The sequence below is a fragment of the Micromys minutus genome, assembly GCF_963924665.1.
Source record: "Micromys minutus genome assembly, chromosome: 2".
Lineage (NCBI taxonomy): Eukaryota > Metazoa > Chordata > Mammalia > Rodentia > Muridae > Micromys > Micromys minutus.
Window position 1 is genome coordinate 104600012 of NC_137971.1, and position 72089 is coordinate 104672100.

A 72089-nucleotide genomic window follows, 5' to 3' on the forward strand; every position below is an offset into this window, starting at 1 on the left:
GGAGCACAAAATCTAGGAAGAACCAAGGGCCATCCCTCCTGTCTCCAAACGTCTTTTCCATGGCTACCTCTGATAACCTAAGGGTGCTGGAAGGTTTTCCCTAAGGAAGCTTTGAAACATCTCTGAGATAGTGAAGCCTATCTCCAACCCCCTCTCACATCTCTTTCCTCAATCCCTACATCATCATCACTCTTGGTTTTCATTATTATCAGGTTTCCCTTCTGTGTGTGATGCTGCCTGTGTGCAAATCATCTGGGGTATTTAGGAAAAGTGAGATGTCAGCTCCAGGAATATGTGGAAACTCACAAAGGCATTTAACCAGCCTTTAAGCTTGATTAGGTTCAAGGCTTGTGAGTTATTCTCCAAAGTGAACTATGGGTGGTGTGTGTGTGTGTGTGTGTGTGTGTGTGTGTGTGTGTGTGTGTGTGTGTGTGTGTGGTGTGTGTGTGTTTGATGAAAGAAGACAGGTCTATGGTAGACAGGAGGCACAGAGCTAAAATTTTTCAGTTGTCTCTCTGTATATCCCATAGCCTAAGACTTACATTTTAAAAGTTATCTAGAAAAAATAGACAAATTAGCAAAAGAGCCCATATATAGCTAGCAAGGCACAAAGTATTTATAATTTTTTTCCTTTCATTGAGTAACTTTGGCATGCTCTGCTCTAGGGTCAAGTGAATCTCAGAAAGTGTTGAACAAGGTCAAGTGCAGCTGAAATGCTAGTTCGTGGTCCAGATGCTGGGTGGATGCAGTTGTGATAGGCAATAAAGCAGCACTGTCATGTGCATCATATTTAATCAGAAGCCTGGAAAACACTGAAGTTTTTATCTACATGAAGACTTGGCACGTTTAACATGCCAGCATGTGCTAGCAATTTCTAAGAGGGCATAGAGTATTTCTCAATCTTCTTAGAACAGAATTCCCATTTTCTTTAGTTTTACACAGCATATTTGGGAATTGGTGTATGATGGAATATGCTCTGAGGCATTTTTCTATAGAAATTAATTTCAGTCCACATTTGGCAATCTGGTTCACTTGAAATACTTGCTATATTTTAATAGATTTCTTTATTCTAGCCCCAACAGTATTTTTTCCCTACACCCTATGTATTTGGTTTATTCCTTCAGTCTTTCTATTCCTATTTCCTACAAGCACCCCGCCTTCTCTTCCATCAATCACTGTCTTTCTCTCCACAGCTCTTAGAGCATTTAGTGTCTATTCTGGAAAACATCCACTTTCTGAAACTCTTAAGAAAGGAAGTGTTACAGAAAACAGTGTTTTCTGGCCATCCACAGGGTGACAACTTTTAAGATGAAAATGTTATTTAGCTTAATTTTCTAGAACAAAACCCCTTAGAAATATACTGAATAATTCAAATAATTAAAAAGAGAGTATTAAGTGCAATTCAAACTGATTTTTGTAATATGCCACTGGGGGAAAATCATTTCACAGAAAGATGAGAAAGAATTTCTTTTTAATCTCAGCTCTACCAGTAATGGAGTGGAAACCCTGAGAAGTCTGAGCTTCTGCTTTGCTGTGTGAGAAAACATGGTACTTCGTCAGATGTTCTCCAAGGTTCCTCAGAGCTCTAACACTGTGTCTGGGGTGTTCAGGTTGCAGAAGTCTAGGAAAAGATTCAGTAAAGAGAGACAAGGTGCTCAATTCTATATTAGTTTTATATCTGATTATTTCTTGTTTGAATTAATATACCAATTACTGCTTTATAGTGATTACAATAAAGATTTTCAAAAACATGATAGTTGATGCTGAATACAATTTGGCTGGCAACATTCCTATTTTCTCACAGCAACAGATTAAGAATCAAATGTTTCTCTAATCCTGTTAAGTGCATTTTCTTCTTCATGAGTGAGTTTGGCAAACCTTTGATCATGGACTTGGGCAGAGTATTAGTATTTTCATGCCCTCAGGAAAGCCTCAGCTGTCTTAGGCATTCTCCCCAGAGGTCTCTCACATCTGATTTGATCACTTTTAATTTACTTCCCGGACAGAGCTATTGACTTTGAGAGTCAATAGGGCTCCTTTTAACTTCACGGGGAGGTCATGAGCTTCAATTTTGTGCATTTCTATTTACTAATTGATGCCATTGGTACGCAAGATGAATGCCATTCTTCACTATAGTGAGAAAATAATTTCTTACTTGGCCTCTAAACTTTAACTGATTTCTCAGCACAAGTTGTTCTAGAAAGTTCCATGTTCTCCTCAGACTTCCACCCTTTCATTGTTCTCAATATACAAAGGATTCATGTTTTTCTTCTTCCCCACATCTAAGCTCTCACACCACCAAAATATTCTTGTTGTTATATTAATTCTTTGAATATTACTAGGATGTTTATCTGTAAGATACTGTGACCCAGGGATGGTTCACACACTTTGAGGCACTCCTTCTTTAGTGGGGAGTCAGAAAGTTGGGTAGACCCATAAGTATGTGCTTGACAAGTCTGTGAGCATAAGAAGTATTTAATACAGTGTTTGATGCTTTTAACCAACCATTGAACTGAGAACAGGGTCCCCAATAGAGGAGCTAGAAAAAAGTCTGAATGGGCTGAAGGGACTTTCAGCTACATAGGAGGAACAACAATACCAACCAAGAAGACTCCCCAGAGGTCCCAGAGACTAAACCACCTACCAAATAGTACACATGGAGGAACCCATGGCTCCAGCTACATATGTAGCAGAGGATGGCCTTGTCGGGAGAGGTCATCAACAAGAGGAGAGGTCCTTGGCCCTATGAAGACTCAATGCCACAGTGTAGGGTAAAGGTAGTGCAGGGAAGTAGGAAGGAGTGGGTGGGTGTGTCATAGAGGCAGGGGGAGGGAGAGAGAGGGGATGGGAAAGGGGGACTCCAGCTGGGAAACCAGAAAAGGAGATAACATTTGAAATGTAAGTAAAGAAAATATCCTCGTGTGTGTGTGTGTGTGTGTGTGTGTGTGTGTGTGTGTGTGTGTGTGTGTGCCTGCACACCTGTCACTCTGCTTTATCTTGTACTTTCTTGTGCTCTACACCTCATTTTCAAAGTTCTTCGAAAAGCAATTTTCCTCATTTCCTATTTTCTCCATCCAGTGATATATGGCCTAAGAAAAGAGAGTGTATTTGGGTGTGTCCTCTACTGAGTACCCCATCCACAGGCAAAAGCACATTTGCTGTTGTAAGAGTATTTGGAGACAGTATTTGGAGTGGCAGGATGGTTGACTCCAAGGACAGAGCCATTATAAATGGCATTTAGGTGTTTAAAAAAACAGCTTATTAAAACCTTCTTATCTCTTCTATTTTGTGAGACTACAGTGAGAAGATAAACATTCAAATCAGAAAATAACCCTCCAGACACCGCCTCGGCCTTGGTCTTGGCTTTTAAAACTAAGGAACGAGGCTCTGACGTCCACAGATCCTGCGCAGTGCTGCAACAGCCGTACGGGATGGAGTGTCAGCTGGCTCTTAGCATTCTCACACAAATCCAGCGACAGCTCCTTCGGTTTTCACAACTGCGGATTTTTATGAGTGTCATTTTCTTTTCTCTGTATTTATATTTTTGCAGCTCATGAAGGTTTATTATTTTTCTCTGAATGTGGCTTTGCCTAGCCTGTTTTTAAGCCAAATGAAAAGTTTCTTTGTGGAGAGCTGCATAGATGGAAGTGAGGCTGAAGGACTCTGTGCTTCCACAGAGAGGACCCAGCGCTGGTCTGCAGTCCGGTCTAGACAGAATGCATTTAGCTCTCTAAGCATCGGGTCTGCCTCGGTCCTGTCCGCATCATCTGCCTTGATTATCTTATTGATATACCTTAAACCAACCAGGCCAGGAAAACAGACGTGTTGCTCACAGTTACTCAAGTAAGTACTGTTCTTCGCACTCAAAAGATCTTTAGATGTGGGAGTGATAAAATCTAGTTTATGTCCAAATCTCCGGAACCTGAAATGTGTGGCTTCCTGTCTGGTGACTTGTACAGCATAGTGCAAATCAACTGGCAGTTGACTTGAAACAGTCTCTGGCCTGTTCTTCATGGTTCCTCATCCCCTCTCCAGGACAATAGTTCATAACTGGGGACGGCTTCCAACATGCCCATTATCTTCTTGTCCCCTGGAAATCATTGCCATTTTGAAGTTGATAATGGTGTCAGAGATTTTGCTTATTTCTGTCAAAGTCACCACTTCCCTGACTGTCAGACTCTGTTGCGTATTAGAATCATTTATACTTTTAGAGTATAAAAGTAAATAAACAACTCTATAAATCTCATTATGGTGATAGGACTAAGGCCTAGAAAGGGAGTATGCTGTAATGAAAGATTTACTGTTAATCTATTTTATTTTCACACTGAATGATTATCCTGTTGTGGCGTTAGATCATTTCAAGTCCCTTGACCCAATTGGAATAAACATTGTGGAATCTTTTACGGGAATATGGAGTCCTGACTTCTTGGAAGTTACATAGTGTTAAGATTGCCAACTCTTAGGCCAACTTTGGGGAACAACCATTGGAATTCTACAAATTTATCATATTTAGAGAAAAACACTCAAAAATAAGCAAAATAATTTCCAAATTGTCTAATGGGTTGATTTCTTCTAACAGTTAAATAACTGGACCAGCAATAGCATATGTCAATCTTCCAGTGGCTGCATGAGACGGTTATACTTGTCCTGAACTCTCACTAGTTAGAACAGGGACAGCATACATTGTAAAATGGAAACAAAATGTCAGTAAAGAGTGCTTGAGACATGCCGAAGAGCAGGGTAGAGATTCCCAACCTACCTAACCTGGTTAGTAAGACAGCAGTAGTGTGAGGAGCCATGTTGGAGGCGGACCAAACCGTGCTGTGAGAAGTCAGGATGAGCGTAGAGTTGGAGCTGCCTGTGGCTTCAAGGTGGAAAGCAGTGTGCTGAGGAGACCTAGTTAGAAAGATTTTTCTCGAGAGGAGACAAGATTGTTGTTGGAAATTACAACTGAGGAAATTGGTATTGAGAAAATCAGTGTGTAGCGGTTTAATGTCTAGAAAAAAAGGTCATTTTAAAATTTTCTTGGATTTTTTCAGTGCTGGGATATGGGGTATGCGCTGTCAAAATATAATTTAAGAAGCAATTTTGGGATAAACACCAAGCAGGAAAACAAATATGACAAAACAAAGACATAGTACATGAGATTCTGTCTCTAAGTACTGACAGGATGTAATTGATGAGTGTAAGGATTCCTCTATGAGTATTATTCATAAACAATAAACCTAGGACTTCACTGAACTGAAACAGAATGACTTGGGCCTGGCTAACCCCTGAGACATAGTCTAAGCATCATTCTTTGGGCCCCCTTTGTTTGTCAGTAACTGGACACCCTGTTCTTTAAAGATTGCTTAATATAATTCTGGAAATAATTCTATATTGACTAAATTCTTTTAAAATAAGAGAAAGAGAAGCATATACAGTTTCCTATTAAATTGGAATTTAAATTAGAATTCTAGCCTGAAATATGTGAAGCTTATACTAAATACACCAGAACAACAAAGCACTGTGAATATTCTTTTTGGTCTTGCATTCTTGATTTCAGTTAATATTAAAAATGAAAAGTCATTTCACAGGCAGCCTAGAGAATATTCCCTGTCTTTTAACCACCTGTACACAGTTATGTGGGCGTCCTAATTGATCGGTTGATCCACTTAGTACACATTTAAGTTTCAGATATACTCTACTTCACTTTAAATCACACACACACACACACACACACACACACACACACACATCTATGTCCTGTGCATAAGGATACATTTTAATATTTTGTCAGTGTGTACTTGAGTTTTTCTGTAAGTAGCATTACCAGTTCAAAATAGAAATATCATTTTGTTGTCTGTTGCCAAGTTCTTCTATCTGAGGCTTGTTCTGTTTTCTTCTCTTGTTTCCTACAAATAAAAAGATTTCATATCAAACTTTTGACTCTCTGAGTATGATAGGTGAGAGATAAAATCTCAGTCTAGTTTTAAATTTTTCTTTTATGAAAAAAGTTAAGTGTATTTTTATGTAATTAATGACCACATTGCATAAGTCTATCTATAGTTCTAGCTCCAACAATAATTTGAAGTCTTCTGAGCCCATGACTGTTACAGTTAGTCTTACATACATCAGTAGGGTGTTTATTTCAAGAGTTACTCATAGAGCTGATCAGCCCATATTTCTGGATGTTCTATGAAGAAAGCACTTCTAAGTGATGTAGGCACTAAAGTCCTCAAACTGGGCAAGGAAGTTCCACCTTTGCCCATGTGTGCAGGCAGTGTGTAGAGTTCTGCCCACACAGGACAAAAGGGCAGACTGTGAATTCCCCTTCTCTGCTTGAGATGGGAAGTCTACTTTCTTCTATGGAGCTCTTGGTTCTTAAGCCTTCTGACACAGACCGAGTTGTACCATTGACTTCCTTCATTTTCTGGTGTGAAGTAGATAAACCATGGGACTTCTCAGTCTCCTTTATTACATGAGAAATTTCTACCACATGCTTTATATATCTACATAGCTTGTGCTGGTTTTCCTTCCCTGGAGATTCCTGACTAATCCTGTATTTCTTTTCCCATCTACTTCTGTGATATTCCAGATGCATTCTCTCTCTTTCGTTTTTTCAATATTCCTTCATTCATTTATTTTTTTTAAATGCCAGTGACTGCCCCATCAGTCCCCCTTCCCATAGTTCCATATCCCATTCCTCTTCCCCCTGCCCCCCCCCCGCAGACCTCCGTCTTCTCTGAGACCTCAAGTTTCGTGAAGATTAAACTCATCTTTTCTCACTGAGGCCTGACCAGGCAGAACTGTGCTACATATGTGCCAGGGAGCCTGGACTGGCCTATGCATGCTCCTGGTTGGTGGCTCACTCTCTTGGAGCTCTCTGGGGTTGTTGAGACCTGCTGGCCTTTCTGTGGGGTCACTCTCCCCTTCAATTTCTTCACCCTTTCCCCTAATTCACCCATAGGTGTCTCTGACTTCAGTTCAATGGTTGGGTGTAAGTATCTGCCTCTATCTCAGTCAGCTGCTGGAAAGAACTCTCAGAGAAGGGCCGTGCCAGGCTCCGGTCTGTAAGCACATCGCAGCATCAGTAATAGTGGCAGGCCTTGGTGCTTCCGAAATGGATCCCAAGTTGGGCCAGTCATTGGACCACTTTTTTATTTTCAATCTATGCTCCAATTTTTGTCCCTGCAGTTCTTTTAGACAGGAAGAGTTCTGGGTGAAAATTTTTGATTGTGGGTATACAACCCACAGACCATAAGTGTAGCAAGTAGAAAGGCCCAAGTGAGGACATTTCAATTCCACTTAGAAGGGGGAAGAAAACAGTCACAGTAAGCGGAGGGACTGAGCGACCTGGGTGAGAAAGGGAAGGAGGAGGGCAAAGGGGGCCAAGATCGGGTTTGTGGTGGGGAAGCCCGGTGGGCCAAGAGAATGAATGGAGATAAACAGCAGGGAGGAAGGAGGGGGCAGGTCCTTCTAGAAAGTACCAGAGATCTGGGAGGTAAGAGACTCTAAGGACCGAATTGGGGCAACCTTATCTAAAATGCCGAACACTGGGGAGAGGGAACTCGAAGAGCCCACCGCAGGTAGACAGACGTTCTCTTCTTGACCCTTGGTTTTTAGCTTACTCATGGCTATTTACTAACTCACACATTCAACGCGTTATCTTTTTCTCTTATTCTTTCACTGTTGCTCTCTGTTTCTGCCAATTACATTCTCTCTCCACTGGATTGCTCATTGGATTTAAAATTTCCCCTAGTAGGCTTAGCCAGTAACCTCAACATACCTTTTTATTTTTAATTTATTTTATTTTGATAGTTTTTCACAGGTTGATTACCTATCTAAACAAAGCCTTTTTAAGATCATTTATAGCTCCAGGCCAATATAAGGCATGGACACAAGGGAGTAATGCAGCTCTCAGGAGAAAGGTGTGTGCATGGCTTCTCAGTGTTGGCTTGTGCAATCTAAACACACAAGTAAAATATTCAATTAATAGACTGTTCTGTAGACTGTTCTGTAGATTGTTAAGTTTACTGATATCAAAGCCGTGCATATCTTCCAGGATTCAGGCCTTAGTGTTGAAGACAATTCATTTTGGTTCTGTAATATTGCCTCTTGCTGATGCTCCATGGATGTTTTGATACAGCTCTTTGATTTTGACCATACTCGCTGTCCATATTTTATAGGGCAAGTATAAAAACACACACCCTAGTGAAGAAATGTCCATCAATAAAGAACTTTTTTGTAGGGGTCTATATGAATCCACCCTAATTTATTCACCAATGTTTAATCTTGTACAGTTCCGCATTAAACATTAGTTCTAGCTTTTTTCTATCGTGGCCTGGGATAATTCTGTTGTGCACTCATGTAGAGCTTTTAGAAATGGATAATTCTGTTGTGCACTGCATGTAGAGCTTTTATAAATGAAAGTGTGTTGCTTACTGCTCTCCTTTCCTTCCTGTCAAGTTTCACTGACCATTTCTCCTGCCATCCCTTCTTCTGTTGTAGCCATCAATGTCAAATTTTTAAGATGTTGTATTTTAGGGGCAACTTTTAATATATTTTATCTGCTTGTTAGTTTTTGCTGAGTGTGGTTCTTAACCACTGGCAGTTTTGTTGTGACTGGTTATTTCTTTAAAAAAAAACTTAATTATTCTGGTGCTAGGGATGAAGCATGACCTAGTCATGGGTTGGATAGCGACCCCTGCGAGCTTCTTAGCAGACTTTCCCCCAAGTCTGACTTCCTTGGCAATTTTATGCTTTGTCGACGTTGTAAATCTTTAGTTAGTTCTTACACACCCCATACTTTGGCCTTTAGGGTTTCTTTATTGTTAGCTTCGGTGTTGTATTTCTTGGTCACTATTTCCTGTCACCGTTTTCACTGTAAACTGGAGAAACAGTGATCATTTGTACTGTTTCGGATTCTATGAATAACAGAGAAAATACACAAATTCCAAAGTCACATGATTTTTGTGAGTGTGGGAGAAAACATTCCACATGTCTGGGGAGCCTCCTGTGGTGGTATCTCGTGTCCCTAACATGGATGGACCCCATGATACATTTGTTTCTTTCTCCTTCAAATAATTTCTGTCTAGCAGACCTTTACTTTACGAAACTACAAGGAAAGAAAACAGAATCTCACCCTGAATTCACAGTTAAGAATAAGAAAAAAAAAAAAAACCCAATGAAAGCAGCCTCTCCTGCTTCACATTGTCAGGGTGACAAGCCCTTGATTTGCTGACCTTGGCTTTCACAGTCTATCTTGTCTTGGGACTTGAGCAGGGACTGCAAGAAAACAATGTTTCATCATCTTGTAGATCTATCCAAGTTCCCCTAGGCTTGGAGCAGCTCCCAGGTATTTCTCCATTTCCCCTACAGAGCAAAAACCTCCCTGTAGGCTTTTCTTGTCTAGAATCCAAGGGCTGTGTGTCAAATAAGGCTCTTGGAAGTCACCATCCCCTGTCTCCTAAATGTCTCTAACTTCAACTTTGCAAATAGTTTCATTAGGTTCAAGTCAGTCCAGGAGAGTTACTAAGGCCATGGTGTCCAGTGGGATTTGCATCATCAACAACACCATAGGAACACGTCTCAGCATTGGAGAAAACAAGTAAAAATGACTGTACAGTTGCTGTCAAATTTTATAGAGTATTGAGCATCAAATTTTGATTCCAGCTGTGGGACTTTCTGCAGAGATGGTCCACAATATTGTCCTGACATGACCTTCCCTGTGTCTACTTTTAATGAGTTATAGTGAGTACTGAACTGAGCTACAGACTTCTTGATGATACTTCCCATGATTGAGCCTGAGAGAAAGCATCTTAGCTTTTCTCATTTTCTATGGAAACACAAGTTTTAAATTTCTGATCATCCCCTAAACTAGTAAGCACTGGCTGGCTGCTGATTCTTTGAAAGTGAAGTTGTTGACTTCATTTTCCAATTTGTTCCTAATTCTATCTCAGGTGGTCTCCATTTGCATTTGAACTTGAACCTTCATATACCTTTTCAGACCCTGATTATTGAGCTACTTTTGGCTACAGTTTAGGTGATTCTGCTGACATAGGATGGCTCCTGGTAAAGATTCTCATACTGACTCCTGCAACACTTTGAAGGCCATATCTGTGACTGAGTTTACCTCAACCACCATTTGGGACTTTTGTCAATAATAAATGGCTTGCAATCCTTTTATACCTAGCATGGATGTTGTTGATACTACATTTTTTCATGTCCACTAGAGTAGGAAAACAATAGATTGGAAACTGTGTGAGCCAGAGAGACATATACATGAACTGGTTTATTGCATACTAGCTTGGTGCATATATTTCTGTGTGCTTAACTAAAATAAAGGTTAAAATATGCGCAGGACTTATGAAGATTGAATACCATGATGTGGGGTATTTTTCTTCTCTGATTTTAGTCAATTATTTATGTCTATTACTTCATAGCTTTTATTAAATTTATTCCTTACCCCGTTTTACTTCAAGGAAGCAAAAACATTTAGCATAAATGGCTAAATAACTTGCTATATTCACTGAGCTTCTGAAAAGATGACCCAGAACTACTGATTTCTAATGTTGTAGACATTTGCACATGACTCAGATGTTCCATTTGATGATTTTGGAAGTAGAAGTATGCTTTTAGGCAGGAGGCCACCATTGAACATCAACTGTATATTACTCCAGTGAGGTTTACAGGTTCTCAGAGCTGGGTTCAACTTCTCAGAGGGAGCAGGCCTTTAATCAATGAATGCTGTGGTCACCCATCAGAGTCACTAATATTTGACAAAGACCTGTGCCGCTAGGTCTGGCTTCCATGAGTTTCTTGAGGGGTGCTGCAAACACATGCGGTACAAGGCTAGGCATTAAAGTTGGTCTGAGTTTGAGATCTAGGCTTATTATTTTATGACTAATAGCTTCCATATTCTTGGAAAACTTTTTAAGTCTCTCTCATTCTCATATTTTGAATTATAGCTGGCATAACACCACTCACCACAAAGGTTAAAGGGTCGGAGCGAAAAACCATGAAATTTGGTTTTAATCTTTGGGACACTGTCTATAGACTTGCCCAAGTTAGTCCTCGTCACTATTTTTATATTGTTTGAAATTAAATTAGTGTAATGTACTCTTGGCTTTATAAGGACAGCAAACATGAATGTATTGGAAACCAAATGGTTTGAATATGACCGCAAACTGCTGAGACAGCAAGCATGCTCCACGTGTGGAAGTCCTTCGGGTTGTATGATTTCCTTGCAAACCTGGAGAGAGTCCCCCACAGAATTTGGTTGGAAAATCAAAGCTATTGACACAGTGTACATTAGCAATGCTATTCCCCTTGAAGCAAGATCTTGCTGTAAAGTTAAGACTGGCTTCAAACTCAGGATTCTCCCGCCTCAGTCTCAGGGATTGGCTATGTAACTCAGGTCAGCATCAAATTCATGGAGACCTTCTTGCCCCTCAGCCTGAGTCCTAGGATTATCATCAATTTCCACCTTAGCCTGGGCAGAGCAGAGGAACTGGGTTTCAGCCACTTAGCTCTCCAGCACCTGAAGAGAAGGGTCAACAATGTCTGAAGGAGACCGTTTCCCACTTGGCACCAAAGGAGAAGGTGAAGTTGGGGGGCTGCTTTTCAGCCTGTGTAATGTACCTACTTGGAAGGGAGATGCTTAAAAATACCCATAATTAAACAAAGCAGTTGGGGTTGTGCTGGATATGGTGACGTGTGCCTATAATTACAGCACTCAGAAATCCAAGCTAGAGGATCACAGTGAATTTAGGCCGATGTAAACAGCATGGTGCAGTCTAGGATGGCTGAGGAGATCCAGTGAGACTGTTCAAAGAGCGAGCAACAACAGTACAGAATTAGACCAGACTTTGGAAGTTGGCTATGAGGGACGTAAGTAAGAAGTGCCACTCAGGACCGCGCTACTGAACTGAACCGCTGCTCTAGTGCTGTCACTAATGTGTCAGAGTATTGACAAAGACACAAATGTCTCACACCCTAGCAATTGGGATAGAGGGTGGGCAGCAGACAATGCTCTCATCCCTTTGCTTTATCAACTCATAAAGAAATTATTGAAAATGTAAACGACTTTCCATTTTCTTTTTTTAATGGTTCTTTTACTTTATTTTATTTTTTATTAGATATTTTACTTATATTTCAAAAGTTACCCCCTTCCCCCACTCCCCCTTTCCCTCCACTTCTCTCCATGAAGGTGCACCCTCTCCCAATCCCCCTCTGCACCTCAGTGCCTTGGCATTCCCCTACACTGGGAAACGCGCCCTCACTGGACCAAAGGCCTCTTCTCACATTGATGCCAGTGTTGTCCTCTGCTACATATGCCACTGGAGCCATGGGTCTCTCCCCGTGTACTCACAGAGCTGTGGTGGGTGTGGTTAGTTGATAATGTTGTCCTTCCCATGAGGTTGCAAACCCTTTCAGCTCTTTTAGCCCTTTCTCTACCTCTTTCATTGGGGTCGCCATGTTCAGTCAGATGGTTAGCTGCAAGCATCCTCAGCTGTATCTGTATGACTCTGGCAGAGCCCCTGAGGAGAATCCATATCTGGTTTTTGCCAGTAAGCACTCTTACTGTCAGCATTAGTGCTTGAGTTTGGTGGCTGCTATGGCGTGGATTCCCAGGTGAGGCAGTCTCCAACCAATCTTTTCTTCAATCTCTGATCCTCTATTTCACCCTGTATTTCCACCTGTGAGTGTTTTGTTCTACCTCCTAAGAAAAAAATGAGACATCCCATTTTGGCCTTTCTTCTTTTTGAGCTTCATAAGGTCTGTGAATTGTTTCTTGGGGATTCAGAGCTTTCTGAAGCTAGTGTCTGCTTATCAGTGAGTGCATACCATGTGTGTTCTTTTGTGACTGGGTTACCTCACTCAGGATGATAGTCTGTAGTTTCATCCGTTTGCCTAGGAATTTCATGTAGTCATTGTTTTTAATAGCTGAGTAGTACTTCATTGTGTAAATGTACCACAATTTCTGTATCCATTCTTCTGTTGAAGGACATCTGGGTCTTTCCAGCTTCTGGCTATTATAAATAAGGCTGCTATGAACATGGTGGAGCATGTGTCCTTGTTATATGTTGGAGCATCTTTGGGCTGTATTCAGGAGTGGAATAGCTGGGTCTTCAGGTAGTACTATGTCCAGTTTTTTGAGGAACCACCAGACTGATTTCCAGTGTGGTTGTACCAGGTTGCAATCCCACCAACAGTGAAGGAGTGTTCCTCTTTCTCCACATCCTCACCAGCATCTGCTGTAACCTGAGCTTTTGATCTTAGCCATTATGATTGGTATGAGGTGGAATCTCAGTGTTGTTTTGATTGAAATTTTCTTGATGACTAGGGATGTTGAGCATTACTATGGTGTTTCTCAGCCATTCGGTATTCCTCATTTGAGAATTCTTTTTTAGCTCTGTACCCCATTTTTAATTGGATTGTTTGATGCTCTGGAGTCTAATTTCTAATATCTTTGTAGATATTGGATATTAGCTCTCTGTCAGATGTAGGATTGGTAAAGAAAGCTGTCATAGTCTCTGTTGAAAAGTCTGGTGCAATTCTGATCGGTCTGCCTTTATATGTTACATGCCCTTTTTCTCTTACTGCTTTTAGTATTCTTTCTTTGTTTTGAATATTCAGTGTTTTGGCTATTATGTGTCATGAGGAGTTTCTTTTCTGGTTCAATCTATTTGGAGTTCTGTATGCTTCTTGCATTGTGTGTATGGTCATCTCATTCTTAAGGTTAAGGAAGTTTTTTTTAATGATTTTGTTGAAGATTTTTTTTAGAACATCTGAATTTTTTAATCCCTCTTTACAAGTTACCTGTACCACTTTTGATTAAGAAAACTGTAGAAAGTTAGTAACTGCTACAAGCGGATACCAGTTGGTGACATGTGACTGTTTCCACAGAGTCTTGCTTTATGGGGTCTCTGCTCAAACTTGCTGGAATCACTCATGGCAGATTTTAGTCCACACATTGTTTTCCCCATATTCCTGTATTTCTTTGTAGACTCTTCAGTATTCTTACAGATATTTTTTTATGGTCCTTAGAGTATTTTTCACTTAGGTCAGCCCAGAGTGAGGGCTCAGGCTGGGTATCATTCACCAGGGACTGGATTACGTGGTCAGTCTTGGTGTCTGGCTTCCAGTTTTCAGCACTAGTTACTGGCAGAGAGACCTGCCCCTTCTCATCGATGTTAGGATGGTAGATCTTTGCTTTAAATGTGGTCTTGGGTGGTTTGAATGGATACTCTGCTGGAAAGTTGATTTCATTCTGAAGGCTCCCTTTTCATATGGAGGGCTGTCAGGAACTTGCCCTTGCCAGGTCAATAAATTAGCTTCATCACCCTGAATGTTACCGAAGTTGTTCATTCCACATTTGCAGATGTCTTCAAGTGCCATTATCAGCCTCCTGCTGGCTACCATCTTGAATGTGGTAGCGCTGCTTTCCCCTTGTTCAAGATATTTACTGGGCCTTTGAGTAGGGAATCTTTGCCCTCTTTTACCCCTGTTATCCTTATTTTTGGTCTTCTCATTGTGTCCTGGATATGCTGGATGTTTTGGATTAGGAGCTTTTAGATTTTTGAATTTTCTTTGACTGTTTTGTCTATGTTTTCTGTTACCAAATCTGCCACTGAGATCCTCTCTTTCATCTCTCGTAGTCTGTTGGTGATGCCTGTATCTATAATTCCTGATTTTTTTTCCTAGGTCTTCTATCTCCCGAGTTGTCTCCTTTTGTGATTTCTTTATTGTTCATATTTTATTTTCAATTTCTTCACCTGTTTAGTTCTGTTTTTATGTTGCTCTTTTAAGTGCTTCTACTTGTTAACCTGTGTGCTCTTGGTTCTCCTCTAATTGTTTAAGGGAGTTATTCATGTGCTCCTCAAGGACCTCCATCATTATCATGAAGTATGATTTTAAGTCCATATCTTATACTTCAGGTGTGTTGGGATATCTACTACTTGCTGTGGTGGAAAACTGGGTTCTGATGTTGCCAGGTTGTCTTGGTTTCCATTGCTTAGGTTCTTGCGCTTTCCTCTTGCCATCTTGTTATCTGTGATGTTAGGTGATCTTGTTTTCTCTGACTGGCTGTGGGTCTGAGGGCCCCTGGGCTCAGGAGGGAGATTGCTTCTGGGTGTTCAGTTGTTTGGGGGCAGGCAGTGAGTTCTGATGGAGGTGACTTGCCTCTGTCTCAGTGGTCTTGGCTCAGAGAGCGCTTCCGAGGCTCCTCTATGTGCTTAGCAGTGTGTGGGCACCCTGAGTCCTGATGGTGGTGACCTGGCTCACTCTCTGGACTGGAAGGGACCGGTTCTCAGAGAGCACCATGCTACCTGTGCCCTGAGGGTTCCGGGGAGCCTCTCCCTGGATGGTCAGTGCGGGGATCACCCATGGGCTCAGGTGGCAAGGCACTTCTGAGGTTCCTCTGTGTGCTTAGCAGTGTGTGGACACCCTGAGTCCTGATGGTTGTGACCTGGCTCTCTCTCTGGGCCGGAATGGACCTGTTCCTAGAGAGCACCATGCTTTCTGCACACAGAGAGTTGCTCGATGTCCCTCTCGGGATAGCCTTTTGTGTGTGTGTGTGTGTGTGTGTGTGTGTGTGTGTGCTGGGCTCACTGTGGGCTCTGATGGGAAAGCACTTGCGAGGTGCTCAGGCAACTAAAGGAAGGGAAGGCCGAGTTCTGAGTCCTATGGTGGTGACCCATCTTCTCTCTCTTTTCTTCTCTCTCTCTCTCTCTCTCTCTCTCTCTCTCTCTCTCTCTCCCTCTCTCTCCTTTTCATTTTCTTTTGATATACGCAAGATGAAACCTGTAGCAACCTAAGGAGCCTGGCACACACACTGAATAAGGGCTTGTTTCTGTAGAATTGTGAAGCAAATGATCATGACAGTTTTGTGTGTTTTTGCTTGAAGAAGTAGAGTTTTGTGAAATTCCATAGCCAGCGTGAAAGCAGAGGGAGTAAAGATGAAGCAGGAGTGGAGAGAACAGGAAGCATTCAAGATGGGAGTAAAGATAAATGGGGTGGAGGTCATGGGTCGTTTGCATTAGAAAAAGGAGGAGTTAGAAGCAATGGAGTTTGGTAGTTGATTAGACACAGGAGAGAAGAATGACAAGAGCAAGGAGATGATTCTTGTTTCTGGCTGGGGCAGTCTTGGTGGAGAGAGAAGCCATTCTTTATAGTGGAAAATACCCAAATAGGGGTGGGCTAGTATGGGATTTATAGCTTTTTTTGGGATATGTTGAGGTTAAGATGCCTGTAATACATTCAATTTTGAGAAAGTACTCAGACAATGTGCTTCTGGGTGTCATATGAGTTGACCTTGTAGCTTCTGTGGGGACCTGCTCATCTGGAGAGAGTGTGCAGAGATTATGAATGTCCCAGAAAGCATCCTTAGGAGTCCTTTTAGTTTACTGCTTCCTAACTTTGCGTTTCTCTTGTGGTAGAAAGGGTTATGGAGGAGGTATTTGTATGTGTTCAATGTCAGATGTGTTCCACAGCCATTTTCCACCATGTTTTATTGAGACAGGGTTCTCAATGAACTTGTAGCCCACTGATTAGGTTAGGGTAGTTAACAAACAATCTCCTGGAATCCATCTCTCTCTATTTTACCAGTACTGGGATTACAGACATGAACTCTTTTCACATGGGTGTTGGTGATATGACATCCGATATTTATGTGTCAAGTTTCTTCACCAGCCCAAATATCCCTTCCCTCTTCTATGCTGGTGAAAGCAATTTAGCCGAACTCTTATGCCAATGAATAAAGGTAGACTGATAGCTGTCAATAGTTTTTCCTAATAGAGACTTCTTGCCATGACAGTCCTTAAGACTCTTAGAAATTTGAGACAACAAACTTGAACTGCCATCTTCGTTAGGTCTCAAGTGGAGGGGTTAGGATACCAACCCAGTCACAAAACCTTTACCTTACAGTTTGTTTTGCCTGCATAGTGTTCTGAGACCAGAGCCTTAACATAATAATTATCAGAGAGATCAGAGGGACTTCATCTAGCAACTGACAGGAGCAAATGCAGAGTCTCATACCCAAACATCAGGCAGAATTCGGGGAGTCCTGCAGAGGAGGGGGAGAAAGGATTAGAGGAATTAGGGAAGTCAGGGATACCATGTGAACAGAGCCTACAGAATCAACCTGAGTGGGAACTCATGGATCAGTTGAGATCAGAGAGCATGTATGACCGAGGTCCTCTGCATATATGTTATGGCTGAGAAGCATATGCTCTTGTAAGATTTCTAACAGTGGAGCAATGTCTGACTCTTTTTGCCTGTTTAGGGGATGCTGGTCCTACTATAGTTTTTTTTTTTTTGTTTTCATCCAGCCTTGATGTGATGATATATGTACCTAGTCTTCTTGTTTGGTTGGTGTTCGTAGGAGGCCTTCTCTTTTCTTGAAGTTAGGTCCAAGTATGTGCATGTGTGCCTGTGTGTGCATGTGTATGTGATGGATTCAGGGAGAAGGGAGATTAGGGAAGGTGGAACAGAAAAGTACAGTTGGGATGTAATTTATGAGAGAAGAATAAGAATTCAAAAGCAAAAGCAAAAGATTCCCCTCCCTTCCCTCTCCCTCTTTCTCCCTCTCCCTCCCTCTCCCTCTCCCTCTCCCTCTCCCTCTCCCTCTCCTCTCCTCCCCTTCCCCCTCTGTGTTTCTCTTCTTTGGATTTTGCTGGTGTGAGGTATTGATTGTCTATGTTTTCGTGGGTATAGTTAACCTTCTTGGGTTGGAGTTTTTCTTCTTGTACCTTCAATTGTTCTTGTTTGTAGATAGATATTATTTAAATTTGACCTTGTCATGATATAGTGTGTTTTCTCCATCTATTGAGATGTTTTGCTGGGTAGAGGTCTGGGCTGACATATATGATCTCTTAGAGTCACATCTCTCCAGGCCCTTCTGGCCTTCAGAGTCTGCATTGAGAAATCAGGTGTAATTCTAACAGGTCTGCCTTTATGTTATTTGGTCCATCCCCTTGCACCTTTTAACATTTTTCTTTGATCTGTATGTTTAGTGTTTTGATTATTATGTGGCACAGGAACTTTACTTTCTGGTCCATCTGATCTATTTGATGTTCTATCTTTGTTTGTGGGTGTTTTCTTCCTTGGATCTTAATTCTGCTTTTGCCTTCTGGTCTTTGTGGCCTGGATTTCTTGTGCTCTGTGTGATCTTGGATTTAGTAGGGATCAATGTCTAAGTTGGGGGCTGGATTTCTGGTAGGTAGTTTATTCTTGGTGCAGCAGGGGGTCTCTGCCTGATTTCGAGGGTGGTATAAGGAGACAGGGATGGGGAACACTGAGCAAGTGGAGGAGGACACCTGTTGGGCTGCCTATCTGTGAGTCTGACCACTGATGTGATGGTTAGTCAGGCAGATAGTCTCTGCCTAAATTTACTTATCTGTTATTCTGGCTTGCTTGGCCTACACCCGTTCTTCAAACTGTCATGGCCTGAACCAGTTCTTCTAAGTATTATGGTTTGCACCTGGGCAGCTTATTTCTGCAGGAATTGAGGGCATGGGTATATGGGAGGGCAAAGGAATGGGTCTTTGGAAATCAAACCCAGGATCTAGGGAGTGGAGGGGCGGTCACAGGGAGGCAGGTCACTCACCCATTTCTCTGATTTGTCTAACCTGCTCCTGGACAATGGAAGTCCTCCCAAGGTGGGGCAGGGTAGGGGTTCAGTAGAATGGGTCTTTGGGAATTATAGCACAGTTAAATTAGCAATTGAAAATTATATTTATAGAATTTTATAAGGTGTAAAGGGATGTTTTTGGTCAAGCCTTTTGAGGTTTAAACTGTCTTCTTGGAGGGAGGATCTTAATAATGAACCCGAGGCTTCTACTACTATCCAATCCCAGCCTGTGCTTATGAATGAAGGGAGTTTTCACACCGTGGAAGTGGAGCTCATATCATGTTTATGTGTTGCTATCAGGGATAGCTTTTTAATAAAAAACAAATTCTGCAAGGGACATTTATGTCACTTGACTATTCTTTTAAAAACGACGATGAAGCAAGCATCATCTTTAAGTGCACCATTAGCGTTTCTGGCTGTTTGTCTAAGTGCAGTTCATCAACTCTGGTCACTCCATGGAGGGGTTGTGGCACAAGAGTTATGATGGATTCTCCAGTCTCTTCAGTCTCTAAGCAAAGTCCATTCCCTCCCCTACTTCCTGGCACGTGTCACATGCATGTTTCATGCCCAGCATGTTGTTACTGTCAATCTTTTCTGCTTCCAATATAAAAGGTGAGCTCACCGAGGACAGGGCCCATAGTCCTCATTATTCACCGGTCTTTGCTTCCTATTCAGTCTTCTGGAGAGAGTCCTCATGTTTCTTAAACATGGCAGCACCCTGATGGCTGGGGTAGGCTCAGATATTCCCAATTAGACCATCTCTGACTGAGGTTCAATATCTCTCGTTTTACAAATTTAGCTTCATCCCTTCTAAGCCTTCTTGCCTGGATGGCAATGACATTGACATGTGAACAGGCCATCTGAAGAGATGACAGTTGACACCCAGGATGATGATGGCATATGAGCTAACTTTCCTGTGAGTTCAGACTGTCAGATGCTAACCTGCCCCCTAATAGTAAGGCCTCATTGCTGAAAACATCTATCCAACTCATTGAACATGAAGAAGTGAGCTAGTGCCTACTTAGACCCCTCCCTCATCCTATGGAGTAGAGTTCATGGTAGAGGAAAGAGTTCTGCATGTAACCAAAGGAGAAAGGTAAACACAAACACAGCCATAAACTCTGATTTACAGTGTTAACCTGCCTATAATATGCCATAGTGCAATAGTGGCGTTAAAGCTTGTGGGAGTCACCAGTATCTCATTGGATGTAAAGCCCACTACAGGAGATCGAACCCAACCTCAAAACAGCTCTCATCCCTCAAAGTGAAGTCACAAAGATCTGAAAGATGGTGGGTATGTATTTAACTAACAATCTGAAAAACTTTTCCAGGCCCAAGGATAATGTTTGTTTGAGAAATGATCATGGGACTTTGGCCATGGCCTGCTGTTAATCATCTGATTTCAAGAAGAAAAGGTACTAATCTGAGACAGTAATGAATGGATCTCGATACCAGGAAATTTAGGCTTCTGAAAAGTCATTTGTTATTTCTACTCTGCACATCATTGGTTATAAATAAACGAGTCAGTAAATAATAGATATCAGTCAATATTTTACCAGTTTATGAAACGGTGGAAGACCCCATCTACAATTAATGATGGACACCCATCCATAATGTGTATGTTTTCTCCCCAGAAATACTGAGCAGGAAAGGTGAGTATTGTTATTTTTTGATAAGCTGTAATTCTGAGAAGTTATACTGAGTGGTGTTTACTCTCCCAATCTCAGCATCTGCCAATCGCTGAATATATTCTGGAGCTTCAGACGGCAGACAGTCTCAGAGCTCTGGGCTCTATCTCTACTCTTACCTTACAGAACTTTCCCCCCCTGCCACTGGGCTCCTGTCACATGACCTTCTCAAGAGTTTCTTTCTGCAATGACTCTCCAACTTGCCATCCACACAGAAGCAGTGAGTTCTTTTAAAAACACAAACTACATCACGTGTGTATAGCCACATGTCCTAGTTCTGATGTTAGATGCCAATCTTTCTTTACACATAACCTTTCTCAATTTCTTCTTTGCTGTACTATTGCCTAGGTTTTGACAGACATCAGATGAAATACTTTCTTCAGATAGTTATTGTTTTATTTCTGCTCCTGAATGTCCTCCTTCCTACTCTTTTCTCTCGGGATAGCCTATGCTTTTCCTTCTGGGCATGTGTTAATATCTATAATTATAGTCATTTGGTGCTTTACTATTTATTCTTTGTTTACACTCTAAGCTCTATAAAAACAGGGACACTGTCAGGCAGTTGTATATTTAGGCAGAACCTTGGCAACTGTACACTAAATATTCACCAAATATTTTTTTCTGTAAAAGAACCCACAACTATTTATCTTCAATGTAATGAAGTAAATGGGCAGAAATGAGAACTTAGACACTTCATTTAAGAGGATTAAGAGAAAACTAATGTACCTAAAAAAAAAAAAAGCTGTTGAATTACATAAAGGCCAAGAATTGGTCTTTAGACTTGAGTTCTATCTGTGTTGGAATTTTGACATAATGATGCATGCTTGTTTGTTTCAAGAGTAGATTCAATAGACTCCAAATCAGAAAAGAAAAAAGCCACAAAAATTAAAACAAGACAAAACAAAAAACTGAGATGCTTAATAGAGAATTCATCTTGAGATTTCAGAAGACCAGTGCTATTGGCATTTTCATTGGGACAATGCTTCAGTGCATGAGCTTTCTTATACATCAAACCCTGGCTTCTAGCAATTAGATTCCAGCTCTGCAGTTCTTCCAGTTGAGACAATCAAAAATGTCTCCAGATATGGCCAAATGTGCAGGCTTGTGCTAGAGATGACCACAATAGAGAATGACTGTCCCAGGAGAAGTGGCAGAAAGCTTCCAAGGCAGGCTTAGATGCTAGAAGTAGTACTGGATGCAAGGAGACAGCATCAGGGGCTTTCCTGTCCAGACCTCCCTGTGGGCTTGATGAACCCCAGAAGGCAGTCCTTGGGTCCCTACTGACTACTATGCTTTGAGCTTCTGCATTTGTTATGTAAGAACCCTCCTGGATAGCTAAGCCTATCACGGAAAGCACTGTTTCTGCTTGGACACTAGGAACAGTGGTTCTGTTCCGTACAGGCTGAGGCACTGTGGACATTGGTTCAATGTTATAGATTCTCTGTGGAATAATCAGGATCTGGGGTCACACTGGCTGCCACAAAGAATCTGAAGAGTACAAAGAATTCCTAGGGATTATATCCTTCATCTCTCACAAATATTTAGAAGGGGGACTGTAGAGAATGCTTGGAAGAATGTAAAGAATTTAAAATGGGGTTAATGAGATGAGGATTGGACTCACAGACGTGTGAAACTGAGATAATGACTTAGCCCTGTGCTTTGCAATGCACACATGTTCATGGTCACCCAGATTCACTAACGGCTCACATAAAATCCTGCAGGGAAATCGATAGCCATCCCCTCTCTGACAGGATCTCACTATGTAGCTCTACCGGTCTTGGAATTTACCATGTAGATCAGGCTGGTCTTGAACTCACACAGGCTCACCTGCCTCTGTCTCCAAAATGCAGAGATTAAATGTGTGTCTCACACAGGCCCACCTGCCTCTGTCTCTAAAATGCAGAGATTAAATATGTGTGTGTGTGTGTGTGTGTGTGTGTGTGTGTGTGTGTGTGTGTGTGTGTATATGAGATTCTTTTCAGTATACATTTTACATATAAACCAGTTGCTGAAGCCACCACTATTGATTGTAGAGTCAGGTCCCTGGCTCCAATGTAAGCCATGAGGTTTCCTTTCAGTGAGATTCCCTATCACCTTTTTAGTTAGGACAGTTTTAACCATTTATCCAAAGTTGCAGGATGGCTGTAGAAAGGGAATTCACTCACCTTAGTGCCTCTGGGTTATGTTTTCCCTCTACTTTTCTCTCCTCTGTTTCCCCTCTCTCCCCTTCTTCTTTTTCCCTAGAACTAAATGTCTCTTTAATGTTTTTTTTTAAAATCTAATTTATAGAAAGACAATAAATGATTAATTAGAAATTCTTTAAAAAATGAAACAATTACTTGTTTAACAATTTCTTGAAAATTAAAAATGATGGTGATGAGGGGGTGCAGCAAATTTGGTACAATCTATTGAAAATGTAATTTGGCATATCTTTAAAGGACCTATGAAATTATCATGTAAACCATGTATTTCATTTTCATGAGTATTTCCTAAAGAATGGGTCTAGTTTACATAAACTGTCCATACCATTATATTATTGTGGAAGATTAGAAACAGCCTGACATCCGAAGAGAGAACTATTTTCATACAGTGTAGCATATTAGGCAGCCATCTTTAAAATACTGTGTTCAGAGACATAGGTAGTAGGTACCTAGGATAACAGAGCATAACACAAGTGTATGAGCACTGTAATCTCAGTTCTGTTATTGCACACACACAAACACATGCACACTCATAAAAAAACACAAGGACTACAAGTAAATACAGAAAAACACTTAACAGTGTTATCTCTGGGGTAGTGAGATTGTAGGTAATGGTTTTTTCTTCTGACTTTTCAGCATTTTTAAATTTTATACTCAGAAAACATTATTTTAAGAATTCACTATTGTCAATTCAGAAATTTTTATTATCTGTATTAAACAAGAAATAAATGTTTATAGTACTCAAAAGCATATCTAAATAATGGGAAAAAAACACTGGTGTATAAGAGTATATTTCTTACATGTATAAGTAGGTAAAATTTAAATCTAAGAGGTAGTATCATTTTCTTCATTCTTAAGAATAGAAAATTGATATTTAATAAGTAAGAAATGTAAATCTCCAAAAGAAAATTGGTGCAAGGCATCTAGCGCTTGTGCTACTTAGGTATAACCCTGAAGATATAACCACTCCCCACTGCTATAGAAACACCCAGAGTTATGTTTAAGTGGGCATAATGGCCAACGTGCATGATGGCTTAATGACTTAACAACACTCCCCAGATGACTGGATAAATCTCTGATGAAGAAAGAAACACCATACCATTATTTTAGTTGGAAGAATGGCACCAAAAATCATGCCCTCCCCCCAAAAAAATTTTGCAGGACTATCAGAAGTCCAGTAGGCCTTGTTACTATTGTTGTCAATGATTTCTTGCTAAAAATTCAAGTAAAAGAGTTAAATTGCTTAAAGCAGCAAAAAAAAAAAAAAAACAAAAAAAAAAAAACAAAAAAAACAAAACCAAAAACCATAGTGGTGTATGGTCTGCAATGACATAATGACTTGAAACATAACTAGTGAGACACTTCAGTGTCTTCATCTGCAGACTGTGCACATATATTCTGCTTTCAGAATAGTTTTGCAAATTCTACACAGACAAAGGGTGGAAGCAAAGGACTAAATCTATTTGTTTGTAAAGCATCCTTGAATTTATATTGCAGTACAATATAATAATGACATGAGGCTATGTCACACACAAAAAGGCAATGACTATAGCTTTGAAAGTTAACTTTTAAAGTTATATGACTAATTCTGTGATTTAAAACAATCACATAAATGTAAAAAATGCATTCTGACATTATTACATAGAATCTGAGGCTTGCCATTCTAACAAAAATTCTGGGATAAAATTAAAAAACAATTTCCATTTACACCACAAAGCAGTAAGTTTAAATCAGACTATTTTGAGTTGTGTAGCCCTTTATTAGCAACTAAAATAGAAGGTATCTGTTGTACAACATGGGCAGTAATTGTCTGTAACTGGAGATTTCTTATATTCTAATACAGGTCATTTATAAATGCACTTTTGTTAAAAGGCTTCCACCCTTTGTCTGTGTAGAATTTGCAAAACTATTCTGAAAGCGGAATATATGTGCAGGAGTCTGCAAAGAGTGCAAATTTCCATTATGTTGAATGCCTTACAAGCCAGTGCCTGACAATTGGGCAAATAGTTTATTCCAGCCTTCCTTCCACTGCCCACAACTAGGAGGAATTTTTAGAATGAGTTGAAATGAAGGAGGACTACACCTACTAGAAAAGAAGAAGAGAGTTCTACTAGTCTGAGGTTTCAGTTCTCCCCACACCAGAAGCAACATGTTGGTAAAGGTTAGGCTGGACCCTGGACAGAGTCTGAGTGTGTGCAGAGTCCCTGAGGGTCGCGCTTCAGTGGACCGTGAGTGTTCCAGCTGCATAGCTGACTGACCTGTCTTGCCAACTTCTGCACTGGCTCGACTGGGCATAATTCAAAAAGAAAAATCTCATATTCATTCCATTCTTCTGAAGCTCTGTGATAGCATTTAATAACACCCCGATGGGATGTCTTCCACATATAGTATTATGATATTTCTTCAAATAATTGCTAAAAGATACAGGATCTAATTGTTCTATAATACTCATACCCATTTTATCTAGATACTCAATGGATCTATAAATCTCCCCCTGGGATTCATTATAGTAACTGTAACGGAACCTTTGACCCCAGTGGCAGAAATCAGAAGAAACCACAAAGAGATTACTAGGATGCACTAGGTATTTACTGAAGAGTTTTCCAAATTCCTGTTCTTTTGACTCACTCAGAGCTCCAACCAGGACAGGAATAATGGTAAACTCATCTCTGTGGGTAACGGATGGATCCACTTGTTTGTAAGCACGGGCAGCACAGACCCACAGTACGGTTATCATGCATGGGGTGCAATGATGGCTCCAGCAGGTCTTTTCGTAGACTGTACTAGTGAATGCCAACCTTCTAGCTGGGCATTCAGCTGAGGGCCTGAGGCAGTGTACCAGCTTCCGGCGTGGCTGGCTTCCCGGCAGACCACTCGGTTGGACATCTTGGTGCTTGTGCTGCTCGCCACTCTACCGGGTCTGGCCCATTGAGCATACCCCCCCTTCTTGAATTTGAGATCCTCCTGCCTCAGCATTGCAAGTGCTGAAATACAGGTGACCCCTGGGTAGTAGGCATGCTCCACCATACTCTGTTTAACTTCTTTAAATTATTTTTATTAAATCTTTGAAAATTAAGCCATTTATATAATGTATGTAAAGCATACTAATTCTCAAAAATAACCCCCAACTCCTCCCAGGTTTAACCCACCACCACCTTCTTACCCCTCCCAATTGATTTTTAATACCTCACTGAATCCTATATGTTCTGGCTACATACTTGCAGGATGGGACTACCCAGTGGAGCAGAATGTGGTCATCACATCAGGTTCCACCCTTAAAGAAGACTGACACTCATTGCTTTAGAAGACATTAACTTTCGGCAGCTCATTAGCTGGGAGTGGGGCTGCATAAGCTCCTTTTCTGTTCACACTGGAATGTTCACTGTCTTGATCTTGTGCAGCTGCTGTGAGACCAGGGGCGCCACAGTTCTAACTTCTTAATGCTTTGTATTTTCCTCTTCCCCAAGCCTTTCCAATGCCTACTCGTTTCATCCCGGATCATAGTTTTCTCTCCCTGGATCCCTCAAGACTAGCTGAGGCTCTACCTTTCCCTAGACACATACTCCACCCCTGTACTTACTGACATTATGCTGGTATTTCGGGTAGGTGGTAAATGTTTGAAGAACTTAGTTATTGTGCCTATTGTTAACAATACACTTAGCCATCTGTTGAAAATATGGGGGAGATTTTTTTTTTTTTGTTACCCTTCTGCTCATGTTCTTCAGAATGTTTACTCCAAAAGGCAAAGACAGGAATTGTCCAGTTTACTGTTATATTGTCGGTGGTAATGTAATGACTCATACCCAGTAGATATTAGCCTTTTTGAATTATTCTCTTTTAATAACTCCTCTTTTGAAAAAGAATGATGTTGAGTTGGTAAACTTGGTAAGGGGTTGTAATTAGGTGCAATGATTGTTTCAGTGTTTGTCAGTAGGTAGGTGCTCAAAAGAAGAAATGCAGAAAGTCCTTTCAACGAACTAACCAGAATGAGCAAAATTAATATATAGTCATTCAACCAAGCAATTTTATACCATTATCTTCCTATGGATTTATTCAACGGGTATATGTTGAAGTGTTTTTCCATGTCATGATAATCAAGGGATTAGTCATATAAAGATGACTAACATTTGGGCTCTGGGCTTGAGTACATTGTCCAAGTATCTAGTTAAGTATCTAGTACGTGTTCATCTTTCTTCTGGAGCTGGTGCTCCAACAGATGAGAAACATTATACCTGCTCTTCAGAGACAGACACAAAGTTTAGAGACACATAATACGTTACTCACCAAGCAAATAATAAGAGCTTTGATGACTGTGCTATAAAGTGTGTGAGACAGTAGTTTTCTAGTCAAGATTTGGGGATGGTCCTGGAAGACTTCCGGTGTTTTCTGAAGATTAAACAGGCTCAACCATTAAACATATAGCGCAGTCTGTGAGGTCACATTATGATGTTCTATCTACCATTAGAGATGTGAGTGTTCAGTAAGGCATGTTTATGGGGACAGCCCTTAGCAGATGAATATCAGTCAGCTCTTCTGGAGAGAGTATGGCCCATTCTTCCAGGATGAGACACAAGCAGGAAGAGGAACAGGAAACAGATCTGGAAAGGTAGGCCAGAGTTCCGCTATACTGGTCACAAATTCAGGGATTTATTGCTGTCCTATTGTTCTGGGATATCATGTGCCAACAATTTGCACATCAACTTGATAAGAAGTTCAAATTCTGCCTCTTTTTGTAAGGCTTTCCTGTCTGCACCAGGCAGGCCACAGGACTGCTTCTGTCTATTCATCGATAGGTTCCCTTAAGTAAACATTTTCTCCTTGGATAATGGTGAGTGCTTGAGGACTTGGAAAGACCCCCCCCCCCGATTCTGAAGATCCCAGCTCAGATCTTGGTCCACAGAAGGTGCACACAGTAGTATCTACTGGGTATGAGTCATTGCATTATTGTTATCGTTGTTATTGGAAGAAGCTGCAGACATTACTGGGGGCAAGGGTACACTTCATATTTTACATCGTTGGTAATTTCTAGAGACCTGGAAATAAAGAACATGTGAGGGAGCATTATCTCTTTAAATGTGGTGTTGTATCTCTGGACGGTGGACAGGTGTGTGCAAACTCGATGAAGGACAGAATCTATCCCTTTTAAGCTAGTGGTGAATTTAAAGGCATTTAGGGTAGGACAGTGACACCTAGTGGTGGTAAATCCAGTTCCACCCAACCCGCCCCAAGATGCATTTCTAGATCATCCTTAGGGTTTTATGACTGTGATGACCCCAGTGGACATTTGTAGCAGTATGTGTGCTGCTGCTGACTGCCATAGGACTTCTATGGTCATCTGGTCTTCAGGACGGATGTGAGGTGTTGGAAAACACACCTGTTGTGTATATAATAACAATATACTTTGTTGGAAGGGTGGAGATACTTCTTGTTATGTTCTTTATAGAATTATATTACATATTGAACAAGAAGAAGTAGGAGGATAAGAAAAAGGATGTGGAGAGAGGAAAGAGGAGGAGAAAGAAATGCCCGCAGAAGTAACTGAAGTGAGGGAATATTTATTTTTTTCTCTATTAGTTTTGGGTCTTGTATCAAGAAAGACCCTCACATTGACATGACAAATGGCCTAAGCTACTCACTTTGAAGTCAATATGAAACACACACACATACTTTCTCTCTCTCTCTCTCTCTCTCTCTCTCTCTCTCTCTCTCTCTTCTCTCTCTCTCTCTCTCTCTCTCTCTCTCTCTCTCTCTCTCTCTCTCTCACACACACACACACACACTTTGTATTTCTTAATCCCCCCCTTTAAAATATTTCATTCATACCATCTCCAGCCTAAGGGATGGTAACTTCAGCGTTCTCACATTTTGTCCATCCTCTTCAAGGTAAGTCTCCACAGAAACACTCAGCCACGTGCTTTATTATTCTCCTAGCTACTTCTTAATCCACTCAGCTTGACAACAAATATTAACTACAACAGGAAGGAATTGGCACTTGGTACAAAGAGAGGGGACTGGAAGAGATGCTGGTTGGAGGGTTGGAGATTTCCCAGAGCATCTATCAAAAGATTAGATGTCTGTGTTAGTCCACTCTTTGTGGTGGGGTGCCACCTTGAAATGTCCAAAGAGAATAGTCTCGCGCACCTCTGCCCTACACGTTATGGAGATTGAGGACCCCCTGAGAAGTCCAGGTAGCTTTTCTCTTTGTTTCTAGGTTTCCAGACGTATTTTTTTTCTCGGTGTAAGAAGATGGTTTACTTACTGGTTTTTCTTTTCTTCTGAAGCAAATTCCTCAGCTTCTGCTTCCCAGCGGACAGATTTAAGCTCTACAGTGGCTGGAACGGGTAGGAAGCAGCTGTCTGCTGCCTCCAGAGAATGGAGACAGTTTCCTGTCATCGAAAGTGCTTCGGGGAAAAGGATGCTCCATGGATATGATCTTGTTCTCTGTCTAGAGTCCCCTTCTGCAATTTGTTTTTGAGTACTTATTTTATAGTTGTAAAATCCTTAATTTTATGTAGTGCTTTTTAGAAATGTCCCGCAAAGGGCAATCATTTCAAATACCAACTATGAAATGAAGAAAGTGATGAAGTTCAAAATTGTTTTTCATTGTAACTAACACACATGGATATTATTATTTAGATAACAATAATTGCAAATACTTAGGAAGTATTTTCTGAGCCTTCTGAGTCTTGTACTTTTCTAAGTACTTTATTATTTAATACTACAATACTCTGAGGTAGGTGTGTGTGTGTGTGTGTGTGTGTGTGTGTGTGTGTGTGTGTGTGAAAACAAGGTTAATATCTTCCCCAAGACTCAAAGCAGGCTGAGCTCATGTGTGTGAGCTCACGACTCTTACTCTGCTTCTTGGCGTTTATGTTTGTGAGGTGCTAAGCGTCGTGATTGCTGGTTGAAGGAAAGGTTATGACAATGTCTTTGGAAACGGGGACCATGGGGGTAATATTTCCTTCTTTATACTGCCTAAAGACATAATACATGAAAAATAATTTCGACTAGGCACTCAACAAATGATGTCAGACTTTCTCCAAGTATAGAGAAGATGATAGTTCTGTGATTTATACTGTTTTCCCAGTTTCCTTATCTAAAAATTGGGAATAAAATCTTTAGGTAAAGTGATTTATAAATGTTCATTATATATGTTTCTAAATAGTTAATAAACATGGGTGATGCTCTTTATAATTCATTGATAGTCATTATAGATGTGAAACACTTTCTAAATTGTTAATAACTATGGGGATGCTCTTTATATAATTCATTGATATCCATTATAGATGTGAAGCACTTTCTCAACTGTTAATAAACATGAGCGATATTCTATACAATGCATTAATATGACATATTGATAATAATGTTGACATCAGGGGGAAGGGAGAGCAGTACTCTAGGCATCAAGCAAAACTGTGGTCCTGTCTTCCACATTTTTATGCTCCTGATATTTCAAAGACAGAAGAGAGCTACTTTAGCTTCTCTATCTTTTCCTGACAAAGTTGACTTTTAAATTTCTTTTCTTGCTATGGGTGAGAAACATTTGTGAATGTCAGAAGCTGAATATTATTTTTTTATATTTTTTTTCAGACCTCCTACAAACAGATGCCTCTGCTTAAGACCTGCTACTCTTGAGATGCAGGGAGCATGGTTTTCTCTGGGAACAAATCCAGCCAGAGAGAGATCTGGTCACCATCATCAGGACTCAGGTCCTGTCCATAGACTGCTGAGCACCCAAAAAAGCCTCAGAAACACTCTCTCCTGATCCCCAAGAGACAGAGCCGGGTTACTGCCATCAGAACTTACTGCCTGTCTGCAAAGAGCACGCAGGAACAATTACCCTCCAGAGCCCACAGGCCCTCAGACCCACAGGAGAGGTAAACTCAAGTCAGAGACAACATGATGGCAAGAGACAAGCACAAGAACATAAACAATAGAAACCAAGACAACCTGGCAACATCAGCACCCAGTTCTCCCACCACAGCAAGTAGTAGATATCCCAATACACCTGAAAAAAAAGATATGGACTTAAAATCATACTTTATGATGAGATGGAGGTCCTTGAAAAGCACATGAATAACACCCTTAAAGAATTACAGGAGAACCAGGGGAACACACGTAAACAAGTTGAAGCACTTAAAAAGGAAACACAAAAATCACTTAAAGAGCTACAGAAAAACAAAACCAAACAGGTGAAGAAATTGAAAACAGAAAAAAAAAAAAACAATAAAGAAATTACAAAAGCAGACAACCCTGCCAACAGAAAACCTAGAAAAGAGATTAAGAGTCATAGATGCAAGCATCACCAACAGACTACAAGACATGGAAGAGAGAATCTCAGGGGCAGAAGATAACATAGAAAACACTGACACAACAATCAGAGAAAATGCAAAACTCAAAAAGCTCCTAACCCAAACCAGCCAGCATATCCAGGAGATGATGAGAAGACTCCCAACTGAAAGTCGTAGTAAATATCTTCAGCAAAATCATAGAAGAAACTTCCCTAACCTTAAGAATGAGATGACCATAAACGTACAAGAAGCCTACAGAACTCTAAATAGATTAGGCCAGAAAAGAAAGGCTTGCCAACACATGATAGTCAAAACACCAAATGTTCAAAACAAATAAAGAATACTAAAAGCTGTAAGGGAAAAAGGACAAGTAACATATAAAGGCAGACCAATTAGAATTACACTAGACTTCTCAATAGAGACTATGAAATCTAGAAGATCTTGGACAGAAGTCATACAAACCCTAAGAGAACACAAATGCCAGCCCAGGTTATTATATACAGCAAAACTCTCAGTTATAATGGGTGACTTATAAAAACAATGACTTAATAACATTCCCAGGCAAATATATGGAACTAGAAGCTATTATCCTGAGTGAGGCAACCCAGACATAAAAGAACTCATATTGTATGCACTCACTGATAAGTGGATACAACCCCCCCCCCCAAGCTTGATTTAGGCTTCTTAGAACAAAGTTTTTGAAGCCCCAGTAAGGTACAGTAAGATACAGAGTGTGATTCTCTTCTACCAGATTATCTCATTTTGGGATTATTAAAAAATTATAGAAAATTTATTAAGTATATAATTTTGTAGCAATAAAATATTTTTGTATATACCAGTTGATCGAAAATTTAAAAAGTCCCATGTAGATGGCATGAATTGCATTTCTAAGCAAGGATATATTTTTAAATGTAAGATACTAATTTTCCTAGTAAGTAAAGAGTTTAGGTGTTACTAAAATTACAACGCAGTACAAAAGTGGGCAAAGGCCATTATTAGAAAATGTATTAAAAGAGAAAAGTAAATTGTACACATTAAATGCACAGTTGCATTTTAAGGGAAAGAAATGCAAAGATAAGATAGTTTATCAGATTCATGAAGACTTTTAGGTGCTATGGTGCCCAGTGTTTCTTGGGGACATGAAGAAGGGCTCAAAATAGAAATCCCTCTATGTTGCTAGTGGGATAATTAAGTAGTAAAATGTAGAGAGTTATTTTGGCAATGATGATAAAAATATACATGTACAATTTGACTTGGCAATTTTATTTTTGGAAGTTTTTCCTTAAAATATAGAACACAAGTTTACAAAGAGGTCCACAGATATGTTCACTGCAGTGTGCTTCTGTAAGGGAAGGAAGGAAAGTGACGTAAGGCATATTAGAGCACAGATCAAGGACAATGTCTTTCATAATGCTACCCATTATTACAAAGAACTGGCATTGGTCTGGCCAAAGTTAAGAAACAATTTCCATCACCCACAAATGAACAACTTGTCCAGTGTATCGACCATTTACTGTTTCCTTCCTAACTCTATGGACCCAGTCTGAGACCTCTGCTCTTGTCTACTTTAGGTAAAGTGTCTGAAGGATGGTGATAGATTCTTGTCTATCTACATACTCTGTGAGATTTCTTTTCAAGTCTGGATAAATTCAAATAAAGACAGAATATTCATCATCTAGGTTTCATTTTTCAGTGACCTGTGCTCAAAGCAGATGTTCCTAGTCTCTTTGTCACTAAATATTGACAAGCTACTGACCTTGTTTATCATTGTGCCTCAGGCAACCTAGTGGTTTGGCAGAGTCACTCGGCATAAAGCCTGTCACCATGCTTGGAATGAAGATATGAAAACATATATGCTGAGAGTCAGTGCACATACATCCACCAGCATTCTGTAACTCTTAGAATTATCTGGGAAGAGAAATACTATGTCTGTGTTTTTCTGAAACAGCAGCAATAGAAAAGAAAGTACATGCCAAATACAATCACAAAGAAATATTTGGCAAATGTGAATTGAGGGAGCCAATGAAATAATTTTAAAAAATGTAGAGGTTATGAACAAAACCAAAGGCCAAGTAAAATAAAGAGATTGATGGAAGCAAAATGTCAGAGCACTATAATGCCTGTCTCATGGTAACAGTCCCAGAGGACAGTGGACCCCTTGCTACCAGCATTAGGACATTTGGAAGATTCACTCTTAATATGTTCTCTATGAGATTCATTACTGGCCCCAGGATCTCTACTGGGATGGAGAGAGGAAGGGGAAACTCCAGGAAGAATTGACTGTGTCTGTACATCTTGGGGTATGTATATACAGGCATATAGTCCTGTGAGGACATTGGTTTGGGGAGGATTTTTCAGAAGCTCTAAGGTTGAGCAAGAAGATGGACACAGTTTCACCTACTGAGTCCCAGGTACCTTCTCCATGAGACATGTCGCATGGCTTTCCACCCAATCCTTCAGATAGTGATTGGGGTGCCTTTCAAGTCAGATGTTTCCTTGGTGATAAAACTACACACTCTGTGACAGAACTAACAAGGAAGTTCAAGTATAGAAAGGAAGTTGGCAGGTGGACAGGAAGGCAGAGGTACGTCAGTGAGGGCACAGAGGCAGTGAGCATGCGCGTGAGGAGCTCCCACCTTGACTGAATGACACTTGCAAAGACTTTCCGAATGAAGAAACTATGCCTATACTTGATGCACAATGTTAGATTTTCATTAAGGAGGCAAGACTAGGAACCTTTCAGCAGGTAAACAACATGGTGAGAATTGATAGTTGGCATCCTTCAGGCTCTCATCATCTGTGATATTATTTTATGACTGCTATTTTTTTGGGGGGGATCTATAATGGTATTAATGAAAATGGTCCCCATAGGCTCATAGGCAGTCATGTTATTTGAAAAGATTTGTATGTGGGTTTGTTTGGGTAGGTTTGGTCTTTTTGGAGGAAGTGTGTCATGGGTTTAGCCTTTGAGAGTTCAAATGCTCAAACCAGGTCCAATCTCCCTTTTCTCCCTGTCTCTTTCCCTGTCCATTTCTCCCTGTCCTTCTCCCTCTTCCCTTTCCCTTTCTTCTCTCCTTCCCCCTCCCCTCCTCTTCCCTTCCCCTCTTCTTCTTTATTCTTTTTCTCCTCCTCCTCCTCCTTCTTTTCTCCCTAATGCTTGTAGATCTGGATGTAGAGCTCATGGCTCCCTGTTTAATGCCATGATTCCCTGTGTGCTGACAATAATGGGATTCACTTCTGAATTTGTAAATCAGCCCCAATTAAATAATTTTCTATATGAGTTGCTATAGTTGTGGTGTCTCTTCACAGCAATAAGACACTAACTATGATACTGGCCTTAATTCCCATCCTGACAGGTCAGTTCCTAGGGAGGACACAGCCTGTGGTTTCAGGGCTCTGGGTGATACTAGCAGGATCTTCTGGCTGCCAGGGCACCAGATTTCTGTGATGTAAATGTCATAGATGGACCATGAAATTTTTTTACTCTTATTATTTTATTGAATACTTTCTGTATTTACATTTCAAATGTTATCCTCTTCCCTCCCCCTGTTCCCACACCCCCTACCCCCTAACTTGTCTCCACAAAGGTGCACCATCTCCCAATCACCCTGTCCACCTCAGTGCCTTGGCATCCTCTACATTGGGAAAATGTGCCCTCACTTGACCAAAAGACCTCGTCTTTTCTCATGCTGACGCCAGACTCTACTATCCTCTGCTACATGTACAACTGGAGTCATGGGTCTCTCCATATGTGCTCAGTGGTTGGTGTTTTAGTCCCTGGAAGTTGTGGAGGGTTTGTTTGGTTGATGATGTTGTTCTTCCTATGAGGTTGCAATTTCTTTCAGCTCCTTTAGTTCTTTCTCTAGCACCTTCATTGGGGTCCCTATGTTCATTCCAGACTATGAAGTTTCTATGTCCTCAAGATAAGAGGGTTCCTCTGTGAATGTGGTGTCTTCAAGATCTTTTTTTTTTTTTATTAACTGCTTTAGAGTAATGGAGGCCCCAAAATGCTAGCATGTCAATAATAAGAAGCCACGGTTATCGGGGTAGATGATATTAAACTAATCTCATTTGGGAAGGGTTTTCTTGAGGCAGACTACCCCAGGATTATTCCATGTTTGAAACAGCTGTTAGAGTTCCCCTTTAGATGGCAGGTCGTGAGTCCTAGATGCTGGAGGAGAGCTGCAGAGTGAAGACAAGGCACTTGGGACCCATTTGGTAAGATGTAGGCAGGGCTTAGTTACCATAGAGTGAGTGTTGGCAACACAAGGAACAGAGATTTATCATAGGACTGAACAAAGCCATTCCCCACAGACCAACAATGTGACAGCAGACAAAGAAGCAGTAGAACTTGAAGCTGGTATGCCTGGTTTTAGAGAGCAGCTTATCTGCATCATTAATCTCTGCAATCCTGCTGATCTATTAAGTTGGGCATACACTCTAATGTTCCCTAGAGGAGTATCATAAGGTTGTGATGGTTAAAATGGATTAACAGGCCAGAATCTAGAATCACCTAAGTTAGAAGCCTGTGGTCATGCTTGTGTGACATTATTTAGATTAATTGAGGTGTGAGGACACAGTCTGAATGTGGAAAGTACCATTGTATTGGCTGGAGTCCTAGACTTGAATACAAAGAAAATGTCTATCTTATAATGAGTTTGCGTTGCTCTGTGTTTCCTGGCTGAGGCCATAATGTGACCTGATGCCTTAAATCATGAGTACAGAGAGATAGCTTAGTGATTCAGAGTGTACACTGCTCTTCCAAAGGAGAGTTTATGTCCCAGCACCTATGTCCAGTGCTTACAACTATCTGTCACCCTGGCTCCTTACAGCAGATACAGACGACCTAATTGCCTTTATATAATTTTAGTTTTTCTTGTCTTTGAATCAATTGAGACAACACTCAATCCTTCCTTGTCCCCTTATTCTTTAAACAATCTCTGTCACAAACTTCTACACGAACGGAAATTAAGTCTTGATGTACTCTTGTGCATACAACATCAGTTATTGTTAGCTAAAATCTGTTATCACTTTAGCATCTAGCTTTGGTTGTCATTGGAAAGTAGCCTACCAGTGCGGTATTCTGAGGCATCTTAGTGCGTCAGTTCTAAAGTTATTTGTCAATGTGATTTTACAAAGCAGGAGAATCACTAATTGAAGGCCAAGGAATATATCAAGGTGGCTTGAATAGACTTGGCTCAAGGGAAGTGGTACTATTAAGAGGAGTGACCTTTTTGGAATAGATGTGACCTTGTTGAAGGAAATGTGCTCCTGTGTAGGCAAGCTTGGAGGTCTCTCAGTGCTCAGGCTTTGCCCAGTGTAGAAGAACCTCTCCTCCTGACTGCCTGCATCTTGAAGGTGAGCAGCACTGTACAATAATATTTTGAAGCCTGAATGCAGCAGAAGTTGAAGAGAGAGCCAGCCAGAATGTGCAAGCTCCTTTCTTTCTGAGCAGATATTCCTTTGCTGCTGTTCACTGTGGACATAAGACTCCGGATGCTTAGGCTTTTGAGTGTGAACTTATACTGGTGGTTCTTCAAGGAGATTCTGTAACTTCACCATCATACTTGATCTGAATTATTGGTTACCTTTGCTCTGTGGCTTTCAGCTCTTAGATTGAACAGCTATCAGGTTCTCTGACTTTATGACATGCAGCCAGTTGTTACCATCTAGCCATTATGTTTAAGCAAATCTAATAAATCTTCGTGTGTGTGTGTGTGTGTGTGTGTGTGTGTGTGTGTGTGTGTTAGTTTTTGTTAGTTTGTCACAAGTTAAAGATATCTTGGAAAAGAAATCTCATTAGATTACCTATAAGCATATTGTAGAACATTTTTGATTAATGAGTGATGTGGTAAGCACCACTCCTGGATGGGTGGTCCTGGGCTGTATAAGAATGCAGGGCAAGCATGACACAAAGAACAAGGCAGTAAGAAGCATTCTTCCATGGCCCCTTCCTTGGTTCCTAACTCCAGTTTTAGTCTCAGTTCCTACTTCCAGCTCCTATGTAGAGTGTCTCCTGCCTTGGCTTCCTTCAAAGTGTGACTTGGAATATGTAAGACAAATAAATCCTTTCCTTACCAAGTAATTCTGGTCAGTATATTTTTAGTCATATGACTAGAAAACAAACTAGAACTACATATTCCATTTCCTGGTTTTGTTAATCTAGAGAACTTCAGCTAACACATACCTACTTTTAAAAAAGTACATAATCTCTGTTACATTGAGAGTTTTATGTCTTTATTTCTTCCAATGATATCCGAGCATCCTGATGGCAAGGCCAGTGTCATCATCAGGTTGTTTTTCTAGTACCAAAGTCAGTACTGGACATAGAACAGATGATGATAGAGGTTTTTTAAAGGTAATATGTAATCCCAAAATGGCATTATATATGATCTAGACTCATAATAATGAGCACACGTAACCATTGTTCCATAAGAAAACTGGCCTGAACTATTTATTTGAAAACTCCAAGTGAGCAGAAATACATGTCTTAAAATATCTTTCTTTTTATAAACATATGTAATTAACTTTATCATATTTCAAATTTTACAGTCAAAGGGCTAAAAAGAAATTTTATTTTTTTCCCTCTTCCAGTTGAGAAAAAGCTTGGGAGATGGTCCAGCTGTAGTCCGTGCAGAGGAAATCACTGAAGCGTGGGGCTATACACTGCAAACAATGACCTGGAGAATGCAGGAAAGAGTTGTAAAAGGAGGGGTAGAAAAGAGGGCAGTTGAGTAGATGGTACAAGAAACATGATAAAATGTGACAGGCAGGTTGGGCTCCGTTTAAAGACTTGAAAGACATGGAAGCTACTTGACACTCGCTTTTCCATTTTCAAAATAACAGGCAACTTCCGAAGGGGCTCCATCTGGGAGCCAATTTGATTACATCTTCTTCAAAGGAGGAACAGGAAGAAATGGGGGTAAAAATGAAAGAAAGAAATCATTGTAAGGTTTACACTAGTTTCCGTTTTCATCCCATCCTCACTCCAGGTAAACAGAAATTTGAAATGAAAACTAAGACCACGGCCTAGTAAATAACCAATGTGATTGGCTGACAAAGGTCACTGTTCAGCTGATGCTGAGTAGAAGGGTGCAGTTGAGGAGACCCAGTGCTGAGGCCCGGTTCTGTCAATTAGATGCTATATAACTTAATTTGACTCAAGAGCTGTGTCTGCTAGGCTCTGATAGACTCACAGATATCAAATGCTGTCACATGAGAGTGATGGAGAACCTCAGGGTGCTATGGAAACAACCATTTTCTAGTATACATTTCCCCATGGCACCATGATTAAAATCTGTCTAATCACATCACCTTTCAGGGGCTACTGACCGCTCGACTCATCCTTTCTAAAGTTTCCATCAGAAATTTGTGCTTGGGGGTAAGCTGAGGGGTGGCCGCCCACATTTTCAGTCACCTTATCCTGGTATCCAAATTCTTTTCATTCACATACACTCTGTAGATTGGAGTCACTGACACAGATCTTGTCTTTGATGAAAAATTTAATCTATTGCTTGTAAGCCTAAATTTTCCTTCCCAAACCCAGAGATTAAATATCCCCGTGGAAAGAGTTTCAATTAATCACCGCTGAGATGGAGTCACCAAAAGCAATGACATCTTCTGGACACTCCTGAGTCCTTGGGTGCTGTCCACATCCTCTTTTTCTCTGCCAAATGCAAACATTCATCTTGTGTGACCAGACTCGAATGATTCTCTAGTCTTTAAAGATTTATCACTAGCCAGCTCAGTGACAGTGTATTATTCACATGAAATTTATTTTCACCCCTAGCATTTTGGCCCTCTGTCTAAACTAAGAGAACAACATTTTCCTCTATTTAAAAGAATACTTTGGAAAAGTGATGAGAAAGAAATGAAAGGTTTTTTCCCTTACTTTTTCCTAGTTTTTAAGACTTGACTTTGAGCTCATGCACTTGGACAAGACTAGTAGTCTGGGTTTGGTAATTAGTTTAATTAATTAGGCCTGTCAATTTAAATCACTATAATGATAATAATAATAATAATAATAATAATAATAATAATAAATTCTGGTGTGTGTTTGTACTGACTTTAATAACAACTGAAAAATCAGTCATAAATGGTAAAACTAGTATATGTCACATATCCATGAATTTGAAGGAGAGTGGGAAGGAGTAGATGGAAGGGTTTGAAGGAACAAAAGGGAAGGAAGTCAACTTGTAACTATAATCTCAAAAAATCCTTAAAATAAATGTCACATATCAGAACTATTCAATGACATGGCACGCATTTTAGTCTCTAGGGGAATATGTCTTTTTTTCTATTCTTCCTGATCTGTATGCATATTTATTATTCTTTTGACTTAAAATATGTATTGAATGCCTATTTCAGAACAGTGCTGTACCAGAGACATGGTTGACAGTGAATGTGACAGGAAATTGCTGACAGTTTCAAGGTAAAAATGATTCTGAAGTAAGAAAAAAGTATTAATATCTCCTCAGAAAATATGCACAACTTTATGTGGATTGTTCTGAGGAATGACACGGGAAATGCTACCCTATCTTAGTTGGACAGTGGAGTCTCCTGGGGAGCCTGTATAAAAAATACAGTATCTACTCAATATATCATGTGTGGAAATAGGCTGGGTTCTTGCTTTGCTTTCGGTTCTTTAGAAGAAAACTCCCTTGGAGAATTTTCAGCTAGCTGATTGTCAGTTTCTTGCTAGAGAAATGGTTACAGAAACTTAAGTTTATTTATTCATTTTTATTGGATATTTTATGTATTCACATTTTAAATGTTATCCCCCTTTTCCAGTTTTCCCTCTGGAAACCCTCAATCCCATGACCCTTCCCCCTGCTTCTAACCCCACCCACTCCCTCCTCACTGCCCTGGCATTCCCCTACACTGGGGAATCAATCCTTCACAGGACAAAAGGCCTCTCCTCCCACTGATGCCAGATAAGGCCATCCTCTGCTACATATGCAGTTGGAGCCATGGGTCCCTCCATGTGTACTCTTTGGTTGGTGGTTTAGTTCCTGGGGTGCTTGGGTTGGTTGATATTGTTGTTCTTTCTATGGAGTTGCAAACCCCTTCAGCTCCTTCAGTCCTTTCTTTAACCCCTCTATTTGGGTTCCTATGGTCAGTCCAGGGTTGGCTGTGAGCATCTGCCTCTGTATTTGTCAGGCTCTGATAGAACCTCTCAGGATACAGTTATATCAGGCTCCTGTCAACCATCACTTCTTGGCATCAGCAATAGTGTCTGAGTTTGTTGTCTGTATATGGAATGGATCCCCAGGTGGGGAAGTCTTTGGATGGCCTTCTTTTTTCAGTCTCTGCTCTACACTTTGTCTCTGTATTTCCTTTAGACATGAGCTATTCTGGGTTAAAAATTTGTGGGTGGCTCCATTTTCCAACTGGGGACCCTGCCTAACCTCTGGATATCATCTCTACAGGTTCTCTCTCCCCTTTGTTGGGCATTTCAGCTAATTTTATCCCCACTGGGTCCTGGGAGCCTCTTGGTTTCCTGGCATGTGGGACTTGCTAGTGACGCCCAGTTCTCCATACACCAATGCTACATTATATACCTCTGATCAAATCCCTGACCCTCTATTTATCATCTCTGTCTCCTCCCATACCTGATCCTGCCCCCTTTTCTCCTCCTCCCCCAAGTTCCTGTCACCCTCTATCTCCTGGGAATACTGGGAATATTTTGTTTCATCTTCTAAGGATTGAAGCATCCCCATTTTCGTCTTTCTTCTTCATGAGCTTCATATGGTCTGTAAATTGTATCTTGGGCATTCTATGCTTTTGGGCTAATATCCACTGATCAGTGAGTATATACCATGTGTGTTCTTTTGTTACTGGGTTACTTCATATTTTCTAGTACCTAAGAATTTCATGAATTCATTTTTAATAGCTGAGTAGTACTCCATTGTGTAAATGTACCACATTTTCTGTATGTTTGCCTGTCTCTGTGTGGGATTTCTACCTGTTTGCAGTTTCCCATAGATCTGGAGGCACTGGAGTCACTGGTGGGTATGAATCAACCAATATAGATGCTGGAATCTGAACTCAGGTTATCTGGAAGAGCCAAAAAACACTTTAATCACCGTGCCATTTTGCCAAGTCACTGCATTAAACATGTTCTTGTCACGAAATATATTTTAAAGCCTCATTTTAAAAATATGGATTAGTCCTATTCAGGTTTGAGCACTCAAACCTGAGATTGACAAATATGTAGCTTTAAATATATGGCCCTGGTCAAACTCATTGAGTCACAAAACAAATCAAAAAGGTATGGATTTAAGAAAAGACTTCTAATGGAACCAGGGAGATAGAGATGAAAGGAAGCAGAGACAGAAGGAAAGGCTGTTCAGACACTGCCCAACCTGTGGATTTATTTCATATTCAGACACCAAATCCAAACACTACTGCTGATGCCAAGAAGTGCTTGCTTAAAGGAGCCTAAAATGAATGTCTCTTGAGCAGCTCTGCTGATACAGATGTGGATGCTTGTAGCCAACAATCAGTCTGAGCACAGGGACAGCAATGGAGGAGTTAGGAGAAGAACTCAAGGAACTAAAGGTGTTTGCAGCCCCATAGGAAGAATAACAATATCAAACAAACCAACAAGACTGACCTCTCCCCACCCCCAGAGCTCCCAGGGACTAAATCACCAACCAAAGAATTTTACATTGAGGCATCCATGACTGTACATGTGGCAGAGGATGACCTTATCTGGCATCAATGGAAGGAGAGGCCCTTGGTGCTGTGAAAGCTCAATGCCCCAGTGGAGGGGAATGCTAGGGCAGTGGGGTATGAGTGGGTGGATGGATGGTGGAGCACCCTTGTGGAGCCAGGGGGAGGGTAGTAGAATTGGGGGGGGGTTGTAAGAGAAAGCTGGAAGGGGGATAACATTTGAAATGTAAATAAACAAAATAATTAATAATATTTTAAAAAAGAAAGGAAGATACAAGAGTGGGGGTAACCATAATCAGGAATGACATACATGCATGCATATAAAATGTACTGGACTGCCAAAGTGCTTTTAAATAAAGATAAAAATGCATACTTGCCAAATTCTTTTGTTTTGTTTTGTTTTGTTTTGCTTTTTGAGACAGACTTTCTCTGTAGCTTTGGTTATTTTGGAACTCGATCTGTAGACCAGGCTGGCATCGAACTCACAGAACTCTGCCTGCCTTTGCTGGGAGCAAAGGTATACAACACTACTTCCTGGACCTTGTCTATTTTTTTTTAAACTATAATGTTTGGGTTTGGCAAGGACATATAAAGACCTTGAAAGTTCTTTTCTTTTTGCCCCTCACAAAATGAGAAACTCCAAATAGAAAAAACAAAAAACAAAACAAAACAAAAAAAAAAACAACAAGCAAACAAACAAACAATCAAAAAACACAAAAGTGTTTCTTAGTCTCATCTGAGAATTGAAATTTCAAGCATGAAGAGACTGGGAATATGGAGCCTTCCTTTCAATCAGTTTACCAGGTGCAGAGCTGCTAGGGAAAGTGAATGGTAAGGACATTTAAAAGACAGTATTAACAAATTCCTGGAGGCTTCGTATGGACTAACTGGAAAGTTCAAAACTTCTAAATACTCAGTGGCTTTGGGATCCCAAACTTTAACAGGTTTTTAACTTCAGGAACACCAGTGCTTTCTTTCTGTGAAGATTCAGTGGGGTGGTGGGGTGAGGGATGGTATTAGGGGACAGGGGATTGGGGAATGGCTATCTCAAATTACAAGAAAAAGGAGTGAGTTGGGAAGAACTGATAAATGGCTTGTATTCCCAGGAAGTTTAATTTTTCCCCTGTTTGCTTTGGGGGAGAAATACATCCTTTCTGACTAGAAAGAAACAGTTGCACAAGTTCAATAAACACTGTAAGAGGTTATGGGCCAATGACAAAGCCCACGAAACCATGACACTTAATTTCACTGTCATGGGAGACTTCCAGATTCTAATACTTTAGAACCCTATTAACAGAGTCCAAGAAAATCAATGAAGTAGAGCTGACCAAAGAGGCAGAGTCTAGCTTAAGAGGGAAGTTGCAGGAAAACCCAAAGAGTATGCCTCAGACCACAGGAAACTTACAATAGAAATCAGTAACAAAAAGGTACCTGCAGAACCCCCAAACAGTTTAATGGGATATTAAAAGTGCAAGACATGCAAATTAAAGATGTCTCCAGAAACATGTTTTAAAATATCTTGAAAATGCAATTTATGAAAATATCAAGGTTCTGTCAAAAAAGTACGCAGAGAGAAGTGTGTAGCCGTGGGTCTGAGCATGGAGAAAACTCAGAGCAGTACTGTTAGGATGTGTACAGCCAAAAACAGCAAGACAGCCATGCTGCTGTGAATGAGGAGCCCGGTTTCTTACTCGTTGCTAATGGGAATGTAAAATAGAATAGCTGTTTTGGAAGACAATTTGATAGTGCAGTTAAGTGAAGATACTTGTCATCTGATCCTTGCTCGTTAGGAAAATGACTTGAGTTACCGAAAACTTACAGGCACAGAAAATTTCCAGATTTTTACAGCAACTCTAAGGACATAGTCTAGTAGGTGAGTGGCAGAGTACAGGACCCACAGCTGATACAAACCTACTTGGTGCTGCAAACATAAGTTAGCTCTGTGAATCATTAAAATTCACACACACCTTAGTAATATAGTTGAGTGAAAGAAGCGATTTGGAAAACAGTACATGGATTTACACTGCATGGTATCCTAGAGAAGGGCAACTAGAGAGACCGCTAAAACATCTACAGTTTCCTGGGGCTTTGAGGGAGAGAAAAGTGAACGGATACACAGACACCTGGAGAGGCAACCGCGCTTTCCAGCCTGGTCCTGGAATGCTAGATACAGGCCTTTATTCAATAGCATGAAACACAAACTGTAATGTGTGTGGTTTGACTGATACTAGCATGGAACTTAGATTTATGCATTATACCAAATGTTACATATGAAATGTCTACAGAGGGAAGATATGTGTATATGGGCAAAAGGATTACATGGAATCATTTCTGATAATTTCTGTGGACCCAAATGAGTTCTAAAATGAAGGCTTACTGATAAAGCATTTTATTCTTATTTAATGTCTTCTTTATACACCAAAGAATCAATAATATACAAATGAAATATTATTTTTAAAATGTAATATTCTTTTTTTTTTGTTCTTCAAGATGAAATATTTTAATCTGACAGTCTCACTTAACATTGTATAGGGAACACCCCTAACTCCCAGAGTTCCCAGCAAGGCAAAAGGAAGTTCTAGAAATGACCGGATTTGCTGCAGTCTGCCGGTTGCCTGTGAGAGCATGGAGAAGTAGCGAGGAAAGGCACAGTGGCCTACTATGTCCAGCTTTGTGTACAGCTCTTGTAATTCACCGATTTCTCAGTCTTCAACCACCAGGGCATCTGCTTCGCAGTCTTCACAGACACTTGCTAAGATCTCCAATGATGGTCCCAAGCTTCGAGTCAGAGGGGTTGGTATCCTCCTGTCACCCCGGTCTGTTTTTACAGCATTAGCTCCTCTCAGACCATGGCAACCACAGCCCTCATTGCAGGCATGCACTTCAACTGTTAGGTAAAAAAGCCAGATGATCCCCAGGCGAAAAATCTCAAACCATAAAGATGGAATCCCTTCTGTTCTAAAGGCCTGATGAGTTCTCCCACAAGGTCCACGCTAGACACCATCTGGCATAAGTGAAAATGTGCTCATTGTTGGCCATAGTTGGCTTCAGAAGCCTGGGGTTTAACTCTAGCTGCAACAGCCTGTATTGGAGACACACCCTGCCCCCACATGGTTCCCAGCATTCGCTCACACAAAATGCTTTTGTAACAGTCCAATCTTTGTATTTCTACAGCCTGGTAGAATGTGAAGAACGTAGTAGATACTCAACACGTATTTCTTGATTAAAGAAATGCATTTTTTATAGTTACCTCATTAGCTTTCCTAGTTGTCATTATGCCAGAGAGATTGAATAGTAACAAAAGAGAATAATACTTGTTACACACACACACACACTCATCCTTGGAGAAGATGAACAGTATTTAACGTATGTACAAAGTATATTACATCAAATAGTCAAAAAAACTAAGGCACACAATGTGGTCTGCCATCTTGAGTTCTGCTTCTGTCTGACTATTTTCAAGAATAGTTATAGTCTTTGTGTGTCAAGAATATGTGATTTAGAGGGAAGTTTTAATTGTCAAGGTGGCCTTTTCTCCCTTGCAGAAGAAGAGAAAGAAGAAGGAGGAGGAGGAGAAGGAGGAGGAAGAGGAGCAGGAGGAGGGAGAGGAGGAAAACTGGGAGGAGGAGCTGGAGGAGCAGGAGGAGGAGAAGGAAGAGGAGGAGGAAGAGGAGCAGGAGGAGGGAGAGGAGGAGGAGGAGGAGCAGGAGGAGGTAGAGGAAGAGGAGGAGGGAGAAAAGGAGAAGGAGGAGCAGGAGGAGGGAGAGGAGGAGGAGCAGAAGGAGGGAGAGGAAGAGGAGGAGGAGGAGCAGGAAAAGGAGGAAGAAGAGGAGGAGGAGCAGGAGGAGCAGGAGGAGCAGCAGGAGGAGAACAACTAGCAATTGTTAGGAGTTCATTTCTCTAATCTGCTCCTTCCTGTATAAATTCCCTTGGTGGCAGTGTGTGCTTCTGCTCTTCTGCTTGTTTTCTTATTCCTTCTGATCAAGCTCTACCCTATGGATGCTGAATGCAGCGTGAAGGTTGTAATATAGATAAATAATGTATTCCCCTTTCCTCAAAGAGCTTTATAGCTTTCTGATATTTTCATACAGACAAATTCAGTTTGATCTCTAGTTTAAGATAGGGCAAGCTTATTTCTGGAGGTTCAGGGAAGCTTCCCAGTGGCTGCTTTCTCTCCCACAGCTTTTCTTACTTTGGGCCCTGATGGGAAACAGAAGTGAGCCCTCAAACAGCTAAAGAAACAGGCCACATCCCTTCTGAGTCTCTGCTTCCCTAAGCTGCCTCTCTCCTTTCCTTTTACATCTCTGTATCCTGCAAACTTTCAGTATCCCTCGACATCTTCTCTGCACTGATTTTGATCTCATGAATTGAAGTCTTGGGTATTTTTTATTTCTTCACACAATACAGTCCTATTACTATTCTAGAACTACAAGAAGTTTTTTATGAGTTTAAACTGTCAGTATATTTGCTATTCTTGCCAACCAATGTATAATTGTGATGCTTATTGCATGCGCAAACCACACCCTTTCCTTTTGTGAATTTCTATTGATTTTTGAACCCCAGGCATAGGGAATTAACACTTAAACTTGTAGGGTCTACCTTGTTAGACACGTTCAGACTCTCATCCATGTATTTTAACCCTTTTGTCACAGATCAATCATCCTTTACATTGATTATGCCTTGTATTGTTTTATATTAGTATATGTTGTTAGTCTGAGATTCAAGATAGGACCAAATATATTGAAAAAGAAACAATGTTTTTTTTATCAAAGAAGTGTATACAGTCAAAGGATGTTTGTTTGGTGCTTATGTTCCATGTCCCTTGTGTATCGTTTGAGTCTCTGTTTCTTGCAGCCTTGGGAGTCGGGCTGAGTAAAACCTTCATTTCCAATGAAGTCAATTGACATGGAAGAAGGAAACTTATTATGGGATGTTTTAAAATCAGTAGTTTAAAGTAAGACACAACATGTTAGCCTAAGGGTACTGGGGTAGATGCTGTGTTTTAAATGATAAATGTTCTCCATGGACTCTTGTACTTAACCCCTGCTGCACAGCTGGTGGCACTGTTTCCGGAATTTATGGAACTTTTAGGAGATGGAGCCATGGCTGAAGCAAGTGCACCCTGGGGGTAGGTTTTTAGAGGTGATAGCCTTGTCCCACTTCCTGTTTACTCTCTGCTTCTTGTGTAAGCTGTGATTGATCAGTCAAGATTCCTGTTCACTCTACTATATTGACCCTATTACTATGGACTCCAGCCTTCTGGGACCAAAGTGCACATTCTTTAACTTCCTTCTGGCCATGAGAATTTTATTCGGGAACAGAAAAGTAGTTAATACACTTTTCCTCCTTAGCAAGAATAATTTCCTGTCCTTGCCAATTACATGGAGGTTAGAAATTGTAATTCTATCATGTAGCCAAGAACTATGTCAGTGTGATCTTTATGCCACTGACATAACAATTAGTTAAAAACATTTGCAATATAAAATGAAAGCCTACGGAGTATTCCTATAGTGCATTGAGGAGATTTTTAAAATATTCACAGATGCCTTATTCAGCATTCAACAGGATAGGTTCTGTTGGTAAAGTCCAATGTGCTGGCATCTCCTGCCATACTTTCTTATCTCATTTATACCACATTCTGAGAGATGAAGGTAAAGCTTGTTTTCTGTCATACAACTGCCTTAACTTTCGTAAAACATGGGATTTTGTGTTTGCTTTACCATTTTCTAACATTCTGAGGGCTGAATGCATATGCCCTTATGGATTCAAGGTTTTTCTTTCTCAGTTTAGAAATAACATCTAGACAATGATATTTTTATTCTGTTTATCTAACCCAGTAATATGTCATTCTATTTTGCCATTTATTGGTGTTTCTACAAACCTTGCAGCTTACAGATCTGTCTGTAGTTTACTCTTGGATTCCATGAGACACAGATAAAGGGAAGAAGATACAGTTTACAGTGCTGAACACATACATACAGGGAATAATAATCACAAAGACAAATGTATTAGCTGTTTTTCTCCTGCTGTGAAGACCATCATGATCACAGGGGAATTATGAAAGAGTAAGTTTATTTTGGCTCATAGTTTCAGGCAGGCAGTCTATAATAGCCAGCAAGGTATGATCGAAGCAGGAAGCTGAGCGGTCATGTCTCTAAGCACAACAGGAAGGAGAGAACAGAATGTATGTGGTACAGACTGTCTACTCTCAAAGCCTCTCCTCAGTGATGTGTGTCTTCCAGAAAGGCCATGCCTTTTAAAGATTCCATGTCCTCTCAAAACAGCACCATCAATTAGGAAATCATTCAAATCACATCCAAACAAAACAGAACATTGTCTTTGAACAGCATGGTGGACTTCTGGGCAGTGAATGCTAGGACAATGATCTATGTTTAGAAGATGGTGTCACTGTTTCCAGTTACTCTTAGCTTTATTTGATTTTCTTACTTTTCATTTTACATTTCCTCACTGACCCGTCTCACTGTCCTTTCCCCCACTCTCTCTTCCCCTTTTACTTTGAGTGGTGGGAGTCCCCCAGGTACCACCCCCAGCTTGGCATTTAAAGTCCCTGGGAGGCCAGGTGCTTCCTCTCCCACTGAGGACAGACAAGGCATACAAGCTGGAAGAAATATCTCACATTAAGATGAGGACTTTAGGAATAACCCCAGCCCTAGTTGTTCAGGACCCACATGAGGACAAAGCTGCACGTCTGCTACATATGCCCCTAAGTCCAGCACGTGTCAGTTTTTTTTTTTTTTTTTTTTTTTTTTGGTTTGTGGTTCAGAATCTGAGAGCCCCAAAGGTCCAGGTAGTTGGCTCTGTTGGTTTTCCTGAGGAGTTCCGATCCCTTCGAGGCCCATAGTCCTTCCTCCTATTATTCCATAAGAATCCTTCAGCACCATCCACTGGGCTGTGGGTATCTGTATCTGTCTGAGTCAGCTGCTGGGCGGAGCCTCTCAGAGGACAGTTATGCTAGACTTCTGTCTACAAGTGTAACAGCATCGTTAATAGTGTCAGGGATTGGTGTTTGCCCATGGGATGGGTCTCAAGTTGTGTCAGTTATTGGTTGACCATTCCTCAGTCTCTGTTCCATCTCCCATGCCTGCATTTCTTGTAGACAGAATAAATTTGTGGTTTAAAGTTTTGTGGGTAAGTTGGTGTCTCTGTTGTTCCACTTGGGTTTCTGCCAGTATACAAGAGGTGATCTCCTCTGGCTCCATATCTCCAATATTTTGAACCATAGCTAAAATCACCCTCCACTGATTCTTCACAACTTCCCGTATTCTAGGTCTCAGTCTCATCCTGGAGATTTCCCTCACCTCCTCACTCCTGTCAGTTGTAGATTCCCATTTATTTTGATGGCCAACTAGCCATCTTTCTGTCCTTCCACACACCTGATCCTAAACCCCTCTATTTCCCTCCCCACCCTCCCTCCTTCCCAGTTCTCTCCATTCATTTGACTCCTATGGCCCCTTTTATTTTATGTCCCCTTCTAAGTGAGATTCAAGGACCCTCACTTGTATCTTCCTTCTTGTTTAGCTTATTTGGGTCTGTGGAGTGTAGCCTGGTACCTGCATTTTATGGCTAATCTCCACTTATCAGTGAGTACATACCATGCATGTCCTTTTGGGACACATTTACCTCACTCAGGATTATATTTTCAAGTTTTATCCATTTGCCTACAAAATTCACAATGTAGTTGTGTTTAATAGCTGAATAGTATTCCATTCCCCTTAGCTTTAAAAAAAAAAGCAAGCTTTTATGCTATGCCCTATTGGTTGAACATTATATATTAGTTTGGCCAATAAAAAGTCATAGAAGGAACATATATCAAGAGGAAGTATTAAGAGATATTAGTGGGGCCTTTGAGCAACAGCGACACAAGATGGCAGCCACCACAGACTTGGGAGTAAAAGTCCCTCGGAATTTCCGACTGTTGGAAGAACTGGAAGAAGGTCAGAAAGGAGTAGGTGACGGCACAGTTAGCTGGGGTCTGGAAGACGACAAGGACATGACACTTACAAGATGGACAGGCATGATACTTGGGCCTCCACGAACAATTTATGAAAACCGGATATATAGCCTTAAAATAGAATGTGGGCCTAAGTACCCTGAAGCTCTCCCGTCTGTCAGATTTGTAACAAGGGTCAATATGAGCGGCGTGAGTAGTTTGAATGGAGTGGTGGATCCAAGAGCCACAGCAGTGCTGGCAAAGTGGCAGCATTCCCACAGCGTCAAAGTCATCCTGCAGGAACTGCGGCGCTTGATGAAGTCAAAAGAGAACATGAAGGTGCCACGGCCTCCAGAAGGACAGTGTTACCAACTCGTCCTTGGTGACAGAAGCAACTCGTCACCAAGGCCCCGGCCTCCCTCCCCATCCAACCCAAGTCTTCATTTTCCACAGTAGTGAATTTTCTAGATACATCTGTAGACCTCAAAGTACTGGAGAGGAAGCCCCACTCAGACTTCATCCTGAGACACTGTTCTGATACTAACTTCTTGTCCATTTGAAATACCTTAAGTTGTGCTGTGTAACATCATTGTCGGGTGTAACCGCTGTCTGCCTGGTTGAACTTCTGGGATCAAGAAGGTGTGTTGAAATCGGTTTCCTCTGGAGCAGTGGGCACAGCTAACGCAACTGTGAACAGACACACAATCACCTGCTGCTGGCTCATGGCCTGGGTCTGCCTTTGCCCGCCCCGCCCTCCACCACAGCTGTGTGGTAGCCCTTAGAATGGATGGGGGGGCTTCAGGTAGCAGCCGTGGAACTGACCGCTGCTGTGCTTGGGGCGCTTTGGCTGCACCCCTGCTTTCTTAAGTCTTAAGTGATGCCCCACCCAAGCCATGGTCCTCATTCCTCCACTCCTACCCTTGGCCAAAGCTTAGATTGTAACCTCCCCTCCCACTGAAATTGGCCGCGGGTGAGGAATTCTGGGCTTCCCGTCTCCCCACCTTTATCAAGGGGTGCTGCTTTCCCCTGTTGCCCGTCACCACCCAACACTCGCTGTGATCAGAAGCCACCAGATGAAGTTGGAACAGCCTGGCCTCCCTCACTTAGCTCCGGACCACACTCCTTCACTTGCCATCACTTGCCACCAGCCTGGAAAGGGAGCGCCGGGTCCTTGGCCCTGCCGCCGCCATCAGCCCTTGAGTGTTGAGCTCAGGTGTAGAGGTGAACAGAGCAGTGACAGGGCGACTCAGACCGGCCAGCGCTCAGGGTCCTTGGTGGATATATGAAAGGCCATGCAGAGAGTCCTCAGTGACATGGTTCTGAGCTGGTTCCTTTTTCCATAATTGCTTTGCTTTTACACATTGAAGAGGTTTGAACTGGGCTCTCAGTCACTCTGGCCACCACTGGTCTGATGTGAGCCTGACAGCAGGACACTACTAGGCCCTGACCCTGGGGCTCAGGTTTCAGTGTTGCTCCTCAGACCGTGGCAGGGGCCCAGAGGAGCTCTGTGTTTGCAGATCGAAGATCATTGGGCCTGGCCTCCTGGCTCATTGCCACGTTCCCCACTCTCTTCAGGACCAGTAAATGTTGAAATGTGGATGCATACCGAAATAAAGGCAATTCTTTGTGTTGCAAAGGGTGAGAGAGAGAGAGAGAGAGAGAGAGAGAGAGAGAGAGAGAGAGAGAGAGAGAGAGAGATAGAGAGATTACTGGACCTGTTGTTGCTATTTTCCTAACTGCACTATAATTGTATGTACCAGATAGGTCTTCTTTTCTGTCTGGATTATATAACAAAACAAAGAGTGATTGCATCCAACCTATGCCAAAATGCAAGTCATTTGGGAAATAAATGTCTGTTTCAAGCTGCCAAGATGGTGAGTTATTTGTAATCACACTAGTTACTGAAAAAAGTGACTGGTACAGAAAGATGGCTACTAAGTTTGACTAGCCTGGAGACACAAAATAATAACCATCAAAGTTCTAAACAGGGGCTTTTAAGTTTAAGAGGATTATTGAATACAGTGAAAAAAGTAAAGAAAAACATGAACCAACAGGCCATCTGTTTACAGACCAAGTAATGCATGCGGAAAACTTCTGTAAAAAAAGGAAAGAATCTGTTAATGGCAAGACATTATTCTAAAACATTATTGATTTCAAGCAGTAAATTCAACGTTGGCAATAGAATCAGTAATGTTTGTGAACTAGAAAAACTGAATTCAAATTAATGGGACAAAGAAGAAAGCAGGGATGAAAAGTTAACCCAAAGGAAGACCTTGGATAAAGATCATGTTTCTTAGATGAATAGTTCTGTTGATGTAGGTCTCTGTTTTGAGCTTTGGGAAGGTAGGATATCATAAACCCCAAATTGACCCAGGGTAGACTCTGGATGTTTTATTATAGAGAGGTTGCTAAACTCACACTCTTAATAAATAGCCCTGTCATGTACAGACTCTTCCTTATTCGAATAGGGAGGAAACAGACAGAGAGTGCACATCTAGGACCAAACACCATCCCCCTGATTGATTGCAAATAGCTCAGTAGAGCTGGAAGAAAAGGCCTAGAGGGTGGACAATCGCCTTTCACTTTCTGTGAATAACACAAGATGATAAAATATGTTCTTCCAAGTTCCTGGGGAGTTAATCTTTTACAGAGAAATTCCTTCACAGCTCTCATCATCACACTTGCCCAAGTAATTGGAGCTGTGGGATTGAGATATGTTAGTCTCTACTTCTCAGCAAGTTATAAGAGGCAGAAGTAACAGAAGCCTCAAAACTGATGCTGGAGTGTTACCTTACTAAATGTGTGGGAAGAAACAAAATGATCCAGGACAGCAGGAGAAATCCAGTGCTCAACTAAAAACAAAATCTCATTCATCATTTTTTCCCAATGGTTCTCAAATCTTTGTCGGAGTCTCTCTGATTGACCCGAACTTTCCCTGATACACATTTCTCACCCATGCCTTACGTGCACTTTGGTCTTCAGGGTAACCTCGTGTCTGTCTTTCAAGGTTCATGCTGGGATTCTGTCTCTTTTCCCCCGACAGTTTGACTTCAATTTTTCACCCTTTCTCTGTCCATCTCTCTGTCTCTGTCCTCCACTAGCTTCCAGCTTCACTGGGAGGATAACCTGTATCTTTGGTATCCTTGGTGCTTCACTGGGAGGATAACCTGTATCTTTGGTATCCTTGGTGTTTCACTGGGAGGATAACCTGTATCTTTGGTATCCTTGGTGCTTCACTGGGAGGATAACCTTGTATCTTTGGTATCCTTGGTGCTTTCCCAGCTGATGGCCATTTGTGGTCCCTTCTCTCACTAGATGCTTCTACAAAGAGAAGAGGATTCTACAGGGAGAGTGTTCAGCTGACTCTGGAAGCAAATGCTCAGATTTTGTTTTATGTTGAAAGGTATCACACTTTCTGCACACACATTACATCTTATATATTGCCAGCATTGAATAGATTAGACATCTCTGATTTTTTAGACCTAGAACACAACTTATTTTTGAAGAATCATTAAAAAGAAAAAAAAAAAAAAAAAGAGAGGGAGAGGGGAAAATCAAAGTGTATTGTCAAAAAGATAGCCATTTCTTTTTTAAGCAGTCCATCATGTTAAGGTGTTATATTTGACTTTCCAATGTCTGAGAATACCTACTCATAACACTACAATTTCAGAGAAATCATTTGTAATATTAAATAACAATACCAACTACCATATATCCTTAACTAAGTTCTTTTCAATCTCCAATATTCTTCTTTATAATAGCGACTTTTCTATTATTCTAAATGAGGAAATGAAAGCTGGAAGTATGAAATATGTATTCCACAGGCTTTGAGGAGAGAGCTTAGAGGCAGGCAGTCCTCTGCTCACATCCAAATTTAATGAATACAAGCAAATTCTCTGAAACTCGTATGTGTCAGTTCTTCCTCTGCAAAGTGGATATTCTAATCATTACCTCACAGAGCCACAAGTGAAGAAAAGCAAGACCATTGTAGTTTGATCTTCTCCTTCATTGGGTTTTTTCTCCATTTGCTACTGGTTGCTATGGGTTCTTGTAGATCAGTTGCAGTTGTTTTGAGAATCATGCCCATGAGTTTGTATGTTATTTAATACTTTGTCCCTAGTTGTTAGAACCAGTTGAGAACTATTAGGAAGTGTGGCCTTGCTGGAAGAGGTGTGTCACAGAGGCAGGTTTTGATGTTTTAAAAAATAGCCGTCATTTTCAGTGTGCACTCTACCTTGAACTTGTTGTTTGAATTGTGAACTTCCAGTCTTTACTTCTATCACGCCTTAGAGTCAGCATCATGAAGCCCCGCCTGCTGAAACCACAGACCCAATTAAACATCTGTTTCATAAGTTCCCCTTTCATGGTATATTATCACAGAAATTAAAAAGTCACTAATATAGTAAAACACTGGCTGCACCCTTTGAATACATGACCTTTCCATCACTTCTGACCTAGCACAATTGTTTCAACTAGAAAGACAGAAAGGCAGCCTTTTTTTCGATCATTCTGACAGACCTACTTTGCCAGCTGCTTGTCATTTGGCCTATGCACTTTTTTTCCCACTAGCTGATCCCCTAATTTTGTCCTAATTTATGTGTCCTTGGGGTTTGTATTCATTAAATTCTCCATGTCTTGCCATCTGATTAGCTTGTGGTGTGTGTGTGTGTGTGTGTGTGTGTGTGTGTGTGTGTGTGTGTGTGTGTGTGACTGTGTGTGTGTCTGCATTCATTGTTTATAAGTTTGCAGTACTGGTTGCTTTTTGACATCAATGGTAAGCAGTTAATGCATGCCAAATCTGACTTGGGAGAGTCTAATGTGGTAGAACTCAGAATTTATGTTTGAAAATTCTTTTTGGCTCTGGTTTGTATAAATAGCCTGGCTGTGGACCACTGAGTCACACATGGCCCAAAGACCAAGTGTGTCTGTCAGCCATTGTTTTTAGTGTGACTGTGTGATGGTGTCTAGTTCTATGTGTCACCAAACAGTGATTTGGGCAGAAACCATGTGTTCTCTATTCTACAAACTCAGAAGCTAAAAATCCAGAAAGTGGGGGCATTTTCATGCTACTTAGTAAGTCTAATGGTCCCCTCACTGGCTTCCCTGAAAGACTAAAATTAGGATGTCTATTTGTTTAGTTAAGGTCAGGAGGTAGACTGAGTTAACATGACCTTATCATACCTTAGGGTAGGACTATGAACATAATTTGGTGAGTTCATCGAAGTACTTCCTGATTGTGGGCAGGCTTGCTGGAAGCCAGGGCTTCTGACAGGAACAATGAAAGGAGGAGAGGAGGAGGTGAAGAGAGGAGGGATGGGACAGCACCGCTGGGACACTGCCTTGGGTAAGAGTGTTGTGCATTGTGGGGTTTATAGGAAGGTGTCAGGAAACTGTCCGCCCTTGGGGCAGGAAGCCCTGACATGCTATTCATGTAAACTGCTTGACTTCGGTTTGCAAGCTCATGGAAATGTCTTCTCCCTCAGCAACTTGACTACTAGCGCACAAAATGCTTAATTAAATAGAAGTATTGAATTAAATTCACCTTTGTTGATATGCAAAGAAGATTTATTCCCTTGAATTTATTAAAGCACTAGTTGAATGGGGATGCAATTAAAATCTAATATTAAACTCTTGGAGAGGATCAGCTCAATCATAAGAAAATTTAACCTGTAAGTTGAGTGTCTGTATACACTGTCATTCATGCTAAGGAAAGACCATACACATTGTCCTGTTCTGTATGCATTAGGAATATAGGAATATTTTCAAACAATGTAATAGGGTCTAATTTTCAAGACTTACAAACTACCATATCTCATATGCTTATATCATATTTTCTCTCTTGTTCAATTAGCAAATGTTAATTGAGTGTTCCTGCTGAGTGTTCCCAGTCCCCATGCATCTTATGGCCAGAGACAGGAATGACTGACATTTCCTTGTCCTCACTGTAGTAGAAGGCAGAGACTGAGAGTGGATTATAAAGCAGTGTGATTATTTGCTCCTCTTGAGCTCTATTTAGAGGCTAAATAGGCACAGGGACGAGGGTTAGAGAGCTGCGCAGTGCAGAGCAAGCTGAGTGCACTAGGAGAACACGGTACACTCACTGCAGCAGGAACGCGCAGACAGGCATTGCCAGCCACAGCGCATCCACTTAGTGTGTGCTGCTTTGAATTGGATACAGTAAGGGAGTGTGGCGAAATGAGACAGCTAGCCGGAGAAAGGCGGAGTGTCGGGGTCACTAACTTCCATCTCACTCCTGCAGTAATGAGGAGTCAGGAAACGACAGTGTATATAAGCATTGCTTGTCTGTCTGTCAATCTATCTTTTGTATTTTTTTTTTCAGCCCAATTTACTGGCTTCTATAGTGGATAAAAACAAAAAGGTAACATTAAGGAATCACACCAATGATGAGAAACAAAGATTTCCAGGACTTTCGGTCACTCATCTCTGTTTTCCTTCTCTTGGAACGTTGGCACCAGCCCCTCTCACTTCAAATACCCTTTCCCATGCGCTCAAAGATCCGATGAGTTAACTTGCCATTCTGTGTGTATCAGTTATAGGAGAGGAATCCAGTTAGCCATGCGTGGACCAATAAATCTTAGCAGTGATCTGACAAATCTTGAAACGTTCCCTTAAAGGTCTTTTCAATGAAAGATGGCTCCGTGGCTAAAAGTGCGTATTACTTTTGCAGAGGACCAGAGTCAAGCTCCCAGCACCCACAAGGTGGCTAAAAACAGCCTTTAACTCCAATCCAGAGGATGCATAACTCTCTTCTGGCTTCCATAAGTCTGTATACACATCACACACACACACACACACACACACACACACACACACACACACACATCCCTACATATACACAGAAATACATAAATGTAAAAAATAAAAAAAGTTCCCTCAGGCTAATTTCCAGTATGTACAAAGAACTCAAGAAGTTAGACTCCAGAGAATCAAATAACCCTATTAAAAATGAGGTACAGAGGTAAACAAAGAATTCTCAACTGAGGAATATGAAAGCACTTAAAGAAATGTTCAACATTCCTAGTCATCAGGGAAATACAAATTAAAACAACTCTGATATTCCACCTCACACCAGTCAGAATGGCTAAGATCAAAAGCTCAGGTGACAGCAGATGCTGGTGAGGATGTGGAGAAAGAGGAACACTCCTCCACTGTTGGTGGGATTGAAAGTTGGTACAACCACTCTGGAAATCAGTTTGGAAGTTCAGCAGAAAATTTGACATAGTATTACCTGAGGACCCAGCTATACTACTCCTGGGCATATATCCAAATGATGCTTCAACATCTAACAAAGACACATTCTCCACCATGTTCATAGCAGCCTTATTTATAATAACCAGAAGCTGGAAAGAACCCAATTGTGTTTCAACAGAAGAATAGATACAGAAATTGTGGTATGTTTACACAATGGAGTACTACTCAGCTATTAAAACAATGACTTCATGAAATTCTTAGGCAAATGGATGGAACTAGAAGCTATTAACCTGAGTGAGGTAACCCAGTCACAAAAGAACACACATGGCGTGTGCTCACTGATACTCAGATAGTAGCCCAAAAGCTCTGAATACCAAGAAACAATTCATAGACCTTATGAAGCTCAAAGAGAAGGAAGGACAGAAGGTGAATGTCTCAGTCCTTCTTAGAAGGGAGAACAAAACACTCACAGGCGGGAATACAGGGACAAATAGAGGAGACATATGGAAGAAAAGGTCAGTCAGAGACTGCCTCACCCAAGGATCCACCCCACATGCAGCCACCAAACCCACACATTATTGCTGATTCCAAGAAGTTCTTATTGGCAGGAACCTGATATGAATACCTCCTCTGAGGCTCTGTCAGAGCCATTCTGATATAGATGAGAACACTTGCAGCTAACCTTCGGACTGAGAACAGGGACCCCAATAAAGGAGCTAGGGAAAGAACTGAGGGAACTGAAAGGGTTGCAACCCCATGGGAAGAACAACATTATCAACCAAGCAAACCCTCCAGAGCTCCCAGGGACTAAATCACCAAACATCAAGGGTTCCAGTTGCATTTGCAGAAGAGGATAGCACTGTCTGGCATCAATAGGAGGAGAGCCCTTTGGTCCAGTGAAAGCTCTTTTTCCCAGTGTAGGGGAATGCCAAGGCAGTGAGGTGGAAAAGTATGGTTGGGAGAAGGAACATCTCTATGAAAGCAAGGGAGGGGGAGGAGGGATGGGAGTAGAGGGGAAGGGATAATAATTTACATTTAGAATGTAAATACAGAGAATATCCAATAAAAAATGAAAAAAAAAAAAGATTTCTGACTGCAGATTTCAGATTGTTGACTTTTTTTTTAAACCCAGTATAGAGCGGTGGTGGTTAGAATAAAAATGGCCGCCATAGGAAAGCAGGGAGAGACTCTATTAGGAGATGTTGCCTTGTTGAAGCAGGTTTCAGAAACTCAAGACAGGCCCAGTGTCTCTCTCTTCTTGTTGCCTGTGGTTCCAGATGTGGAACCTTCAGCCCCTTCTCGGGCAACTTGTCTGCCTGTATGACACCATGTTCCCTCCATAATGATATTGGACTAAATGTCTTAACTGTAAGCCAGCCCCCCTTAAATGTCCAGTATGAGAGTCGCGTTGGTGGTGTCTTTTCACAGCAGTGCAACTGTAACTAAAACAAGAGCTTCAAACATATGTTTGTTGCAGGCCTTGTTGGAGCTGACCCTACCTATTGCTGGCCTTTCTCGACATGATACTGAATACACCTTTGAATTTTCTGTGTGTCTCCACATCAAAATATTAGCATTTATTATTTGAAACATTACAAATTATTTTTTAAGACAAATAAGAATAAAGAATAAGGCAGTGGCCCTTAAAATAAAATTTAAAAAATGTTCCCTCAGAGGATGAATAAAAATAGTGATGAGTCACTAGGACAGTGACTCAGGGCAGGTGAGGATGGCTGAAGTTCCAGAGAGGGACATTTGCATTTTGTCTGTGCTTGAGAGGAGAAAGGGACAGGCACAGAGGTGTGAGGCATGGGAGGGCAGCCTTCATTTCCTCCTTATGCATCAGAATGATGGTGAGCTCCTTTCTTTACATATGAAGAAAAGCAGTTCACCACGGAAAATAGGTTAAAATTTTCTCCCAAGTTTGCTGGTTGATTGTTTAAATCATCCTTTTCTGAAGAAATTCAAAGTCATTAATCACTTCATTTGACAAGAAAACTCACATTTAAAACAAAATCTCATTTATATGATCTGAAGTGGTGCTATCTTACTAATATACATAGAGATCTAATATATATACATATATAAAATGCCATATATATACATATATATATATATATATATATATATATATATATATATATGTAAGTTTAGTTGAGTTTAGTTGAGTTTAGTTGATTAGTTGTTGTAACAACTTTCTAATAATAGTCTAGGAAAGACAGTCAGTAGAACCTGAAGAAAGAAAAGCCAGGTAGTAGTGCTTGGGAAGATTGCCCATCTCACTGTGGTCAAAATTAACTTCCATCAAAATTAAGTAGGTGACTCAACAAGTCTTTTTTTTTCTTATTTTTAAGAAATGTACTGACCATATAAACAAATGTAACCCAATAGCATCATCTTTGTTCACAAACAGACACAGCTCAGACATCTCAGTAGTTCAAACTGTCAGCAGGTTCAAATGGGAAAATTCACTGTGCTCTGAACAACAGGTTTTTACATCCTTGTATGTAATCCTTATTCTGCTTTAAATGGACTATGTCATATTTCCTGGCGGGTAACTTACCCTTTACAACGGAATGAAATGCCATCTCTCCATTGTGAAAATTCCCCCACGACAAAATTAATTATCTTCCTTCTTGAGGTTTACTTAGTGGCATCCCATGGAATTTTACTTCACTGGTACTCAAGTCTAGTGTGTAAATTTTACACAGATTCTTTACTCCCTCTGTGACTTTGTGGACTGAATGACACAATGCATCGCAAGCACAGGAAGTGTTTAGCACAGTGTCTGGAAGATGAACAAAGCTTGGTACATTAGGAATGAGTAAATCATGAACACTAAGTATAAATGTAAAAGGATAATCCAAGAGAGCCAACAGAAGACATCTACTTGGGTCTTTTGGTGTGTGCCACTGTAAATATTGATATTCAACTAATATCTTCACTTTTTGAGTAGTTAAAATATATCTTATGTAACAATGTTTTTCATAAAAATAAAAACAGACTGAGGAGGGAAGGAGATATGTTGATAGAAAGACCCAGAGATGACTGGAGTGAAGGAACAGAGACGAATATGATTAAGATTAATTATATATGTGTATGAAGTTTTCAAATAATATATTTTTAACAAGAGAGATACTGTATTTTTATACTGCTTAGTTGATGACAACTCTACTTTTCAAATAAAAAATCAACCATCTAAATAATCTTTCAACCAATGAATGAATAATGAAAGTATGGTACATATACACATAGAATTTTTTTATTTCTAAAAATTGAATTTATGAAAATTGCAGGTAAATGCAGAAACATATAAAATAGTATGCTGAATCATATAACCCAGATTCCGGAAGACAAATACCACGTGCTGCCTTTATTGATCCTGACTCCGGATCTTTAGACACTGCTCTAAGGAGTGACCACAGAAAACAGAAAAAAGGGATCTTGGGGTATGAGAAGAATAAGTCTATGGAGGGGAACAGCAGGATATCAATGTTATAAAGAAGGAAATGGGGGAAATTGTGGGAAAAGAGCAATGTAGAGGGAGAAGGAGAGAGGAGGGGAACACACACACACACATGAGAGAAAGAGAGAGACAGAGAGAGAGAGACAGAGAGACAGAGACAGAGAGACAGAGAGGGAGAGAGAGAGAGGGGAGAGAGAGATTGATTTGATGAAATTATACCACTTGGGGATATAATGAAATTATGCTCTCCCTAAGAGTCATAGACGATCTAACAGCTTGTCTTCCCCTCCCCCAGTGCAGACATACAAACATGCTTATATGTAATAATAATCTGAGAGGAAGTGGGGGTCATGACAGAGTTGCAACAGGAAGAGGGAAGGGTGTAAGTGATGTAAATACAGTACTTACATATGATTTTTTTAAAAAATGGACTCATGGATTGTGCTGGTTGGAATGCAAGAAACCTATTCCTCATTTCACAGGTGTGTCTGAAGCTTTTGTGAGCTTATCCAAGTATCCTGAACTCTTGGGCACAGTGACTGTTGTCAGAATGAGCCTAATAACTCAATGAGCCAAGCAGAGTTTTAATTTGGAGTCCTATGTGCATAGGTTATAGAGGCTCTCCATCAGGGTTGGGAGGTGATTCTTTGGCTCTCAGTCATTCTCCACTCCTTTTTGTGCTCCTCCCTGTAGTGGGACAACAGCACTGAATAGTCTTGTTACATCTGAGTTTCTGATGCTTCCCTTGAACTTCTTTAGGGCATTCATACATTTTGAAAATAGAGCATTCACTGATTTGAATGTGTATCTTGCCACATTTAGTCACTTTATTCTTGAAAGTTTTTTGTACAATATGTTTTAATCATTGTTTTTCTCTTTCACTTCCTCCCAGATCCTTCACATTTCATTATCCTCACAATTTTATGTTCTTTTTCCTCTCTGTTTTTCAAAACAAACAGACAGACAAACAACCAAAACCAAGATGCAAAAAAAGAAACAAAAGACCATTATTTAAAATACAGAAACAGAAGTCAAACAAGCAAAAGACAAATAAGATTAAAAACAAAAGAAAGAAAGAAAGAATGAATGAAAGGGAAATAGAAGAAAAAAGAGAAATGGTTAAACAAAGTAAAAAGAAAGAAAAAGTCCACAAAATTTTCACTGTTCATTTTATATTGCTCAACTACTACATGGATTTTGGTCTGCCGTGACGAAGAGCTGATTACTTAGTGAGATTTCCATTATAGAAAACCAACTTCTATTTTGCTAACAGGTAACAATTACAGATAACTTCTTGGATAAAGATGGAACCCTGCCTTTGTTTCTTCCTCTGAGCGCTGTGACCTCATTTGGCTTGAATTTCTTCAGTCTCCTGTATCCTGCCATAGTTTCTGTGAGTTCATCTATGCATCCATCAGTCCTATTGTGCATGGAAGACAAAGTTTCCCTGGAGTCATTCATTACTTCAGGCTCTTACACTCTTCCTACTTTCTCTTCCATTTAGATCTCTGAGACTCGAAGGGAAGGGAAAGGTTTGATGAAACTAAAAGTACTAAGTGCTCCAAAGTCTCTCCCTCTCTTCACATTGTCAAGTGGTGTGTCTTTCTGTTAGTTGTACAGGAACTTTTCTGATATGGGTTAAGTGAGGTGCTGATCTGCTGGTAAAGTGGTATATTGTTAGGAGTCATTTCATTGCTTGTTAATGATCTACTTTCATGGTTTTGGCTACGTCAGCAGGGTCAGGAATGGATTTCTTATTATGGAGTGGGCTTTTAATCCAACCAAAAAGTGATCGTTCATCTCTGTAACATTTGTCCCTTGATGGCTCTAGTGTATCTTGCAGGCAGGGGTCTCTTGTAGGTCACAACAGCTGATGATGATATTACTGATCACTTTTCTCCCCCAGTACAGTAGAAAGTACCTCCCAGGACCATGAACCCTAGTTAGTAGATGAAAAGCTTATAATTAGGCTCAAATTTTGTGTTCAATGACATAAGCAAGTACTATCTTCATCAAAGGAGCCCTCCCATTAGATTGTAGAACAACCAGTCTTCTTTGCAATAGCCTGTGGATTTTTTGGGGGTGGTGGTCCAAAGAATCTTTTTGGCCAGTGACTTGACAAGATGCAGCCTATTCCTGGCACTGGATGTCTTAATTTGTGGCATAAGATGTCCGGATAAGGCACTGTATATCCCATTATATAATGAGCCATCTAGATTTCCTTTCATACAATATACGACACTTTCTATAATAGTAGATTTCCACATGGTTTTTCAAGTAGCCTTTAGTGTATTTTGTCCCTCCCCACATTTCTTTGTTTACCTTTCCCATTCTTTGCCCTACTTAATCCTCCTATTATAGTTTCCCTCTTTTGAATCCAAACAATATATTTTTTCTCCTTTCTTCAGACATCCTCTTCTCTTACCTGGTCCCTTACTAGGTACGTAATGTCTGTGGTTATTCAGGGTTACCTCACTTAGGATGCTTTTTTTCTCTAGCTTTATAAGTTTACCTGCAAATTTTGCAACAGATGAATAATGTTCCATTATATAAATATCCTACATTTCATATAGCTATTCATCACTTAATGGACATCTACAATATTTCTAATTTCTGGCATTAATAAATAGAGCAGCAAAGAGCATGGTTGAGCAAGTTTCTCTGTAGTAGGTTGTAGACCTCTTTGGGTATAAGCACAAGAGTGTTATAGGCAGATTTTGAAGTAGATCAATTCCCAGCTTCCAGAGAAATTGTCACACTGATTACCACAGTGGCTGTAGAAGCTTGCCCTCCTACTAGTTTCTTCTTTTCTCACAACCTTGCCACCATGAGCTGTCATTTGTTTTATTGATCTTGGCTATTCTGACTGGTACAAGATGAAATCTCAAAGTAGTTTTAATTTGCATTTCCCTGGTGACTAAGCATGTTGAACATTTCTCTTTTTAGCCATTTGTGTTTCATCTTTTGAGTACTCTCTGCCTTTGTATGTACCCCATTTTTAAACTGGGGACATGAAGAATAGTAAAAATTGTTTGCCTGTATCCCCCACTCAATATGGCCCCTGGGGGTCCCAGGTAGAAGGTGTTTCTTTGGATTTGCAGCTGACACAAAGGAATGGAGGAGGCTAGAAGGGAACACTGAAAGAGTTCCTGGAAGAGAGCTAAGCTGAGTCTGCATTAAAAGGTGCAGGGTTTTGTGATCTATTTTCCCCCCATTTTTTATTGGAAATTCTCTGAATTTACATTTCAGATGTAATCCCTATTCAACAATCCCAATCCCCCTTCCCCTCCCATTTCCTCTATGAAGGTGCTCCCTCACCCAACTACCCTCTCCCACCTCAGGACCTTGGCTTTCCCTCACTGGACTCAAGGCCTCTTCTCCCAATAATGTCAGAAAATTTTATCCTCTGCTGCATATGCACATTGGGCCATGGGTCTTTCCATGCAAACTCATTGGTTGGTGTTTTAGTCCCTGAGAGCTGTGGTGGGTTTGGATAGATGATAATTTTGTTTTTCCCATGGGGTTGCAAAAACTTTCAGCTCATTCAATCCTATCTCTTGCTCATTCATTGGGTTCCTCATGTTCAGTCTGATGGTTGGCTTCAAGCATCCTGCTCTGTATCAGTCTGGCTCTGGCAGAGCCTCTGAGGAGGCATCCATATCAGGCTCCTGCCAGTAAGCACTACTTGGCATCAGCAATAGTGTTTGAGTTTATTGGGTGCATATGAGATGGATCTCCACTTAAGGCAGTCTCTGGATGATCTTTACTCCAATCTCTGCTTCTCTATTTGTCCCTTTATTCCCCTCATGAATGTTTTGTTCTTCCTTCTAAGAAATACTGAGGCACCCATTTTCTGGCCTTCCTTCTCTTTGAGCTTCATAAGTTCCATGGATTATTTCTTGGGTATCTCGAGCTTTTTGGGATAGTATCCACTTATAAGTGAGTACATACTATGAGTGTTTTTTTCTGCCTGGGTTACTTCACTCAGAATGAAAGCTTCAAATCCCATCTATTTGCCTAGGTATTTCATGAAGTCATTGTTTCTAATAGCTGAGAAGTACTCCATTGTGTATATGTATCCATTCCTCTGTTGAAGAACATCTGGGTTCTTTCCAGCTTCTGGATATTATAAATAAGTCTGCTATGAACATGGTTGTGCATGTGTCCTTGTTAGATATTGGATCTTCTTTTGGGTATATGCCCAAGAATGGTATATCTGGGTCCTCAGGTAGTTCTATGTCCAATTTTCTGAGTAACCACCAGACTTATTTCCAGAGTGGTTGTACCAGTTTACAGTCCCACCAGCAGTGGAGGAGTATTCCTCTTTCTCCACATCCTAGGCAGTATCTGCAGTCACCTGAGTTTTTGATCTTAGCTATTCTGATTGGTGTGAGGAGAAATCTGAGGGTTGTTTTGATTTGCATTTATCTAATGACTAGGCGTGTTCAGCATTTCCTTAGATGTTTCTCAGACATTCAATATTCCTTACTGAAAATTCTTTGTTTAGCTCTGTACCTCATTTTAAATAGTATTATTTGATTCTCAAGGGTCTAACTTCTTGAGTTCTTTGAATATATTGCATATTAGCCTTCTATCAGATGTAGAATTGGTAAAGATATTTTTCCAATCTGCTGGATGCCATTTTGTCCTTTTGACAGTGTCCGTTGCCTTACAGAATCTTTGCAATTTCATGAGATCCCATTTGTCTACTCTTGATCTTAGAGCATAAGCCATTGAGGTTCTTTTCAGGAAATTTTCCCATGTGCCTATGTATTTTAAGATTTCTGTTCCATTAGTTTCATTGTACCTGGTTTATGTGGAGGTCTTTGATTCACTTGGACTTGAACTTTGTACAAAGAGATAAGAAAGGATCAATTTGCATTCTTCTCCATGCTGATTGCCAGTTGAATCAACACCATTTGTTGAAAATGCTGTCCTTTTTCATTGAATGTTTTTAGCTTTTTTGTCATAGATCAAATGACCATATATGTGTTTGTTCATTTCTAGGTCTTCGATTCTATTCCATTGATCTATCTGCCTGCCTCTATACTAATACCACGCAATTTTTATCATGTTTAATCTGTCATACAGCTTGAGGTCAGGGTTGGTGATTACTCCAGAAGTATTTTTATTGTTGAGAATGATTTGTGCTATCCTGGGATTTTTATTATTCCAAATGAATTTGCAAATTGCTCTTTCTAACTTTATGAAGAATTGAGTTGGAATTTTCATAGAGATAGCATTGAATCTGTAGATTGCTTTTGGCAAGATGGTCATTTTTACCATGTTGAGCCTTCCAATTCATAAGCATGGAGATCTTTCCATCTTCTGAGGTCTTCTTCAATTTCATTCTTCAGTGACATGAAGTCCTTGTCATACAGATCCTTCACTTGCTTGGATAGGCTCACACAAACATATTTAATGTTTTTGTGACTATTTTGAAAGGCGTTGATTCTTTAATTTTTTTCTCAGCTTGTTTGTTCTTAGAGTACAGGAAGGCTACTGATTTGTTTGAGTTAGTTTTATGCCCTGCCACTTTGCTGAAGTTGTTTATCTGCTGTAGGAATTCTCTGGTGGAAATTTGGGGTCACTTAAGTACACTATCATATCATCTTCAAATAGTGAACAGGAAACAACAATGACTATTCCTTTATATCCCTTAACATCGATGGACTCAATTTCCTAATAAACATAGAGTATCAGATTGGATATGTAAACAGGATCCAGCATTATTTTGCATAAAATAAACTCATCTCAAGGACAAAAACAGACACTACCTCAGAGTAAAAGGCTGAGAAAAAAACATTTCAAGCAAATGGGGTCCAAAAACAAGCTGGAGTAGCCATCTTAATATCAAATAAAATAGATTTTTAACCAATAGTTATCAAAAATTATAAGAAAGGACACTTTTTACTCATCACAGGAATATTTATCAGGATGAATTTTCAATCCTGAACATCTAGACTTTCAATACAAAAGAAACCACATTCATAAAAAAAGAAAACACTAAAGCTCAAAGCATATATTGCAACACACACCGTAATAGAGGGAGACTTCAACAACGCATTCTCATCAATTGACAAATCATGAAAGGAAAAACTGAATAACAGCACAGCAAAACTAGCAGAGCTTTTGAACCAACTGTAATTAACAGACATCTACAGAACATTTCATCCTAAAACAAAAGAATATACCTTCTTCTCAGCACCTCATGGTACATTCTCAAAAACTGACCATATACTCAGTCATAAAACAAGCCTCAGAAGATATAAGAAGATCAAAATACTTGCATGCATCCTACCAGATTACCTTGGACTAAGGCTGGTCTTTAATAACAACAAAGACAACAAAAAGCCCACATACACATGGCAGCTGAACAATGCACTACTCAATGATAACATGATCAAGGAATAAATAAAGAAAGAAATTAAGAACTTTTTAGAATGTAAGGAAAATACAAGCACAATATACCCAAACCTATGGGATTCAATGAGAGCAGTACTGAGAGGCAAACTCATAGCTCTGAGTGCCTCCAAAAAGAAACTGGAGACAGCATATGCTAGCAGCTTGACAGCACAGCTGAAAGCTCTAGAACAAAAAGAAGCAGATATACCTATGAAGAGTAGATGGCAGGAAATAATCAAACTCAGAGCTGAAATCAACCAAGTAGAAACAAACAAACAAAAAGTATACAAAGAATCAACAAAATCAAGAGCTGGTTCTTTGAGAAAACACACAAGATTAATAAACCCTTATGCAGAATAACTAGAGGGCACAGAGATTGTATACAAATTAACAAAATCAAAAATGAAAAGGGGGACATAACAACAAAAATTGAGGAAATTTAAGAAATCATCTGATCTGGCTAAAAATGCTTCTACTCAACAAATCTGGAAAATCTAAAGAAAATGGACTATTTTCTAGACAGATATCAGGTACCAAAGTTAAATCAGAATCAGATAAACCATTTAAACAGCTCCATAACACCTAAAGAAATAGAAGCAGTCATCAAAAGAAACCCAAGCAACAAAAGTCAAGGACCCAATGGGTTTAGTACAGGATTCTATCAGACTGTCATAGAAGACCTAATATCAATGCTGTCCAAACTATTCCACAAAATAGAAACTGAGAAAATACTACCCACCTCAGTCTTTGAAGCCACAATTATTCTCATCCCAAAACCACAGGAAGACTCTGCAAAAAAAAAAAGAGAACTTTAGACCAATTTTCCTCATGAACATTAATGCAAAAACACTCAATAAAATTCTTGCAAACCAAACCCAAGAACACATCAAAATGATCATCCACCATGATCAAGTAGGCTTCATCCCAGGGATGCAATGATGGGTCAATAAATGGAATTCCACCAATGTAATCCACCATATAAACAAACTCAAAGAAAAAAACCACATGATCCTCTCACTAGATTCTGAGAAAGCATTTGACAAAATTTAACATCCCTTCATGTTAAAAGTCTTGGAAATATCAGAAATCCAAGACCCATACCTAAATATAGTAAAAGCAATATAGAGCAAACCAGTGGCCAACATTAAACTAAATGGTGAGAAACTTGAAACAATTCCACTAAAATCAGGGACTAGACAAGACTGCCCATTGCCCCCCTACATATTCAATATAGTACTGGAAGTCCTGGCCAGAGTAATTAGACCACAAAAGAAAATCAAAGGAATACAAATCAGAAAGGAAGAAGTCAAAATATCACTGTTTGGTGATGGTATGATTGTATACTTAAGCGTCCCCAAAAGTGCACCAGAGAACTTTTACAGCTGACAAACAACTTCAGCAAAGTGGCTAGCTATAAAATTAACTCAAAAAATCGGTAGCCTTCCTCTACTCAAAGAATAAACATGCTGAGAAAGAAATAACAGAAAAGATACACTTCACAATAGGTAAAAACAAAATGAAATACCTTGGTGTGACCCTAAGCAAGTGAAAGATCTGTATAACAAGAACTTTAAATCTCTAAAGAAGGAAATTGAAGAAGATCTTAAAAGATGGAAAGATCTCCCATGTTAATGGATTGGAAGGATCAATATTGTAAAAATGGCCATCTTACCAAAAGTAATCTACAAAATCAATGCAATTCTCATCAAAATTCCAACTCAATTTTTCACAGAGTTAGAAATAGCAATTTTCAAATTCATCTGGAATAACACAAAAATTGGTATAGCAAAATCTATTCTCAACAACAATAAAACTTTTGTGGGAATCACCATTTCTGACTTCAAGCTATATTACAAAGCAATTGGGATGAAAAATTGCATGGTATTGGTACAGAGATAGGCAGTTAGATCAATAGAATAGAATTAAAGATCCAGAAATGAGACCTCACACCTATGGTCACTCGATCTTTGACAAAGTCACTAAAAACATTCAATGGAAAAGGACAGCCTCTTCGAAAATGGTGTTGTTTCAACTGGCAGTCAACATGCAGAAGAATGCAAATTGATTCTTTCTTTTCTCCTTGTATAAGCCCAAGTCTAAGTGGATCAAAGATTTCCACATAAAACCAGCTCCACTAAAACTATTAGAAGAGAAAATGGGGAAGAACTTAGAACACGTAGTCACAGGAGAAATTTTCCTGAACAAAACACTAATGGCCTATGCTCTAAGATCAAGAATCAACAAATGGGACCTAATGACACTGCAAATTTCTGTAAGGCTAAGGACACTGTCAAGAAGAAAGAAAGGCAGCCAACAGACTGGGAAAAGATATTTACCAATACCACATCTGATAGAGGGCTTATATTCAATATATACAAAGAGCTCAGGAATCTAGACTCTAGAGTATCAAGTATTTAAAAACAAGGCACAGAGCTAAATAAAAAATTCTCAGTTGAGGAATATTGAATAGCCAAGAAGCACCTAACATTCCTAATCATCAGGAAAATGCAAATCAAAATATCCCTGAGATTCCACCTCACACTAGTTAGAATGGCTAAGATAAAAAACTCAGATGATATCAGATTCTGGTGAGGAGGCAGAGAAAGAGGAACACTCTTCCATTGTTGGTGGGGTTGTAAGCTGGTACAACAACTCTGAAAATGAGTCTGGTCGTTCCTCAGGAAATTGGACATAGTACTACCTGAAGACCCAGCGATTCTGCTTCTGGACATATATCCCAAAGATACTCCAACATATAATAAGGACACATGCTCCACCATGTTCATAGCACCTTTATTTATAATAGTCAGTGGCTTGAAAAACCCAAATGTCCTTCAACAGAGGAATGGATACAGAAAGTGTGGTACATTTACACAATTTACTTAGCTATTAGAAAAAATGACTTTATGAAATTCTTAGGCAAATAAATGTAACTAGAGACTATCATTCTGAGTGAGGTAACCCAGTCACAAAAGAACACACATGGTATATAGTCACTGATAATTGGATACTAGCCCCAGAAAGTTCTGAATATCCAAAAAACAATTCACAGACTTAATAAAGCTCAAAAAGAAGGAAGGCCAAAATGGGGATGCCTCTGTCCTTCTTATAAGGGAGAACAAAACACTCATGGGAGACGGTACAGGATCAAGGGGAAGAGCAAGGATTGAAGAGGGGATCATTCAGGGGCTGCCTCACCTGGGGATCCACCCCATGTGAAGCCAAGGGGCCTAAGCACTATAGCTGATGCTGGGAGGTGTTTGCTGCCAGCAACCAAATAGGAGTGCCTCCTCAGGGGCTCTGCCAGCATCTTACAGCTGAACATGCTTGCAGCTAACCATCAGACTTAGCACAAGGACCCTGGTGAAGGTGCTGGGGAGAGGTAATGAAGGAGCTGAAAGGGGTTGTGGTGTCATGAGAAGAACAACATTGTTGACCAACCAAATCCTGCACAGCTCCCATAGACTAGAACACCAACCATTGAGCACACATTGAGAGGCCCATGGCTCCAGTTGCATATGCAGTGGAGAATAGCAGTGTCTGGCATCAATGTGAGAAGAGGCCTTTGGTCCAGTGAAAGCATGTTTTCCCAATGTAGGGGAATGCCAGGACATTGAGGTGGAGAGGGGAATTGGAAGCTAGTGCACCTTTGTTAAGACAAGTAGGGGGGAGGGGGAGGGGAACAGGGTGGGTGAAGGGAATAACATTCCAAATGTAAATACAGACAATGTCTAATAAAAAATTAAAAAAAATAATGACCTGTAATTTGATCTTCAGCCTGCATTTTATAGGGTTCTAAATCAATTTATACTCATGATATTAAAGGTAATAAAGATTACAATAGTTCATACAGACCTCTCTGTTTTGATGATTATGGTTTGAGGCTCCTTGTTTCCTTTTCAGAACCAAATCCTGCTTCAACTTATGTCCTTCAAGAAGTTTTCTACATTTGTGCATCAACATTTTCATGTCTGAAGGTCAGCACACTTGTAGTTCTTTTGTTAGATGTTTGTCTGTCTGGACTGTAAGAACACTGCTGTCAAAAGAAAGTCTTGTATATTTGAACGAATTTTCAACAAAAGCAATGAACTATTTCTTACTTTATTCAACAGAGTCATAGATGTCCTTTATTGCTAAGTGGAATATGGGTCATGGTGGCCTTGACTTTTCAAGGTAAAACTCTCTTAGGCATCATCTAAATCATGCCCCTCTCATAGTGAGATTGTATTCTTATGATAACATTCTTTATTACAGAAAGAATTCTGCATACCACAGTGTGGCCTGAATATATCTTGTGGTTTTATGGTTAGATTTTTCTTCTCTTCTTCCTCCACTGTACTTAACCACTAAGGCTTAAGGCCAACTCACTTATTAAGGTTAATTAGTAAGGTTAATGTCTTAGTCACTGTCTAGCACATTTTCTAAGACTCACAGTTACTGGTATTTATTCGGATGCTGACTATGTGGCATATACACTGAATATTTTACATACAACTTGGTATTCCAGCAGCAACATGTAAGATTGGGCACGATTAGTATATCCATTTAAAGGACTGAGGTAATAAGAATTTTACGCACTCACTAAAGTCCACACACATGACTGTGGTGTAGCTATTTCCTCTAAATTAAAACATCCCCCCCACGTAAGGGAGCAGGGACGCTCAAAAAACTCCTGGAAGCTTAGACAATCACAAAACTCACAGGCTCCTTTTCAGGGCTATATAAAACAGACGTTTTCTGGAGGGACAGATACTCTGTTGGAGCTGCTTGGGAATCAGGCATCTAGCTCTAGGAATTCAGCCTTTGTAAGCTGTCACCACACAGGGTAGACTTCGTGATAGCCTTCGATTCACCTGTACTTCTGTATGTGACCCCTCATTACATCTCGTATGTGGTTTTGATAGACTTAGTTGCTCACTTATGTGGAGGTGGGTGGAAATATTATTTTTGCTTTGTCATTGATGACCTGCCCGTGGTAAATACAGGTTTTTCATGTCTCCCCAGGAAAAGTTACACAACAACACTCATAGGTGATAAGGCAGGAGACAGAGCTAGATGCTTTTATCCAATGCTAATCTTGTGAAATGTTTTAGTGTTAATTCAGTTTGAGATGAACAAGACTTCTTAGATTCCTCAGTAGAAAGAGACACAGAGCATTTTAGATGAGGAGTGGGGCAGGTACAAATGCGATCGGACAGAGTTAAGGATCCAATGTCATAACATGGAAGGACAGAAGACACCTAGTTCTTTGTTGACATAGGAGTTATGACTCAAAAGGGGGCTTTTTTCTGGAGGAAGCAGTGAACAGCTTGTAAGTATTCATAGTGGTGACAGTCCTAAGTTACATAAAGTCAGCTTATGAGTGCACGTGAGAAACACACTGTAAAGAAAAATAGCTCAGCTGAGCATAATGCTTGGCACATCTGTCCCAAGAAAACTATGTGTTTACACTGATCTGGACCCTGGAGTCTACATATTCTCTTGGACAGAAGACTTACAGTGTCAGGACCCCTACAAAGAATCTAGTTCTTCATTTCCAGGCTGGGAAAGAGGGAAGTTAGTTCTCAACAGGTACACTGGAGGAGTAT

The 72089-nt window shown here is 40.4% G+C and overlaps 2 protein-coding genes and 1 pseudogene across 3 annotated transcripts; 1 reads left to right on the plus strand and 2 right to left on the minus strand.

Annotated features, from left to right (window-relative positions):
* Positions 1-13847: 13847 nt before the first annotated feature.
* LOC308417793 (ubiquitin-conjugating enzyme E2 L3-like) lies at positions 13848-14406 on the minus strand (annotated as a pseudogene). Its single transcript has one exon. The product of its transcript is annotated as a ubiquitin-conjugating enzyme E2 L3-like (transcript).
* Positions 14407-24720: 10314 nt separating this feature from the next.
* On the minus strand, positions 24721-25388 carry LOC308417384 (protein MEMO1-like; the record flags this gene model as incomplete). The annotated part of the gene is made up of 2 exons (XM_080912668.1): positions 24721-25171; positions 25240-25388. 2 exons carry the CDS (start codon positions 25386-25388, stop codon positions 24721-24723), a joined length of 600 nt encoding a protein of 199 aa, XP_080768794.1.
* Positions 25389-49352: 23964 nt separating this feature from the next.
* On the plus strand, positions 49353-49874 carry LOC308417794 (ubiquitin-conjugating enzyme E2 variant 1-like; the record flags this gene model as incomplete). The annotated part of the gene is made up of 1 exon (XM_080913082.1): positions 49353-49874. The coding sequence occupies one exon, from the start codon at positions 49353-49355 to the stop codon at positions 49872-49874; it is 522 nt and encodes a 173-aa protein (XP_080769208.1).
* Between the last annotated feature and the right edge of the window lie 22215 nt (positions 49875-72089).